A 66,221-nucleotide genomic window follows, 5' to 3' on the forward strand; every position below is an offset into this window, starting at 1 on the left:
AGTCAGCCACTGGTAAGGGCTGTATCTTTTTCTTACAGTGTTCAGTGAAAATATCACAATGCATCGCAATATTTCAAGTATCGTGATGCATCGTGATAGAATCGCATCGTGGCATGTGAATCGTGATTCGAATCGAATCGTGACTTCTTTGCCAATACCCACCCCTATTGTGTGTGTTTGTGTTTATATGTGTGGCTGTCAGACTGCTCCCCATTTCCTTGCTGCGCAGTAACTTTTACTTCGGCCTTTAAAATGAGAGGGACCATTAAGTCAGAGGGTTCGATGTGTCATTAACTTAATCTCTCAGTCCAGATGCCGACACTGATTGGATAAAGTATTACTATGGTTGTGTGCTTGCAGTGCATGGTAAGCAAATTAATGGGAACTTAGGCAACACAGTCATGATATTATTCTTAAAGTATTTTACCTGCTTTCCCAAGGGACACGTTTATTACCACCAAACATATTGCAGTTTATTTAGATTGCATGAAAAACAAAGAGGCAAAGTAATACATATAGTCATTTTAGTAAAAAAACAAAAATTATGCCTTTTGGGAAGATAGTTTTCCTGCCAACAGATTCTCACAGGAAGGTGGATCTCTGCTTTCTTAAGTTACCAACGGCCTCCACAAACGATTACACTCTAATAGTATAAGGGTGACTTCTGCAATGCAAATGGTTGCTCTACATTCTACACAACAATATCAAAGTCTTGTGTGTATCTGTAAGCTTTCTTCTGTTTAGCCGTTTTGTCACTGTCACATTTGAATTTCCCCACTGGGAGACAACAAAGGTATTTCTATTTTATTCTAGTAAAGGGAGATGAAGAAATGCTCAATGCATTTTCAAACTTTTATTAGACTTTCAACTTTACAGTTAAGCCCCATTTGTCATTGATCTATCACAGTGCCCTTCAGCTTGTGGTTCCATATTGTTTGACGGCTTAGATGTTTGGTAAATACTTTCATAAAGTTTAGTCAGAAATTATTAAAGGTGGCAACGTTTTTTTTATATATATAAAAATGAAATGGGGGTTATTTTTCTTAAGTTCTTCTGTTTAAAATGGCAAAGTAACTTGGTTGCAGAAAGGTCCATTATTTATTTTTTAACTTTTTATTCATTTTTCCTTCATTTAGCATTAGCACAAAAATGTCTCTTTGGACCCTAAAGGTTATTGACCTCTGAAAATCATAATCGTCCATTTACTGCTGTATGGCACTACAGTCTCATTGTGATTTTGTGTGTCTTTGTCATTTCTGTTTCTGCGTGTGAATTCTCAGAAGTATGAGTCTAAACATTGAGGCCAGGCTGCTGGTGCTCCCTCATTACAATGTCAGTGATCCAGTTTTTAGCCCACTCAACCAGATAAATGACTTTAAATCCTCCGTGTACCAAGTCTCACAACTGGGAAGACAATTTTTAACCTCTGCCCAGTCATACATTAACTGGACCTTATCTGGGAACAGGCAGGGTGGAAAATGCATATAGTATCTGAGAGAACTAATTAAACAAATTAACAATGTGAATGTGGATTACTGTGGGCCCTTGAACACACACATTCCCTCCTGAATAAAGTTGTAGTCTGCTGCTTTCACACAAAAAGGGCTGTCACTGCAAAGGGTTGCTGGTGCAGGGGTCTCAGCATGGGGACACAGCGACATTCCTCCAGTCTCTTGGTTTTCCATGCTCACTAATGTGTTTTCTCTCAGCAGCTACTGATCCCAGGGCCGCGGTTCAAGTGGATAATTAATTGCGTGCAAGTAAAGGATAAGTCAAGGATAAGTGTTAAAGTAGTTCCTCCCCTTGTACATGCTCTCATGTTGCACACAAAAGGCAAGAGTTTATTTTTCATACAAGCACCCATTTGCTGGGAGGGGGACAAAAAGGCAAACAAGTATATAAAAGAAGAAAAGCAGAAACTTGGAGAACATAAGAGCCTTGGGTTCTTCGTGCTTTAAATATCTTAATCAGCAATCCCATAAAGCCTCCAAATTTTAATTGCCCCAGCATGACTATTAATTACATAACTGCTATTGTGGTAAACATGCCCATATGTTTGCTAATGGGTGAGGATGGATTAGAATAGTAAGTGGAATACGTTGGAATGCAATGGATTTTATTGATCTACAAAGGTTGAATTACATTCCCCTCAAGAATTTACAACCAAAAACAGCATTATTTTCTTGTGTGCTCCAGATGATGTCATAAAATAAATGTCGGTAGGCTCTTAATACTACTAAAGGAACAATGTAGCATCTTTTTGTAAAGAAGCTTAATTAGACAATATCATTATGAAGCAAAATATACTTCAGACTGAAATATATGAAGCTGGAAGTATATTTACCTGCAGACATTGCACCTTGCATTGATGTCCCATTAGTATCCTAGTTTGTGTTTGGATATATAAAGTAAACTTGAATAGTTTGGATATTCTTTATCTCCTTGTTGAAACTCTGCATGTACACAACTCTTGTTAAGCTGTGAACCAGGTTCATAACACAAAAGCATCTTGCAGACAGTATGATGACCTTTATCTTCTCCGAAATACCAAACTGGAGTTTCTCAGTCCAAAAGCTAAAGCTTGCCTCAAATATGGCTGTAAACATACAGATTTACTTTTAAAACATGAAAAACTCAGAAAGACAGCAATGAGAAAAGTTCTATTGATAAAGTATTTTAAGTTTTTGATCCTAATACCTTGCATGAGCTGATGAATGAGAACAGGGATGAATATCCCCAGACCTAAAAATGGTGGTGGAACAGAGATGGAATGAAGATGACTGCAGCTGGAACAAGATGCAGGTTTGTATAAACCTCCATAATGAGCCAACAGTGGAGAGAAAAAAAACTCCCCTTCGAAAGAAGTCTCAGGCAGAAACAGGCTCAACATGGTGGTCTTCTGTCGAACCTGGGGATGCCTTGTGATTGCATTAGAAGTCCGGCGGAATCACTCCAATGGGGATAAGGGCAGCAGCAGTGTGGAAAAGGAGCTAGATGGAGCTTGGTGACGAAGGTAAAGAAGGGGATGGAGGAGAGTTGAATCAGGGTAACCTTAGTCAAATCATGTGAGCCAACTGTGCAGGTGCTTGGTTTGGTAGCAGGCTGTGTGGATTTGAAATTTTTTTTAAACTGGATGCTGATTGTAATTCAAGGAGGTGCAGTTTAATGCTAATTGGCTTGCTTGAAGACGGATGAGCCTCTGTTTAAAAGTGGGTAGGTGATTCAGTTTATTCAGTTGAACTTTTGTGTACGCTTAAAGATATAGTAGAGGATTTTTGTGAATTATTAAAAAGACCCAGCCTCTTCACTTAAAAAAAAATGCACATCCACAAACCTGTACTCGCTCCCTAGAGGGAACGCCTATTAAATGTGTGTGAAAGCATGCATGAGCCCATTTCTCCTCATGCACACTCCTTAAAGTTGCTGTTTGCATCGCTCATACAAGCTTACTTTCCAAAAGAAGATTTGCAATATTTGGCGTACCATAAAGAAAAAATTATGAACAGTTTAGTTGGTGCCTTCAAGTCGTTGCCCATAGAAAGACGTTACTTGGATTACAAAAACCCAACATCTTCGGAACAGCCCCAAATTACACAAAACTAATATGGGTGAGTAGAACATTATGTAATAACGTCAAATCAAGGGGCCAATGTAAAAAAAAGGTGTTCCCCTTTAAGCTATGAAACATGATATAGTATCTAAAAATTATCTTATGTCTACTTTATGAAATTTCCACCTTCCATCTACACACAAAATGAATATTTGTCAAGCTTTATATATGAAATTTATGTAGTGAATTTATTGTATTGGTCCCAATACTGAGCCCTTGGGAACACCAAAAGCAATGTCCAAGCAGGACAACTGATAATCACCTATTTTCACTTTTTTTTTTGTTTACATAAAATTGTTGCCTTCTTCCCAAATAGCTTTTTGTCCACTCCATAACTAGCCTGGGTGCCATCCCGAACTTAGCCTCGCCCACAAGGTTTGAGGTCGGGAAGTTCGGTCTGGCATTGCTCCATAGTAGCGCGAGTATGATCGCCCACCCTCTGGCGAGCCAATCAAATTGTCAGGGCGGGCTTTATACGATGATGGACAGATGACCAACAGTAACATAATCAACCATGTGACCAAAGCGCGCTTGGGTGACAACAACAATGGCTGCCGCCGGAAAGTTGAGGTGTGTAGATTCTGCTATTAGGTCTGTTCTAGAAGATATCAACAGCAAATTAATTTTAAAAGAGGAACAGAGAAACGCGATCAAGTCTCATCTTCTTATTCTAGGCGTGCAACTGCACGCTTTGATTTTTGTTGACAACAACTATGCATCGTTTAACATACATCACGCACTCCGTTGCTCTTATTGGTTGTAGGTCTATCCAATTGAGTGCAGAGGCATTTTTTTTCCTGGTTCGTTCGAAACACGCCCCATAATCACAGCTCTATGGAGCAGTATCAGACTCATATTCTGACTAGAATTGAGTAGGACTACATCAGGCTACTCCATAATCACCCTAATACTCAAACTTTCTGATGCATATATTGTGATCAGTTGTGTCAAATCCTTATTTTAGGTCAACAGCTGTAAACTTTTTTTTTTTTTTTAATCTACAGAGCTGCTGACTTCTTCTGTTGATTCCAGAACAGACAGAGCTGCAGATCTGTGACCTTAATCTGTACCAACTCTCAGAAATGAGTTGGGTTTATCAATTAAGTTTTCTAGTCTGCTAATAAAGAGTTTTTCCCAAAATTTAGAAAACTGTGGAAGCAACAAAACCAGACTATAGCTTGTGAATTGGTGAAACAGTCCAGTATTACATAACAGTATAATTTTTACAGTTTTCACTTTGTTTGGAAAATTGGGATAGATGCAATGAAAGCCTTTGCCAGAGTGGACCCTGAAGAGCTCTGGATACAATAACCATCTGCCTGAGGGAGCCTGATCCTACTTAAAGGACAGCACTGATTGAGGCGATGGAACCCAGCTGGAATCAATTAGCCTGCCAACCTGTGAGAGGTAAGGGAAAAAGAAAACAACAAAGACACATTGCAACTTTACCCAGCTCTGTAAACCTTAAAATGACTTATCCATTTAGCTAATTAATCTCTGGTGTGACATAACCCAGGAGCTGCTGTAAATTCTCATTTGTACAGAAAATATTTGTGTCATCTGCACACAAAATTATTAATATTTAACAAATAAATATTTGTCAAGCTTTACATATTGAATTTATGTAGTGAATGAATAGTAGCGGTCCCAATACTGAGCCCTTGGGAACACCACAAGCAATATTCAAGCAGGACTACTGATAATCACCCATTATTATATTTTTTACATAAAATTATTGTTGCCTTCTACCCAAATAGCTCTCTTCCACTCCAGAATCACCCCTATACACCCTAACCCTCAAATTTTCTGATGCATATATTGTGATCAGTTCTGTCAAATCATTATTTTAGATCAACAGATAGACCAACTGTAAACTTATTTTTATCTATGGTGCTGCCGACTTATCTATTGATTCCAGAACAGCCAGAGCTGCAGATCTCTGTGACTTTAATCTGTACTGGCTCTCTGAAATTAGTTGGGTTTATCAATGAAGCTTTTCAGTCTGCTAATAAAGAGTTTTTCCAAAAACTTGAAAAACCGTGGAGGTAAAGAAATAGGACCATAACTTGAAAATTGGCGAACTGGTCAAGTATTGCGTATCAGTATACATTTTGCAGTATTCATTTTGTTTGGAAAATTGGCCATTTTAAAAGAGAGTTTACAGATATGAGTCAGTGGTTTAACAAATGCATCAACTCCTCTTTTTAATGTTTTCATATTGATGTCATGAATTTTTTCGATTTTTTTTTCCTTAAAGTCACACGAAAATGCCCGTTCCAACCATTGCATTTCCAAATTCTACCGAGTGGTGCATGACTTTAAATAAAGTGAATGTGTTTGGTTATTTATTAAGAGGGTGGGATTCTTGTGGCGGAAGGTTCACAAGCAAGTTTGATTGTGGCTGGTTTCTTGGAAGCATTTTGCTAACCAGTTGGCAACTTAGTGCTAGAAGTTTCCCAATGGGAAATTACATTGGGACCAAGTAGCACCAAACTGGTGACTTAGAAACGACACTGTCAAGGAATGCTATGGACAGCGGAAACATGCAAGAGGTCCATACCTGTGAACAATGGGACGTAACTTAATGGTAAAGTAAATGATTCTTATTTCTTATTTCAACCATTGCCTATATTAGCTGTGACATATGAATCACGATGCTATGACCAAAAAAATTTGATAGACAGATGACTGTTGAAATATGATTGGTCAAATTTAGGTATACAGCCTGACGTATAACTAACTGGCCTGGATAAGATAACGAAAAAAAAAATAGATTTTAAGACAGGATTCTTTTTTTTTTCTTTTTTAAATAGAAATTTTCTAAATTTTGGGACAATAAAGAGTACATTTATGTACATGTTTAAGCCAGGGTGCTTTGACATTTAAATATGATTTCCCTACGACTTAAACTTTCAAGGTATGATTTCATGGTTCTTTAAAAAAAAAAAAAATAAAATTTGATTCACATTGTTATTGCCAATGTTTAACAAAGCACTGCTGTATAAGTTATTTGAGATTTGCGTTATCGATGCTTGGTTTTGAATTTAATCGCTGTTCTTCCCTTTATATAATATTACTTTATTATCAACAGCTGAGCCAATTAATAAATAATATTAGAGCCTGATGAGATGTGTACTATGTTGTGTGGATTTATTATGAACGAACAGAGCTGTTTTGCAGCGTAAATGAGTTTGATGAGCTGGATTTTTGTCTTGCCCCTTCGGATTTCTTTGCAGATTGTAAATATGCAAATAAAGTCAGTATCATCTGCTGGTGACAAGTGGACTTTGTAAATTGCCTCTGGAAGAAAACACCTGAGCAGCACTATACTTCATGTAAAAACACCTTTCTCATTGCCTTTTGCCTATCCTGCAGGAAGCCCAAAAGCTCCTAAAGTCACAGAAACAACGAATTTGTGCTAAGGCTTGAATTAATTTAGAAAGTTAGTAAAAGTTATGCTACAATTGGAAAAGCTTAGAAACAGCACTTAGAAATCCTGTTTTTTTTCATATTTCTGCTAACCTCATTCCGTTTGACTACCATGCAGGCCCGTTGACAGGTTTCTAAAAACTGACAGAGCAGTAGGAAACAGGCAGAAAAGTGTAAGCTGGTGACTGGCTTTCCAATGACAGTTCAGTGTAACAGTCAGGTACTAGTCAGCCAATTTGTTGGACCAGAATCATCCTTTAATTTTCCCAAGCCCACCTGTCACTTTAGTTCCCATTAGCCAACAGCTGCAGGTGTTCTTTGGCAGCCTCAAGCCTTTTTTTTCCCAGCTGGTTCTATTGAGTTTAGTTTATGGAATATATTTAAGACCAGTAGAGCTAAAAAGCAACATTTGTTTTACCCTTTGGAAGTTTTCTACTTTGTCAGATTTGAATTATAAGCTGTAGTATTTTGATCTATGTGAAAGGTTAAAGGGTATGGTTTTGTTACAGATAGACCAAAAGAATGGCCATAACTATAAAGTTGACAATTTGGATTCAACTGAAGAGTGAAAGATTAGTTTACCCATTTCACATACAATTCCACACAGCTGGATTCTTTATATTAAAGGTATAGTTGAGGATGTTCTTTTTCTGGGTGAAATCATCAAAATAAGTGGTTCTCCTAATTGTTAATCATTCTGGTAATATGTTTACGTAACCCCAAAATCCCACATCCTCCCTCACTGCTCCGCCCACTCTGCTCTAGACCACCTGCGCAAAGTAAAGCCTACAGCCTCCGCTGTTCCTCCCGTCTTACTGAGCTCCAACTTCCTGAGCATGCGCTGTATTATACTTAAATTCATAGGAGCAACGCTTAATTTATTACGACATATTTAAAAAAATCCCCATCAGCATCCAGCTGTTCAGTTTCTGCCCAAAATTTTTGTTGTGGATTTTTGTAACAGGGATAACTCTCCACTTCCGAACTCAGCATCTTTTCATCCATGCCTGAAACAAGAAATTTCCTTTGACTGGATTTGATTAAACTTTTAAGCCTCTCGGAATAAAATAAATACTTTGATGGAGATGAGAAATCTGCTTCCTGGTATTTTAAAGTACCAATAGTTTGCATCCAATCATTCATTTAAACAACCTTAGTTTTTGGGAATTCATAAGAATTAAGCTATAATTTGTAGTTACCGGTCCGTCGTTACAATATTTTACTTTGACAAACAGGATCTTCTCACCATTCTTTTCCTGTTTGGTGTGTTTGCAATTATGAATCTTGACCTGGCCGGACTGGAGCAGAGTAAAAAGTAGCTTGGCTCCGTATTTTGATTGTGACAGAAGGAGAAGACGTATGTGGACGGTGACTTCGGGAGGAGTAGAGGTGGATGTGGAACAGTTCTCATTGATTAACATGACAGACAAGTACTCCCCATGAAGTACATGAGGGGGGTGGAGTGGAGCGCTGATGGAGTATGTGGAATTTAGGGATAAGGCTGTCCTACATTGTTGTTGTAGTGGGAAAAAACTATTCAACTATTCACCCTAGTTTAATAAACGGAGATCGATGGATTTCACTCTGCACTTTATTTTATCATATCTTTGCAAAGAGAGAACAGTTCATCATACAGCCCATATGGCACAGCACTCAGCCCTGTTCTGCCTGAGCAGCGTGTGTTCCCCCTTATTTGCAACAATGGAAGGTAGTCAGAGTCAAAACAAATGACAGACAATTTGGTTAACAGTAACATGTAATGAATAAACCTTGAGAAAGACTGTGGTTTGTTATGGGAAGAAGCTATGTTTGGTCTACAGTACAAACACCTTCACGCAGAGAATTGTGTGGCCTTGCAGGTGAAACAGATTGAGTGAAAACTTTTATAGTGAGTAAATAGAATAAATTAATATCTAACATAAGAGAAATCTAAATTTTCCCACAACAGTCTTCCTCAGTTAGCTGTCTTTTTCCGTGCATGCGAACATTTATGTGGCGAAGTACGGTTTCAAGCAGTCATTGAAGCTCATCTTTCTCACCGCGGTTATTTGAAAATGGCAGAGAGTCGTAAGAGAAAAGGTGTCTACGAAGTGCGTGAGAAGAAGAGAAAGGCAGCAGAAGAGAGAAATAAGACCAGTGTTTTTGGGAGATTCTTTCACGCGATGGCGTGCACTGAAAGCAGAGATCGCGCTTCCCACTGATGCCTCAGTTGCAAAGTTTCTACTTGGCAGGTAAAGTTTGGCATGCTATTTGGAGGAATCCATTTCACATCACTGCTAGTAAAAGTTATCTACCTCTGTATAATTAATAATAATAACTGAACTATATTGGTCTCACGTTGGAGAAAATTACCTTTGCATTTAACCTTCCCTTGGGGAACAGTGGGCTGCCATCAGGGGGTTAAGTGTCTTACTCAGAGATCCAGAGTGGCAGTGGGTTTCAAACTCACAACCTCAAGATCCCAAGCCCTAATCCCCCAAACCACTAGGCCATCACTCACGTAAGGTGTATCTTTCCATTTGTCTTACCCGGAAAACATGTCCGAATTTCCACTGCAGCACACAAACACATACATACAAGCAGGTCATGATTTTTTTAATGTACCAGTAGTCTTATTTTGGAGAAAATTTTTATATATAAATTTAGGTGAGATGAGATCAATTCGAGCGACCATCTTATCATTTTGTCCCTGCACCCCCTCAAGGAGAAATGGGCTTATGCATGCTCTAACACCTGTTTAATAGGTGTTCCCTGTCCCACGTGGGTACAGGGCCATGCATGTGCATTGTTTTTTTGAAGTGGAGAACTCGGGTCCTTTAAAAAATTCGCAAAAATCATCCATTGTACCTTTAATAGGATGATGTCTGATGGCAATTAGTTTTACTGGGTTTTCTTAGGAGGTTTCAAAGTAAAGGGGACTGAATACAAACACCTTATATTTTTTAGGTTTTTAAATTGTAAAAAAAAATGCTGCAAATGAAGTAAAGTTTGTAATTGACTTTATTGCCTAAATTGGTCTATCATAGCTTTAATAATTTAAATGTATATCCCTCTATTGTCCCACAATGGGTAAATTCACTCTCTGCATTTAACCCATCCCCTCAATTAAGCATGTTTGTTAAACATTCTTTTCCTAAAATCTATATATATTTTCATTGTTTGAAAGCACAATTTAAATTTCAACAATGTCGCCTTCAGAAAACTGATGCTGAAAGGGCTTATGTTAATGAAAGCCAACATCTTAATTCCATATAAACGCCTACATGTTCTTATTTTCCTGCTGCTCACATAACATCTATTACAACTTTCCATAGCCCTAGGCCAAGCTTAGCTCCTTTTTTTTCCTTTCCTCCATCTCATTCCCAACTTTGCTGCTGCTCTGTATTTTATTTCTAAATGAAAGTAATAAAATGGATTGTCTGTGAGGTAAATTTGCAGTAAGAGAACGGGAGGCTGTCATTACTGTCATGTGGAAAGGATGATGAGCATAAACCCAGAAAGGATGAAAGAGGCAAATCAAATAGCAGCGGCTGCCTGACATATCTTTGTTTTAGATCTACAGCTACTGCCTTGAGGAAAAAAGTCCACTGTTGAATAGTCTTACAGTGACTCACCAAACTCTAGTAGATTCCATGGGTTCATTTGTCATTACGGTTGAAATTTTTACTCTACTACGCACATCATCTTTTAGCTGTAAAGAAAAAGCACCCTTTTTTTCACAGACAAAAAGGAATTTCATTTTGTTTTTTTCCAGATTGGTGTTCAGGACTGGGTATTTACTGACATTATCTGGCATTATATTTAATACTGACATTTATTTCTCCCTAATAGAGTTAAAATGCTAACAATGAAGCTTCCTCTGACATCTTTCCAGTAAAAACCAGTGTATCATTAAAGACCAAGGAGAAGGTTGGGTCATCCTCTACTTTTGCTAAACAGACAGGAATCCAGTTTCTAGATGTGAACTCATGAAAATAAAACTGGATACAGTCAGCCAACAACTCTACCAAACACAGCTGGGGCTTAGAGCCATTTTATGCTATAACAGCCCAACAGAATTAGCCCTATTGGGGCTAATTCCAAAGTAGTGTAGGCGGGGGCTAATACTGCCCTGTGTAGTAGCCCCCTGCTGGGCTACTACTGTACACAGTGTTAGGTTTAAACACCCATCAAATAACCTGGGGAAGAAGGGAAAACAGACGTTTGATTATTTTTATTCACGAGGAGAATGGCCAGAGATGTGTCCAGTTACAAACTCCTACCGCTCTGAAGCACACTCTGCAGAGCCCTTTCTTTTTATTTCTTATTGGGAACTCCTTAGTTACATGACTGTTGCTTGTTCTAAAGGATGGGGGAAGGAGCAGGAACGTTATCTCAATAATAAAATCATAAACAGTTTCAAACATTTCATCTTGGGGTCAAATGCATGTCACTATCTCCTGGTTCCAAGAACAGCTCCAGGCTTGAGACTTGAGGCTTTGGTTCACAGTTCTCTGCATCCTGCATTCCTGGGCTTGCCCTGTCCTCACCGACTTCTCATCTGGTCATGACTAGGACTGCATGTGCCTGCAACCAGCCTGTTCACCCTTTTTACCAGCCTGATAAGACTTTAACCAGATTTTTAAGCCTGCCAACAGCTTGCTCAGTTATCATCCACCTTTCCATCCTCCCACAAGCCTGTTCTACCTACCACCTGTCTATGTGCCTACATTTCCAATTCAGTCTATGATCTCCAAACCATTCAAAAAGCATTTTAAACCAGCACCATATGTGGCTAATGGATAAATGCAGACAAGAGATAAATATTTCATCAAATAGGTTTTTTATTGTTCTCCCCAAAAATTTTTTAAGTGAAAGGAAATAGCCATAATATACCATAATCATCGTATTCAATTCCCTACTAATGTTGGTTTCAACAGAGCAAAAGGCATTGACTCACCAAAAATTGAGTTCTGTGTATAAGAAATACAACTTTTTTCTAATGCTTCATGTGCTTGTCACAAAAAGTGCAAACTTTTGCTTGAGAAAGAAGCAGAAAATCCAGGTAATATTAAAGGTCAATTGGATTCATCCCCTGGAGATGGAAAAAAGTCATGGCAATCTAGCAATTGGTTTATCCAGTACTCACTCTGCTGAAATATTTCGACAGATGCTCTACAGACCAAAACTGTTCTGTGAGCACACTGAGGGCTACATGCCTCTTAGGAATTGCTGTACAGCTACCTACATTAACAGTGTATTTTTTTTTACAAGTTTTTTTTTCCCACATAGTCAGTTGGATTGCTGACATATGTCATGTTATGCGACAATAGCAATGTGAATTCTTCTCAACAAACAGAAACGAGGCAAGGGACGTTATGAAACAGTCCATCCAAAATAAAGCCCAGAATCCTCCATCTCCCTTTTTCTACTTTTTATAGATTTATATGAAGAACATGAAGAAGAGGCTTTTTTTATTTACTGATGCTCAATGGACTCAGATTGTTTCAAGTTTCAGCCCTAAAAAAGAAGCTAAAAATACAGTTATATATTTTGGCCTCAGTGTACCACTGGTTCATAATTATTTGTCAGATTAAGTACTTCTATTCTTATTCATTAGAATATTATAATTACAATCAGAAATTTGCATTCCTGCATAATAGACACAAATTTCATGTTTTTAATGATTAATTTGATCCAGTGTTACATAAGCGTAAAATGTGTGAAATTATGCAACATATAAAACCATGGAATTTTTATTATGAAAATAAAGAACTAGACGCAAATGTTTGAATTTGTTGTGAATTCGCTCTAACCAGCATACGGCAAAATATATACAAGCTGAAATATACACATATTCATACCTCGTCATTTTCAGTGTCAAAAGCATTTTTTCTTTTTTAACAATTGCTGTTGCCTATGCACCGGTATACCTTAGTCTCAATATGCTGAATTGATCTTTGTAGTACTCAAAATTATTTTCAATTCTGTCTGTGTTATCAACACTTTTCTCTTGTATCAGTGTGGCAGGCCTGAAAGCATGGTCCAATCCTAGCTTCATCCAAACCTTAATATAGTAGTGCCTTTGCAGCTCATAATACTAATACCCATAGGACAAATCAGAATCTTCTGACAGTCGGGGCATAGACACAACTATGGCCTCCTTTGTAGTCCTAACTTTTGTTATTCGTCTGTCAAAACAGTTATGGCCTTCGTCAGGGGTTGGCACTTTGACCTGTTGGCAATCGGCAGGTGAAAATCCTTGATCATTTTAAGAGACCACTTCTATTTTCTTTTCTCAGTTGATATAAAGGAAGTTTGGTCATCTTACCAACAAACTTCATATGGTATTGCTCTTGGGACATGTCTGTTGTCTATCTTATAGGTCACTTTGCTCATGATTTATCTACAAATATACACTGCTCAAAAAATTTAAAGGAACAATTTGAAAACACATCAGATCTCAAATGGAAACAAAAAATCATGCTTTTTATTTATACTGATATTGACTGGGTGAGGTTTTAGGAACAAAAGGAGGCCACATCATTTGGTGGAAATGAAAATTATCAACCTACAGAGGGCTGAATTCAAAGACACCCCAAAAGTTACAGTGAAAAAATTATGCGATTGCCAATTCCAGTGTTCTGTGGCAAATACAATCGAGCTCCACTGTGCCGGGCAGTGAGCACAGGGCCCACTAGTGGACGTTGGGCCCTCAGGCCACCCTTGTGAAGTCCTTTTCTAATTGCTTGGTCACAGACATTCACACCAGTGGCCTGCTGGAGGTCATTTTGTAGGGCTCTGGCAGTGCTCCTCCAGTTCCTCCTTGCACAAAGGAGCAGATACCGGTCCTGCTGTTGGGTTGTAGACAATCTGCAGCCCTCTCCAGCTCTCCTGGAGTAACTCCTGGAATCTCCTCCATGTTCTTGAGATTGTGCTGGAAGACACAGCAAACCTTCTGCCAATGGCACGTATTGATGTGCCATCCTAGAGGAGTTGGACTGCCTGTGCAACCTCTGTAGGGTCCAGGTAGCACCTCACTAACAGTAGTGACAGTGACCCTAGCCAAATGCAAAACTGGTTAAAAAGACTCAGAAAAGATGAGAAGGGGAAAAAATGTCAGTGGCCTCCACCTGTAAAACCATTCTTGTTTTGATGGTCTTCTCATTGTTGCCTCTCTAGTGCACCTGTTAATTTCATTAACCCCAAAGCAGCTGAAACTGATTAACAACCCCCTCTGCTACTTACCTGACCAAATCAATATCCCAGAAGTTTAATTAACTTGCTATACTCAGATTACAAAGTGTTCCTTTAATTGTTTTGAGTAGGGTAGTTGAGTATCAATACTGTAGCATGACAGTGAAAATTAATCCCATGTTGTCTGGTGATCTTATCAATTGGAAGCATACATATAATGATGAGAATCGATCCTAGCACTGATCCCTGTCTTGCTCCACAAGTAAACCCGGGGCTTGAAGAAGATATACCATTAATATCAACAAACCTAAATCTGTCGGACAAATAGGATTTAAACCGCAGAGTGCCTACAGCTAGCTACCTACAGCATGTTTGAACCTTTTTAAAAGAAAATCCTAGTCCACCAGCACAAAGATCTAACAGGTCAAGTACAGAAAGAGTTGTATTATCTGAGGCCATGAGAATATCATTAGTGATTTACACCAGTGCTGTTTGTACAGCAGGGTGAACTAGGGGGTGCCTACCCCTTGGGTGACCAGATGTACTGACTTGCAATTTAGATTTTCCAAATATAAATGGATGTAGCACCTACTGTTACTTGACTACAGTCATTGTTCTTTGAAAATGGCTGAGGGTCTTAAGAGAAAACGTGTCTATGAAGTGTATGAGAAGAAAAGAAAGGCCTCAGAAGAGGCAGATATTTCCCATAATGCTTAGCGAGGAGAGCTCTCTGCCCAAAGCATTATGGAATTTGCTGTCAAAGTGGCCCGCTGTCGCCATAGGCTGTCGCTACCCGACAGAAGTGACTATTAACAGAGATGGCACAGGCATCATGCAGCGAAGAAGTTAAATGACCAACGAGTAGCAAAAAACAGTGATCATCTGTCCAAATGGTAAGTTAACTGAGTTTGCTATGAAGTCCACTATATACTTCCCACTCTATATAGTGATTGAGAGATTTAAGGGTTAGGGCAGATAATGACATATAGCAAGATGTATAACAAGAGGACTATCAATATCCTGGTAGGTAGAAAATGATTGTGTAACGAACCTTAAAATAATTCTTGCCAAAGACCTTGTTGCATTACCATACACGTTACTTTCCAAGTGCTTTATATCCGCCCCAGGGCTTGTTGATGGGTTTAGTTGTATACAGCTGCAGTGCTTTGTTCTATCAGCACCAATAGTGGGCTCACTGAAGGTGGGCTCAAATGTTTTGTATCTATTTAGTTTGTCGCAAAATAAGGTTTAATATGTTTTTAAGTGATGAAGTTTATCTCACAACTGCATCTGTGTAGGTTCGTCTGTGTCACCTGCTCGAGTCTCTATTTAACCTGCCTGCTTCTAGTCATCAGTGTCGGATTGTTGGAGCCTTTGGTGAGAGTTTTCTACCCTACCTGATTGTGTTCTGATTGCCTGATCCTGGCCCTTTCTGCATTTGGACTGAGCCTGCCTGTTCCTGTTCTGATCCATTTGCCTGACATGTCTTCAGACTCCTGCTGAATTCTGCCTGTTGACAAAACCTGTATCTGCTTCCTGACACTGAACTGGATTTCCCTAGTACCTCTTTGGAGCTCTGATATTCTTGCCCGGAAAACTAACCCTCCTAACAGTCTCCTGCCAGTTCTGCAGTCTCGCATGTCGCATCGCATCGCATCTCGCAGACACCCCACTCCCCCATCCCTGCTCTGGGGCCATGCCAGGCCATGGAAATCAGTGGCAGGCTGTCTGGCACCGGCTGTGCGGTCGTGTCAGGCCACGGACTACCTTTGCATGCTGTCTGGCACCCGCTTTGCGGCCGTGTCAGGCCATGGAAATCAGTTGCAGGCTGTCTGGCGGCCGTGTTCAGCCATGGAAATCAGTTGCAGGCTGTCTGGCACTGTTTCACGGCCATGGCAGGCCATGGAAATCAGCAGCAGGTGCCACTACCACTGCCCCTGTGCCACAGCAGGTCATGAAAGTTAGTTGCCGTCTCGCACCTCCTCCAGGCTTTGGCAAGTGCCACTGCGATAATTTGCTTCCACTGTGACACTAAAATGATCATAGCTTATTAATTAGGGTTCATCTACAACATTTCTTTATTTTTCTCTGCCTAATAAAAGGGTCTGTTTCAGTGTTTGTCATTTCTTTCATCAACTTGTATATAAATTTTTACAAGACTTAATCCAGGGTAAAATAATATACATTCAGTTTAGCACCCAATGAAGTCACAACTTTCTGTAAGTCATCTCATGGTACATTATGTAAAGATCACATTAGATTTTAATTCTATTATTAAGATTTTATTCCATGTGCAGTTCCGTTCAATTACAATTTAGCTAGGATAAAATATCTGCAGTTGCTTTTGTGTTGGATGCTCAATAGTATTCTCTCTCATCTTGATAGCTGATATTTCTGTGAATTCATCCAACTTATCAGAATAAAACTAATCCAGATTGCACCTGAGCACCATTGTTTTTGTATGTCACTACGTTTTGCCACTGTGCCTACCTGGCTTAAAGATCTATTATAGAGACATCAGGGGAGTAACAGAGGCCGACAAAGACAAACAGGTCACCCTTACCTGGGCTCTAGGATAAACATTTCCCCCACGGTCACTACCACTGCTCTACCTGGTTTATTTTCTCCATATCCCACCCCTCCCCACTCAACATTATAAACCCTCCTCTCCTGTTTTCAACCTTTTATCCACCCCCTGTCCAATTTTCACTATTATAACCTGACTTATATTTGTCCCATCCTTCCAAGCCATTGAATCCTCATTTAAAGATTAGATGTGATTTGGGGTAAGGCTCATAACATAACATCATCATAATAACATTAGCACTGAAGTCCAGACCTTGACACACTAGTTTAGGTCTATGTAAGATCTTTTTAATTCTCCAGGATTTCATGCTCATTATTCAACTAAAGGAATTCATTTTATTTATGTGACACTGTCCGGTAAGTAAAGATGCCCTTCTACCATGGTAGGTAGTGAAGCTTTGCTGCAGACTGTTGCTTTAATGATTTGTCAGGTGGAGGAAGCAGGAAAAATGTGACCACTGCCTGTTTCACTTTAACTGTCATAGAAAGGGACATATGATGTCAAACCCAGCTGCTTCAAAGATGCACATGTTCTTTGAAAAACACCTTCCATCCATGGCTTTTAACTTTGACACAAGACAGGTACTTTCTTGCATTCAGTTGGGTTTCACTGACAGATCTTAGTGTCATTAAGCATGCAGCTGATGTGCAGTCGCATGTATAAAGAGTGGATGCATGCATAGCTGTGTGTAAGTGTGGTAGTGTGCTACAGTGGCATAAATCACTTGAGCTGAGCAGAGGGTTGGAGTGGCTCCCTCCATCTATCTCTGTCTGTAGGGGTGAGGTATTTCACACTGATAGAGTGAACATGGGGAGGTGAAGGAAAGTGAACCATGGCTGTGCTGTGTGGGACGGATAGAAAAAAAAACACTGTTTTGAGGTGTGAATGTTTGCATCATGTGTGTATGTGTGAAAACCTGGGGCAACTGAATGCATCAAAGCTCACAGTACAAGTAATCAGCATCTCTGCAGGGCTTCTTACTCTGCTTTTATATTTGCTTTTTAGAAACACACTGCCTCAGCAGTCAAAAATAATTCTCCCAAAATGATATATCTGGATGCCATATCCCTCTCAATAGAATGCCTCTTAAAGTTTGAAACGTAACATTTTTTTTTTTTTTATTAAGGTACATTTGTATTATTGCTATGGACACTTCATCCAAATTACTTTAGGTAAAACGTGCTTATTTCATCCTTCCAGCAGCATTCTCCTTACACTTGATAGAGCTGACTAGCTATTAGCAATAAGCAATGCACTTCAGCATATCTAAATTGGAGGAAGCCCAGCAGAATATCCAATGTCAAATGTATGCAACCGAAAAAGCTTGAAAGTGCCCTTAGTCGAGTTGGACAATATTAGAAACATTTGCAAATGCCTTGCTCTGCAAAGCAAACTATTTAAAAGAGGAAATATAACAATTCAGTACTCAAACTTCTTGAAACAAAGACAAAAATTGCTTGCAATCTGGTAGAATATTTTTGCATAAAGGAATAAAGTAGTAGGATAAACTTCCATCCAGTTCTTTGATCAAATAAAAAAAGAGTTTAAGCAAAGTAGTAGTTTCTTTTAATTGTCTTCATTTATTTATTTTCTTAAAAGAACATTTAATAGTGTGTTGAATACTTTTAATATCCATTATATATAAATCCTGAAGCTTAAATGATCCCGGAAGAATAGCAAATTTTGTCTTATTTTAGTTGCCACAGATACAAGCTACTCAAAGAACCAAAATGTGAAAACAACAGAAGAGCTGGAACATAGTGAGTCTCATTTTATGACTGGTGTTGCAAATCTTATCCCTCTATAAACTGGGATTACACTGTTTGGAGAAAACTGCATAGGGATATGGGAGAAACTATTGGCTTATGTGGATGTCCCAGTGAGGCAAAAGAGGTCATGGTTGGCTGATTTTGTTGTTGAGGTAGAAGAAGAAGGATCTCTCCAGACAGACAACTAGTCACTTGCCACATTCCAGATTTGGTTCTGGGTTTTGAGATTAGCCTAAGCATGGAAATTTCCTCTTGAAAGCGCTCTGTAGGAGTTAAAGGGACAGCCATAGAGCACAAAAATATTTTTTTTTTCTTTTCAAAAACACACTTGGCAATGAACAAACCATGGTTTTGTTCTCAGATGACTGTTGTAGCATGTATAATTTTGTTCTTCACTATTCATATCAGTGAGTAAAAGCTTTGCATATACATAGCCTTATAAATTGTATTTTTACTTCTCTGTTCATAGGTAATTATAAGCTAGGAAGGAAGGAAGCTAAGACTGCCCCTCTCTCTCTCTCTCTGTCTCTCTCTCTCTCTCTCTCACACACACCCACACACACACACACTGTACCAGAGACTGCACCTTACCTGCACTACCTCAGCCTGGAACAAACTATTGCTGCTGTTTTTATTGCTTTTTATTGTAATGTTTATATTTCATACTTATATTTATCTTGCCACTCTTACCTGTCATGTCCCGCACTTTATGTCAGTTTTTAAATGTTAGTCTTGTATATTTCTTGTATATTTGTATATTGCAGAGAGTAAACGTAATTTCATTTCCCTTGTATGTCTTGTACATATGTAGAAAATGACAATAAAAGCTGACTTGACTTGACTTGACTTGAAGTGTTTTACATATTTTATTCTATTCATCTTTTTTATTTAATCAGTATTAAAAGTGTCTATGTTGTCTGATTTTTTAGTTTGATAATGTGTTAAAAAGCAAATGTTTTTGTTTATTTGGTCATTATTTAATACAGCTGGGACAATAAACTGTTAAGATAACTTTGTAAATCTTTGCTGTAAATTTAGCATGCTATAAAAAAGTTACCCACTCGTGTTGTGGAAACATCCTCAGATTTAAAAATTAAAAACGTGAGTAGAGTGGTGAGGACAGCAGAGAGGATATTCGGGGCCCCTCTTCCCTCCATCAAAGACATCCAAGACATCCAAGCGCTGCGTGTCCCGAGCCCATAATATCATCAATGACCCCTGAAGCCCCCACCATGAAAATTGCACATTTTATAGAAGTATGTTTTTATTAGTGCATTCTAGCTTTCAAATTAATCCCTATCACTCACCAGTATTTTATAATGAGAAATGTCTGCTTTTGAAGCAAATAAAAAATATAATTGTTTTGCCAATTTAAATATATATATATATATATACACTATATTGCCAAAAGTATTTGCTCACCTGCCTTGACTCACATATGAGCTTAAGTGACATCCCGTTCCTAATCCATAGGGTTCAATATGACGTCGGTCCACCCTTTGCAGCTAGAACAGCTTCAACTCTTCTGGGAAGGCTGTCCACAAGGTTTAGGAGTGTGTTTATGGGAATTTTTGACCATTCTTCCAGAAGCGCATTTGTGAGGTCGCACACTGATGTTGGACGAGAAGGCCTGGCTCTCAGTCTCCGCTCTAATTCATCCCAAAGGTGTTCTATCGGGTTGAGGTCAGGACTCTGTGCAGGCCAGTCAAGTTCATCCACACCAGACTCTGTCATCCATGTCTTTATGGACCTTGCTTTGTGCACTGGTGCACAGTCATGTTGGAAGAGGAAGGGGCCAGCTCCAAACTGTTCCCACAAAGTTGGGAGCATGGAATTGTCCAAAATGTCTTGGTATGCTGAAGCATTCAGAGTTCCTTTCACTGGAACTAAGGGGCCAAGCCCAGCTCCTGAAAAACAACCTCACACCATAATCCCCCCTCCACCAAACTTTACACTTGGCACAATGCAGTCAGACAAGTACCGTTCTCCTGGCAACCGCCAAACCCAGACCCGTCCATCAGATTGCCAGATGGAGAAGCGCGATTCGTCACTCCAGAGAACGCGTCTCCACTGCTCTAGAGTCCAGTGGCGGCGTGCTTTACACCACCGCATCCGACGCTTTGCATTGCACTTGGTGATGTATGGCTTGGATGCAGCTGCTCGACCATGGAAACCCATTCCATGAAGCTCTCTGCGCACTGTTCTTGAGCTAATCTGAAGGCCACATGAAGTTTGGAGGTCTGTAGTGATTGACTCTGCAGAAAGTTGGCGACCTCTTCGCACTATGCGCGTCAGCATCCGCTGACCCCGCTCCGTCAGTTTACGTGGCCTACCTCTTCGTGGCTGAGTTGCTGTCGTTCCCAAACACTTCCATTTTCTTATAATACAGCTGACAGTTGACTGTGGAATATTTAGGAGCGAGGAAATTTCACGACTGGATTTGTTGCACAGGTGGCATCCTATCACAGTTCCACGCTGGAATTCACTGAGCTCCTGAGAGCGACCCATTCTTTCACAAATGTTTGTAAAAACAGTCTGCATGCCTAGGTGCTTGAATTTATACACCTGTGGCCATGGAAGTGATTGGAACACCTGATTCCAATAATTTGGATGGGTGAGCAAATACTTTTGGCAATATAGTGTATATATATATATATATATATATATATATTTTTTTTTTTTTTTTTTGTCACTCAAATTTTTTGCCAATTTAAATATAATACAAAAATATTTTCTGCATCTCCGTACCTGGTGGGTAGCTATTCTTATCTTACTATCAGTCTGCCTCTGCTGGGTCATGTCTCCCTCTTCCTGCTCAGCTGAATCAACTGCATTTCTACTCTTTGCTGAAGCTCCAGTCACACTTGAGGCAAAACAGACATATTGTTTTGGCACATTTGGCTGTGTCCACTTAATGGCAAAGGGGCCACAATTCATTAAATATGAAAATTATGATCTAAATATGTCATTAATCTATTAAAATTGGAAATAAATACAGAATTAATGCAATATCTAAAAATATTAATATAGACTTTGGTTAAATAGATTTTATTTTATGTATATAATTATTTAATGATCTAATAAAATAGAACAGCATAATTTAATTTAAACTGTCACACATCCATCAAAGTCAAGGAGGCAAGACCAGGGCCACTCCAATAGATCAGTTGTTTCTCACTGAACAAGCTGGTGAAGATTGTCAGTCATCCAGGTCATAGTCATTCCAACAAAAAAATAATAAAAAACACAATCCACTAGACTTTGTTTCACTTCACATCCAGGAAGCTTTTTCAACTCAAAATGTCAGACATGGCGTTGCATTCCAGGCTTTATAGAGTGGACCAAAAACAAAGCCTTGTTTCAGCTTAGAAAACATGCAAATCGAACCAGACGAACGGGTCTGCCCCTTAGGAATGGGCAGTCTTTGGGTTCTTCGCCTTTGTCATTCTTTGTCTTCTATGTCTCTGAAAGGGGAAAGTTAGAGGGCATTGTTGGCCTGGTTGAACAGGTGAGATGTTCCATTCCCCTGTAAAGGGGTTGGGGGCTGCGTGATAGCAGGAAGGAATCAGCTCTATCGCTGCATTGCAGGTTTTTGAAATCTGAAACCTGAGTCCACCCCCTCTGTTTAAGGTTGGTTTTACTTGCTTAACATAGATGGCTTCCTTTACGCCCTTATAGAGAAGTGAACTTCTTCCTGTTTTGTTTTTTTTTTATCTAAAGTTAATATTTTTACTGGAAAATGCAAAAAAATAACTTCAAACATGTGGTACCGTTTATTTACAGCACTTTGGGAGAGCAACTCCAGCTCTATATTCCTTACTTTGAAAGCAAGATGAATTGCTGTGAGATTTGTGAACTCACAAACTTCCAATAATCCATCTTGCCAGAAGCAAAAAAATGCATTAGCCTTGATACAGAAATGTTTAGGACCAATGTAATGCAGTGACGTGTATAACATCGATGGGTCAACCAGAGGCTGGGGAAAAAGAAAAAAAAAGTACAGGCCATTTAGCATGACATGAAATTTTGATTGCATACTCAAAAATAAAGGTTTTCTGAATAGACCGTCAGGTAAAATTAGGAAGGCACTTGGATGTGATAATTCTTCTTCCCCATTCCCAACAAGGGTTACCCTGGTGACAGCCCTTGTTTACAAATAGCACATTCACATGATTAATTTTTCATGTTTAGATGGAGCCAACTTGGTTCTTTCCTATCCCATTGGCTACTAAGGCATGCCCTGACCCATGATTACCATGTGAATGTCCCAGTAATCCTGGAAACATATTTGCAAGAGTAATAGGTGTATTTGACAAACTGAAATCATAGAGGAGGCCTGGGTTATTTGTATCAAAGCTCCACACCTTTGACTGACAGAGCAGTAACACTCTCCTCACATCTAAATTTAACAGCATTCTGACATTCAGTAGTGTGAAATCTGAATTAATTCCCCCTACATGAAATAAAGATGCAAAAGCCCCACTGATTACTGGAACAACTCAAGTACAAGTGTTTTTATGTAAAACATAACGCTCTGCATGCTTCAAGGTCGTTCACATCTGCGAGTGTCAAGCGCCAAATCCAGAGCCTATGGAATAAGGATGCAGGGGGTGGCTAATCCCTACAGTGTTCGACCTTGAGGAATGGGAGCTCTTATATCCTCATTAACATGGATGAAGTGTGGCTGCAGGGTCAACACACCTACCAGCTTGGTTGATCATCAACCAACTGACAAGAGACAACACATTCAGACAAACACTCCACACTCCCACAGAATTAGACTCCTAGCACAGGAATCATACATGTGCAAATCTCCAGCATCTATATTTCATTATTACAATCCCATCAGCTGCAGGCAAGGTTGGTTGTTTAGTGTGGCTCATAGAGTCTCTGAGGTGGGCTGTCAATGACACTTGGCCTCAAAGCCTCATTACAAAATGCACAGGAAAGACCCAACAGGGAACATGAGCACATAGCGAGGCAGAGCAGTGCAGTCTAGTTCCCATCAAGCTCTTGAACTTAGCCATGTCCTCTGCAGGTACAAACACACACAGATGAATAGCCTCTCGCTCAGATAAACCAGATAGGTTGTGGCAGGTTTTCTTATTTTTTTCTGATTTTGCTGCAATATCAGGAGATGAAGCTACTGTACATCTCACATGCAAGAGCCAGAATTGTTCTGCGAAATTTCCTACAACTTTTACTGAAAACAGCTTTAGCTTTATAAAGGTTTTTGCAGTAATCTACTGCTGAAGTTTAATAAATTAGACCTTCAAAATGTGAGATATCGTTGTATGAACCCATTTGATGTTACTCAAATTTTGTTGATTTACTGCTGACAGAGTGACAAATAAAGGGCCTGAACTTAAAACCGAGTGCAAAGAGTGGATGAATTATGGTTGATTTGCTAAGATTGTTGCACAAATATTAAGATAAATGTTAAGATGTTCTGCCTCTTTAAAATAAACAGATTGCATACTTGCAGTTTGAGAGTGTCCTTAAAAGAAAGAGTAGGTACTACGCCATAGAGTTGGAGGTATTAATTAAAATATTTAATTTACAGTGATAAGACTAACTATTGTTTGTTTTCACATAGGTAGCCTTTCTCAAAGTGCTATGAACAAAGAAATTAAATAGTGAACAAACAACACAAAAGTTAAGTTCTTGTACTTGTCCTCTTCAGCTTCATCCTGGAGTTGGATAATGGTCGCAGGGGCAGTCTCAGCAGAGACTCCCAAACATCCCTCCCCCAGATCTCCGGGGACAATCCTGAGGCACTACCGGGCCAGCAAACAGGACACTCTGGTCCCTCCAGTGTGTCCTCAGTCGTCCCCTGGACCTCCTCCCATTGGGACATGCCTGGAACACCTACCAAGATAGGCATCCGAAAGATTTGTCCAAGCCACCTTAGCCGACTCCACTTGATGTGGAGGAAAAGCGACTATACTCCAAGCCTCTCCTGGTAGAACAAGCTCATCACACCATCTCTAAGGGAGTGCCCACCCACCCTGGGGTAAAAGCTCATTCCAGCCCCTTTAATGCAGGATCTTGTTATTTCAGTCATGATTCAGACCATAGGTAAGGGTAGAAATGTACTGACCAGTAAATTGAAAGCTTTGCTTTTTCACTCTGCTCTCTTTTCCCTTCAAATTACAAGTGTAGTGTCCACATTATAGCTGTTGCACTGATCTGTCTATTAATCTCTAGCTCCATTCTCCCCCTCTCTCCTGAACAGGACCGCAATATGCTTGAACTCCAAAAAAACGACTGAAAAAGTTGACTATAAACCTGAGAAAATTGTCTTTGTGTGACGAACCCCCTCAAGACAGTTTTCAGAGGTGCTAAAAATGACGTCAAAATTCCTAACGCTGTTGATTTTCAGAATCATTGTTAGTTTTGACCATTTGATGAAATGCCTGCATTTTGATGAAGGCATTCACACAGAAAAGGTTTGCATATGCTTTCTGCTAAATAACAGTTCTATTCAAGATCTGCTCTGCACGTACAAACAAGTTGGTATGTTTCTTAAGAAAGACATGAAAACCTTCTGAAAATCGTGCCCATAAAGCTGTTGATTCCGTAATAAGCCAAAACATTTGCTTCTGAAAATTACTATTTTTCCATTGATAATAAATCACTCAAAAAAAAAAAAACACAAATATGAGCCTGCTAAAAGATATGTCTGTATAATAAAGTGACAAAATACATGGATCCTTTTAAATGGGTTACAGGATCAGTCTATGGTATGAAATCAGTCTGCCTGTAGCTCTACAAGGGTGTTTAGGAAAGCTGTTGCTTTGGCCTTTATCTCATCTGCATTGCTTAAACTGCTAGCTCTCATCTTACTCTCAAACTAAAGCCTTTATAATATATGAAGTTAAGGCCAATATGTTGGCCAAACAAGCCCACTGATCTCTGTTCTCATGCATAGAGATGTCTGTGGCATGCACTCACTTAACATAGGCCTACGTAATCCTACAATAACATGATATTTACAGTTGGTTTATTAAAAATGCTTTTCAGTAAAAGTCAACAGCAATCACTCCAATAACAAATGATAATTTTATTCAAAATGTATTTATAAAAAAATGCTTAAGAATTCCTGTAATGAATGAATAGCACAATGAAAGAAATAATTTAAACATTTAAACATCCCTCACTAAACTCATTTAAACATCCCTCACTTAACAATAAAAGTTAAAAATAACTTTCAACTCCCAATAACAGATGATACTCTGCCTCAGTTATAAATGAAATAATGTCTTTTCTGTAGGCTATTGGAAAAAATAAATTAACAAATGAGCTAATTAACAAATAATACCTCTTGTGTAGCAAAAATAAAAAAAAAATGTACCAAAAACGAACAAACATATCAATAGACTATCTTTACTTTCGGAGTCCAGGTGGCTTTTCAGATTCCTTGCACCTCCATTGGACACCGAGACATATGTGCCTGCTTTGCACACTGTGCACAAGGCCTCCCATTTGTCTCGACCCGGTCTGAAAGCGGGGAAACTCTTTTATAAATCGTCGGTAAACAATTTGCGCTTTTGCATGTTGTTGGCGTACTGACAGCCACGCTATTTATATTCTGATTAAGAACAGGGCTGCCCGCACTGGCGCGGCTCAGGGATTACGTTACATGCTGCGCCGTACGCAGTGCCTGTAAATTTAATGGTCCAATGAAGGCAATTTAAAAAAACAGGACATTTCCTCACTTTCTAAAAAAAACCCGGGACGCCCGGGACAGGACGTGAAATACGGACATGTCCTGGGAAATACGGACGTTTGGTCACCCTAGACTAAGTGGCTTAGCATAAAAATACATTACAGACTTTATACGAGTGTGTTAACTGCCTCTCAGGTGTTCTGGCTAAAGTCCAACTTGCATACCCAAAACCAGTACCAAAATGCAGCCTTAAAAGTAAGAAAGAGGGATATTCTCAGAAATTTAGTCTCCAGATTCATCTAAAATGACTTAATTGGTGACTGACATTCTTGCACTTATGGTCCCCCCCCCCCCAAAAAAATAAAAATAATCCACTAAATCTGGCTGTGGTGGGGCCTGCAAAACATTAGCCAATCTTGTTTTCCTACTGTCGAAAGTGGATTGGCTACTTTTCTGTCAAAGATTTTGTGTATGTGCCCCCTGTACGTTATTTATGTAGGCTCCAAGCGTAACTCATACACTGTTTAGCCAGCGCTCCGCCATTACTCAGAAGATTCAAAAATACGTACACAAACAGCCGTTGGACATATCTTCCACCACAGAATCCTCTTTTCTGCCTTTACGTTATTTTGCTCCACTATTTAGGAGCATAAGAATGCTGACAGCATATGATGCTTTAAATTAAGATTTAAACACATTTTTTTACCATTATCTTTCCCTGTTATGTTTAATCTGTAAACTGAAACATTAATTTTAGTTTGCTGACTGACTTTTTTGACCAGCCTGTATAATGCCATTGCAATGTACTTTTTTCTGTGCATTTTCCTGTCTTATATTTTGTTTATGTAAAGCACTTTGAATAGTCTCATTACTAAAATATACTATATAGAAGAAAATAGCATTTGCTTGCCTAAGATATTGCTAAGTAGAGTTTTATATAAATGTATTAAAACTATGCCAGGTTTATAGATTGTGGTGTTAAGTTTTATATTTGGTTAGTAAACATAACTACTGTATGTGAAAATGTGGGTAAAAATATATGAAAAACGGCATGCTGTCATATAAAATTGAAATGCAGAGGTTCATTTCATGAGTGTCAAAAATGTAGGTGCTCCCCTGGTGGTACTAAATGTTCAACAAACAGGACAACAGTGTAAATTATAGAGGATGACTAACAAGATGATATAATCCTCTGACAAAAGGCAGGACAACGATTTCCCAGAAACCTGCATCATAAATAGCATGCACATCACACTCTAGAAGTATTTGTTGCATAAATTTTCATGAACAGCTGGAGGAGATAAAGAGGAATGTGGAAGGCTGTGTTGTTTGTGAAGTGTCACACCTATTTAGATTTACTATGAAACACCTAGAGTGCACACGCCCCAAAAACCATGCAAAAAAAAATACAGCTACCGCTTCTCTCTAGTGAGAGATTTGGTCATATTTTATCAGGGCTTCTCATTATCATTATCTTGTTCAATTTGTTTTTGTTAACAAAAAGATGTTGACTATCATAATGAATATGAATCTCTTTGGACCAAACAGTTAGGACTGCATGAGGGATTATAACTTTTACATTTTTTTCCTTTGTTGATGCTTTGTTTTTGTTCATGTAAAGTAGTTTCAAGAATAGTAATTTTGTTCTGACCAACTATGAAATCAAAGAAGGTAAAATGATTTGGATTAGATCCAATTATCTTCTTTGCTTTATTTCAAATATACAATTTTTTTTATGCTTTTTGAGAAACAAAATATCCCACTTCTGTTTAGCAACATTAGGGCCGGGATTTTAAACCATTAATTTTGAATAATTAATAATAAACAATTTAACATGTAAGTGATGCAATTAATTGCTTTTTATTATGCTTTTTCTTATATACATTCAAACAGATCGGAGCCGAAGCCCCTTTTAACTCATAAAATCCATTTACAAATAAAAAAAAAATATATATATATATATATCTTTCAGTTTTGTTAAACTTAACAGTATGAGGCATTACGGAGCCCAGGAACTGGCATGAGGGCGGAAGGAAATGACATCACATACGCACAAAATACCTATTCGCTGCCACGAAATACTAATTCTTTCCCATGAAATACTAATTTGTGGCCACAAATTACTTCTTTGTCTGTACAAAATATTTGTGCTCATGGAATACCATTTGTTCTCACACAAAAAAACTAATTTACACACACACTTGCATTCATGATGTACTTATTTGTGGCCACAGCATAAGTTGGCATATGGAGCACACACAATACTAAAACATAATCCTCTTGCAGTGCACTGTCTGTAAAAGTTAGAGGAACAGATTAACAAACCAACACGATAGACAAGGATAGTCTGATCAAGTTTTTTTTTAGGCAAAGGATAAATTGATCAAAGAGATTCGGATCAGCCTGGCTTTGCAAGGATTTCTCATTAGTGAGGTATTTAAGTTGAATATTGACACTCCGTTATAAATGATGACCAAATGCACTGATCTGTGCAGGACTGTTCTGTAGGATAACATGTGCTGCATCCAACTGATGTTTGTCTGGAGCATTTCACGTTTCAGCTCAGAGTCCAGTTGAAGGAAAGGGTGCAAATATGTTCAGGTGATCAGTGCAGATTGATCTAATTGAGCGGCAAATAAATCCATTCATTTCTTTTCTAATAGCGTTATGTGCATTCATCTAAAGGCAGCCACATTTTGTAATGGTGTGGCAGATATGTTTACTATGTGGAGAAGATACAGGCAGAGGAGAAAAAGAAGAGAAAGGACCTTCTCTTTTAGTGTGAACAGCTTTAAATCATAGAAAAAAAAATAATTCTATGACCTATAGCCTAAAATGGTTTTGGAGCCTCAAACCTCACAGAGAGAGATCTCTGGATTATTAACCAGAGCTGTTTCGTCAAAGCTCAAGTGGTCAGTGTTTATTTCCATCTGCAGCAGTGCTTTACACACGCAGAGCTCACTATGCTGCATCATTACACATGAACTTGCCTCGGATTTTTGTCAGTTTTTTTTCTGTTTTCTTTTTCCTCTTTATTGTTACAGTTTGTTACCTTAGTCTTTATCCTTTACAACAGCAGCAATCTATGGCTCTGACTTGACCAGAGATCATTTCTCCTCTGTTACTTTGATGTGCAGGGAGCCTCAAAGCACGTATTTACACATGGTGAAAGCAGACAAATGCCCCATTCACACTATCCTCTGAGAACCGATGCGTGCCGAGTTCGGATCGGTTAATTGTGCCGAGGTCTGTTTCTTATGACCGTTTACACATCACGCTGCCACGGTTCCTTGCCTCCTAGTGATGATCTATGGTACTACAAAGGAAAACTTTGTGATTAGATAGATAGATAGATAGATAGATAGATAGATAGATAGATAGATAGATAGATAGATAGATAGATAGATAGATAGATACACTATATTGCCAAAAGTATTTGCTCACCCATCCAAATTATTGGAATCAGGTGTTCCAATCACTTCCATGGCCACAGGTGTATAAATTCAAGCACCTAGGCATGCAGACTGTTTTTACAAACATTTGTGAAAGAATGGGTCGCTCTCAGGAGCTCAGTGAATTCCAGCGTGGAACTGTGATAGGATGCCACCTGTGCAACAAATCCAGTCGTGAAATTTCCTCGCTCCTAAATATTCCACAGTCAACTGTCAGCTGTATTATAAGAAAATGGAAGTGTTTGGGAACGACAGCAACTCAGCCACGAAGTGGTAGGCCACGTAAACTGACGGAGCGGGGTCAGCGGATGCTGACGCGCATAGTGCGAAGAGGTCGCCAACTTTCTGCAGAGTCAATCACTACAGACCTCCAAACTTCATGTGGCCTTCAGATTAGCTCAAGAACAGTGCGCAGAGAGCTTCATGGAATGGGTTTCCATGGTCGAGCAGCTGCATCCAAGCCATACATCACCAAGTGCAATGCAAAGCGTCGGATGCGGTGGTGTAAAGCACGCCGCCACTGGACTCTAGAGCAGTGGAGACGCGTTCTCTGGAGTGACGAATCGCGCTTCTCCATCTGGCAATCTGATGGACGGGTCTGGGTTTGGCGGTTGCCAGGAGAACGGTACTTGTCTGACTGCATTGTGCCAAGTGTAAAGTTTGGTGGAGGGGGGATTATGGTGTGGGGTTGTTTTTCAGGAGCTGGGCTTGGCCCCTTACTTCCAGTGAAAGGAACTCTGAATGCTTCAGCATACCAAGACATTTTGGACAATTCCATGCTCCCAACTTTGTGGGAACAGTTTGGAGCTGGCCCCTTCCTCTTCCAACATGACTGTGCACCAGTGCACAAAGCAAGGTCCATAAAGACATGGATGACAGAGTCTGGTGTGGATGAACTTGACTGGCCTGCACAGAGTCCTGACCTCAACCCGATAGAACACCTTTGGGATGAATTAGAGCGGAGACTGAGAGCCAGGCCTTCTCGTCCAACATCAGTGTGCGACCTCACAAATGCGCTTCTGGAAGAATGGTCAAAAATTCCCATAAACACACTCCTAAACCTTGTGGACAGCCTTCCCAGAAGAGTTGAAGCTGTTCTAGCTGCAAAGGGTGGACCGACGTCATATTGAACCCTATGGATTAGGAACGGGATGTCACTTAAGCTCATATGTGAGTCAAGGCAGGTGAGCAAATACTTTTGGCAAGATAGATAGATAGATAGATAGATAGATAGATAGATAGATAGATAGATAGATAGATAGATAGATAGATAGATAGATAGATAGATAGATCGCTTTTGAGTGTGTAACTATTTTGTCATCCACAGTTGCTTTTTGATAATGAACAAACAGTTTTATATCGTGTTCCAGAAGTTATTTTGTGATAAACTGCAGATTAAAGGCTGATTAATACTCAACATTTTCTCAGTTAGATGAATCTCTTTTTGTGGACTTTATGTGGAAAAAAATCAAAGGCATTTAAACCTATCCTACTTAGAAATAGTTCATAAAAAAATCCCTTGTTTGGATCTCTTGGCTGTGCTGTATAGTGATGAAATCATGCACTGACAGCTCCAACGCCAATGCCTTCAACAGTAGCTAAATCCTCTCTATAATCTAAGAGGTTTAGAGTTGGAAACGCAAAATTTTCTTGCTGAGCAACAGCTACCAATGTCAGAATATTTGCAATATCTACAGACTTCACACTGACCTGCAATCAGAATGACTTGCTTCATCATCTCTTGAATCTGAGATTGTCCAGTTGTAGCTTAGCAACTGTAAAGTAGGCACAGCAGGTCACTGAAGCTTTTGCTTTCTCCACATGCTATTACAGTGAGTGATGGGTTTAATAGGAGCATTACTAGATTTTTTGTTGTTCAAGCAGATTTACAACATCAAATAAGACAAAAAACACACATGTTCAATTATGTCATCTGAACCATTGATGTGGGTCTAGGTCTTCAGTCATGCTTACGTACGATGCAGGTTTAATGAAGCTTTTATTGGATCTTCAGGTGTTAGAATTGGTCTGTCACATCAAAAGGTCTGTAAGGTAAAACTAAGCCTTAATATTCAATGTTAAGTCAGCAAAGCTTTCATCATACAGGGTGTAGTGAGCCTCAGCTGAGAAGTTTCTGCTGCTGTTTTCCAGCTTTCTGCTCATGTGGCAAAGGTTAGTTTAAGCTTTGGTACATCAAAACATGTCTACCCACCTGTGTTGTGACTGCAGTGTATCTAATAAGGCCACATCGGGTTAGCCTTGAAATGAAGCTCTTCTTTTTTTTCCTCCCTGTGTTTCCAAACAAGAAAAAAAAGAGACACATTATCTGCGGTATAGAGAGATTGCTCAGCTGAGTCTTGTTTTGGTGCTAATTAGTCCAATTAGCCTTCTCCATCTAAACAAAGACAAGCAGCAGCTCCGCTCAGCTTAACCAGCCATGTAGTTTGATTTGTGGTGGTGTTGGAAGCTGCAAAAGCCTCCAGTTACCGACACAGGCTACTTTAAACAGAGTCAAGGTATCCTTCCTTCAAAGAACAGGGCTGCATATAGCCTTGTTTTCTGCATCAATCCCTGTATCTCCCTGCAGAAAGACTGTGGCACAAAAATGTGGGATTTTGCTTATTTAAAGCAGGCTAGATAAAGACCTCCTTTAGTTTAAATTTCATATTAGGCCAAGGACATTATCCAAATTTGTTATATGAAGTATGAGCTAACAGTATTTCAGTAGTAGGTATGAAGGAAATAGATTCCCTGAAAAGAAAAGAAGGGCATTAATGAAGTGTGAGTTGATGTATCGTTCTATGGTGACTTCACATTATGTCCTGCTGCAGCTCCAGACTCTGTTATGAGAGACCAGATTTGCACACGGTCATGCAATCCCAAACATGTGGGGGGTTGGGGGTCAACGTTTGAGTTTTCTATGCGAGATGACTCTGCCTAATTAAATCTACTTTTTTTGTGAATGCCTTACAGAGAAGTAAACATTAAATAGCACTTTTCAGCCCACTTATAAAAATTAATTTCCAGAGTTGCACCTCATTTCTTAAAAGTTTACTCTTACTTTAAATGTGAAACCATTACAACTGGATTTCCCCACCAACACAGACCCTGCTGTCTAATCGCAGAACAATGAGAACAACATTTGAATTATTCAAGTGTTTCCACCTGAAGGCAGTGCAATAGTAATTATTTACCAGTTTTAGTAGTGCCAAAATTTATCTGCAGTGGTTTCACTAAATCCCTGTTTTGTTTTCCAGGAGGACATGGTTAATTCTGAAGTTTTTATTTAGTTTCTGTAGTTTTGCAGGTATTCAAAATAAAGCAAGACGTAAAACACAGTCTATGTATATGCCATATATAAGCAAGCTGTTTCTTTCTTATAAACATAATATACACAGTGCTGTGTGTCTCCCCCATATTTTTATTAAAACCTGAAGTGATCTGTCTTTTGATAATAAATGTGTATGGCAAGGAACCATAAAAATAGAAACTTAGTTATATGCTGTATAATTGCACTTACCTGAACAAACACTTTAAAAATCCTTAAATATAATAAATAAATATGCTTTTTTGCCAAGAAAAAAAAGGGGACACACCCAAACTAATTCCCCATTACAATTAAAAAAAAAAAAAAAAAAAAAAAAAAATCACATTACGTTTTTCAAGAGGTAAACTTCAAACATTCAATTTGCTGTGGTCTTTATTGTAAGCGCTGCCTCTTGAATTTTTTTAAATCAGGTGAAGCAAGCTATCTGAGAGCAAATCAAAAGATGCTAAATGAAGAATCCAAAAAAAATATATATATATATTGGGAGTCAATGGCATTATTTTTTACAACCGATATGAAAGTTACCATCCAAGCTTAACTTTCAGGGGCTATATGCAAAAACTGTATTATTTGAGAAAAACATGAAAGCCACCCAGAATGCAAACAGATGAGATTAAAACTATAATAGTTTGGACACCAAAATAGAGTTTGTGTTTAGCTTGAGGTGTTGTGGTTTAGTGATGCTGCAGCTGGAACTGTCCATTTGGATATTAAAGTCTTCCAGGTGGTGTCCATTATGATGGGTACAGTAGTTCTTTTGATTGAAGTCCCTGAAATCAGTACATTAAAATTAATTCATTCAAAAGATTTGTTCACTGAATCTCTCAGACCATTCATCTGGATTTTTGGTTTTAGAGCCATCATGGGTTGCTTCTGTCACATTTTGTGCTAGTTTCAGAAGTTGCATTTTCTGCTCCTTTAAGATAGGCATGAAGCATAGCTTAAAGGCATAGTGAAGGATCTTGACAAATTTTTGAAAAGACCCGTCCTCTCCACTTAAAAAAAAAAAAAAATAATGCACATGCACAATCCTGTACCCATGTACAGCGGTACCACCAGCGGTAACTGAGCTGGACGAGCACATAGGACGGCCTTACACAACAAGAATAAATGACAATGAGGAGGACAACTTATTTTGATGATCGACCCGGAAAAAGAACATCCTCCACTATACCTTTAAGTGGCATCAACTTTGCTAATCATAGACCTTTAATGTTAAGTCTTTTATAGATAGATGATAGATCATATAAAACCATAAAAATTTAAAGAATCATACCAATGTTTTCGATATACAGACATTTATCTTGCACAATATTTAATGTTAGTAAAAATTAGGATGATTCCATTAGGCTAATTTATCCAGCAAATAAATTTATAAATGAGCTTCATTAAAACAGCTAAAAAAAAAAAAAAAAAAAGAGGATATTCTCAGAGACAAACAGTTGATCGGCACCGCTCCATCTGGGCTTATTTAACATCTTAATGCGTCATTATAAGACACCTTTAATCTTTGAAGAATGGCCTTTGTAATTGTGCTGCAAGTTTGCCGTATACAATTAAGTGCAATATGATTTAAACAAGTTCAGTTCAACTTCAGAGCAATATCGAAATTTCCATACTCAAACATTAGCTTGGATATATAACATTCAAGCCTGACAGTTAATGTCCTGATCAACTGATAGACATTCTGTCAACACATGACCAATATATTTTACTTCATTCGAGATGTTCAGTAAGAATCCAGTCAGGATTTTTAGATGAGCCCCCACAGCGTCAGAATGAGACGGTGCCCAACGAAGCACTCATCCTGCATTGAGAGAATCACCAACGCACAAGCGATAAAAGTACCAGTCATTTGCAGAGAGCATAAGGAGGGGAGGGAAAGGCCCCATCAATGTTTGGGGCCTAGAATGGTACAGTAGATTGGATCAGCCAACACTCAACCTGACGATAAAAAAACAAAAACACATTCACAGGCAACCAGTCAGAGGTGGGTATAGCACCCAAAAATTGTACTCAAGAGTAACACAACATTAACATTTAAAAAGTAGTCATCCAAGAAATTACTCAAGTAAAAGTAAAAACGTATTTGGTAAAATGGCTCCTTGAGTAATAGGCAATTGTTGGATACCAACATCACATTTAATGTTTAGAAATAGTGCTGGAAAACCGACTTTATGTTCAAGTTCTGGTATTTTAAAGACTCAAATGCCTAGAGAGTACAGATAAATGTCAAACATTAAATTACAAATTCTTGCAAAAGAGATACTGTTACAATTTTTTTTTCCCCAGCATAAAGCTTAGAAAACCAATCCATACAATGAAATCCACAGTCCTGCACTGGTTATCTACCGGATACCCACTGGTAGACTGTGCAAGACTTATACACATCAGTCAAGTTCTTGTATGTACCCCCTAGAGAGAACAAAAAAGTATGAAAAGTTATCCAAATGAGATCCATTTATCTATTCTTGTTTCTTCTGAAGATTAAACATAAATTCAATGGCAATTTTAGAAAGATTGTTAAAGTGAAATGCCAGGTTATGAGTTCTTTAATGTAAAATGAAGTAGATAGAATTGCATTTTTATTTTGTTTATCATTTGATGCACAGACCTATAATTTCCTTACATAATCAAAAACTCTTAGCCGAATTGAAAATGCAGAAATAAAAAATATCCTAAAAACAGCCAAAGTAATTTTTACATGAATAATGAATAGTGTTTAAGTGCTACAATAATTCTCACACGAGATTTTTTTGACTTGGTAAAAGTCCTGCTGACAGATTATCAGCTAAAAGTAAATCACACTTCATTCAAACCAAACTCTACATATATTTATGTAAATAAAATAAAAAAAAGACTTTGCCATTAATGTAGATCTAACATTCATTATAAGAGGAGTAAATGATACAAAAGGTCCCTTTTAAACCCTTCTTAAACCCCAGAGAGACCTAAAGTAAGCAGTCTTTGGATTGTACACCAAGCTGAAACTGTATATGTTGATAGGTGCAACAATATCCTATCTGTCTGGAGACAATGCGCAAGGAGAAGGTGAGACAATCTACCCTCTTTGACTTTTAAGCCCATGGGTGAGTGTGTATGTTTTCAACAGAGTAATGCTCTAAAACTGTGACCTGGGTCTAATCAGAAATTCTCTGTTGTGGGCCTGCTAGTCGTTCCGCATTACTTCCCCTCTGTTCTCTGGTTAAATAACTCCTTCCTGCACGATTTCATAGGGATTAAAGGATGTGCTTCATATGTAAAGCAGGTAGCTCCAAATGCAACGAGATAGATTCTCACTCTCGCCCTTTCCTTCTAGCCCCCCCTTATCTCCTTGGTCAAGGTTGGGTAGGCTTTGATCACTGACAGAGGGTCGCTGTGTTTCGATTTTCTGTCGCTCTCCACTGAGAGGTTTTTGCTCTGCAATTAAAAATTATGTAAGAGAAGGTAGGGGGTGATCATTTCTCCAGAGCTTCTTTGGTCCCTGCGAAAGGCAGCAGCGAATGATAATCATGTGAGCATAGAGTTATAGCTAGTAAAAAATAAAAACAAACCAAACATTTGGCATATCAAATTACATGAGACCCAACAAGTAATTCCTACCATTTTTACCTGGGGCTTCCCTGAACCAAAACTTCCCATAATTTGCTTCTAAAGGTAAAAGTTGGGTTTACAAAGAGGCAGCAGAAGATGAATCTTAACACATAATAAAATATTATTCTAAATTACACATGAAATATGAAAGGAAACCTTCTTTGGTTCAAGCCAAATCCTGCTTCTGTGTGAAATACACTCACCATGTAAATCTAATTTAATTTTAAGCCAGCTGCCAAACTAATTCCAGGTGAATCCAGTTACCTGTAAAGTACACACGCACACATAACCAGGTAAGGGAAAGTCCTTATGTGTTCTGAATAGGCCTAGATTTCATGGAGGAGGATTGGTAGATGTATGTTTAAAAAGATGCATTAAGCTACATCAAATTTAAGTAGTTCTAAAATCAGATTGTTTTTTAATAGTACTTAATATATTCTCTACCCACTTCTCTTTAGCCTGACAAAAAAAAAGTTCTACTTGCACAAATATTTCATTGCAGCTGTGCAGCTATGTGCACACAGGGATGGACTTAGTTTGGCCAGAACAGCTTTACCATGGATCTCGGCCTGCCTCATTCATTGCATGAAAAAAAAATAAAAATACACTGCAATAGAGGAGCACATTATCAAAAGATGGTCTGTTTTTATATTGAGGCGGAACAGAAGAATTTCCATATTCCAGGTTCACTCCTATCATTTGTCACAAAAGCAGCCTGCTGTCGTCATACCCCTTTCTTTTGGCTAGTTGGGACATTTCTACATTACAGATTGGTTTATTCATCCCATTTTGTTTGCTGGTTGATTTGCTGTCAATGTTTGGGATCACAGGCAGAGATGAATCATTGGAATACGCCACATTAACCTTTACATTAACTTAAAGTTTGATTTTCATCTCCCAAACAGTCATTGTCTGTTAAGTCTCCTCTGAGGGGGGAAGGCATCTTGTACTGATGAGCTGGTGTCGCCTTGTTCTTTTCTCAAGTTTAATTGAAAATAAACATTGTGAAAGCCTTTGGAAAAAAAATAATCTTTAGGATTTATTGTTATAAAATAGTTTTAGGGAAACCAATCTGTGATTTTGGTTGAGAGATAATTTAAAGAGAATGCAAGCAAACATGGAGCAGAAAAGAAAATCATTCAAGAAGACAGAAATGCAGAAGAAGCCAGTAGCTATTTCAAGATTGAGGTGCAAACCTAGCTTAAAGTAGGTCGCAAATACTAGGTGATGATAAAATGTATATGCTAATTGGTGAAAAATGTCCTAACCTACATTTTTAAACTGTATTGCAGGATTAGAAAGATAAATGTACAAAAAAAAAAAAAAAAAAAAAAAAAATTCAGCTTAGTTCAGAAAGTTTGGGGGTTTAACTATAAAGATAAATTATTCAATTTTAACCTGAATAAACAGGATTTAGAACAGATTCACATTCAAAATGAACTGGCACAACACTTAATACACTGGCTACAAAAATCAGATGTGTTGACAAGCAGTGACATTTATCTTCATATGGCAAAAAGAGGCAGACAAGCAGCAGTGACCCAGATGAATAAAATACTCTGGGCATGGTCTTCATTCAGGTGATATGATTAGATCAATGCATTGTAATATAAACAATATTAAAACATATTAAACAACAGTTACATTTTCCTATCCTTATATAAATGATGTGAACCATTATTTATCATAAATCAATGTAAATGGTCAAAATAAATATTTGGGCATCTACATTTCTATTAGGTTTTGTATATTGTAATTGCAATGCTATTGCGTGTTAAACTAAAGAGCGAAAATGTATTCCTACAGCACATCCTGCCTGTGTTTCTACAGTTAGCATATTTAAAACGAGGTGAGATGAACAAAAGAAAAGCACTCACTTTCTGTCAACAATGGGTGGCGAGGTTGCTTGAGGACCCAAATGAAGAGGCAGTGGTGAGTTCTTGTAGTTTTGATTGAATGTTCACAGGTAACAGAGGCAGGAATCCAAAAATCCAACTTAAAAATGTTAAACAAACCAGGACCATGGAGACATCAGGGAAAACAAGCACAATGAGCCAGGGAAAGACAAGGAACCAGCACTGAGGAACTGCACAGGGAGAGTATTTATGGCTGACTGAACAAAGGCAGGGCTAACGAGCTGATTGGGAGCAGGTGTGAACAGAGGCTTCTAGAAAGGAGTTAGGCAAAAGGAGACCAACACAAGAGGGCAACAGAGGGCAACAAAGAAAAACCTGAGAACTCAAATATCTCCAGAAAACACAACAAAATAGGAATTAAACCAATAAAACTAGAAAATATGGAGCAAAGTAAAACTGAATATTCTAAAGAAAACTTAACAGAACCAAAACCGTAACACTTTCTGGATATCCATAATAACTGTTTAACAGAACAAAAAAACATAACTCATCTTTCAGACTCATGTAAATCCCTACTTCCTCTGCCCATTATGAGATGCGGTTTAAAGAACAGCCAGTTTCCGGAATTAAGTGTAAAAATCATGCATTTTCCAGGATATGTGGGCATCAAAACAGAATAGAGAAACAGCTAAACCACTGAGCTGAAATACATGTTTAAATATATTCAAGCCATGTAGCTATTCTTTGAAGAAGTATTAGCTGGTAGAAATATTGTGAAAGTAATTTATATCACATTTCTAGTACATGAGCCGTAGGCACACATGACTGAATGATCTGGTTGAATTTTAAAGTGCCTTGAGATGACATGTGTTGTGAATTGGCGCTATATAAATAAACTGAATTGTGGGGTCGCGAGGGGTGCTGGTGCCTATCTCCAGCAGTCAATATTATTATTATTATTATTATTATTATTATTATTGTTATTATTATTATTATTATTATTATTATTATTATTATTATTATTATTATTATTATTATTATTATTATTATTATTATTATTATTATATCAAGCTTACTGGGACTTCAAGGAGATTTAAGGAGGACAATAACATTGTATTCACTTTGTATTTGTCCATATTTGATGAAGCGTAAAATGGGACGGTTGAAAATAATAAGTGCTAAGTAGTTCTTTCCTTGTCTGTAGCTTAACATTTACTTCATCCAGATAAAAAGAAAAACCAGCACTAGACATAAGATCTGTTAAGACTTTAATTTATCTTTCTTTTACATACATTTTGCACAGAAACCATCATAAATACATAAATAAACACCAACATATGTGCCTTCTCACAATAAATCAATTATAGCAGCAACTGGCAAAATGGATCACAGTTACCTAAAACAGTCGAATGTCCCAGGTTCCAATTTCTCTTATTTAAACTAGAAATATTCAACCAGTTACACTTTTACAGAGGTTTCACAAGAAACCTCTCTCTCACTCTCCCTTTTTTTGGAAATTAAATAAGAAACAAGACAAACAGGAGCCTCAGCCCTTAAGCAGTGGAAGTCACAGGAGGTAGCATCTTACTCTCCCGCCTATCAATTTTACTCTTTTTTTCTTGCAGCAGGCAACATTTATTGATCACTATGATTATCATAGCCATCCATCCACATTTAACTGCATTTTTTACCATGTCGTCTCCATAGTGAAAGCTGCTGTAAAGCTACTTTATCATAAAGCTGTAGCTTTGTGCTGAAGGTTTGCCAATGTTCAGATAATCTTATTTTGATTCAGTGTTGGTTATTTATCATCAGAAAGACTGAAATAATGCAGGAACATTGCAAAGAAACATCATGATTGGAACATACATGGGGAGGTAGATCTAAAAATGTCTGTGTGCTTTACAAAAAAAAAAAAATACATTGCAGATAAAATTTTCCTTAACGGATAAGGAACCTGACAGAATATTAAGCGATCCAACAGAAAGGGTGGCCAAATGATTAAAAGGATTCAGTCCAGACTATCCAATATGATAGATGGGACGCGTAGCCAATTAAAATCACAATATAATGTTCTTTAGATAGATCCTTTATCTGAATTACATTAGTGAGGTACAGAGAGGTTAATGCCTGCTGACCTCCATCAGATTTTGGTTCATTTATACAGTTTTGTTCAGCAGGGTTGAAAATGGACATCAGTAACTGAAAGTTTATATGCAAACAAATGACAAGTAAAATGCAACCAGTAAACCAGCAAAAATAAAACAAAATAACTACAAAATTTCTATGTATGTGTTGGACTGGGGCGCAGGACATTTAACTGATTCATTAATACCTTAATACCTTTAAGATTAGGATTCATCATCAGTACATCCACCATGTGAATATCATGTTCCCTGCACACCCAAAAAGTGTTCTGTTCATTAGACTGAGAACTGGTGATGGAGGAGGCCAATGGATTATTGTGAACTCATTGCAAAGTTAAAATAAATCTATATGGTGGGATGGGTCAATGTTTTCATCTAGAGTGCATCATATTCTGATTCTAACATCTGAATTTTATGTGAAACTTAGCTGCAGGGGCAGAGATAGTTAACAGAGATAGTTAACAATCTATGTATTGTCTTTTTACATCAAAAATGTATTCATTCCAACAGAACCTTTGAAAAAAATCCTAGCAAACCCCAAAAAATGGTTCTTCATTAAAAATCCCATAAATCAGCAGTTTCTGACATATTTCAGAGCTCAAGACTTGTACCAACAACCATGTCTTGTTTAGAGCCATGCATTTCTTGGTGCTTGGCTGTAACTTAACTGCCCCATTGATGCCTAAAAGCACCGAGTTGCTGCCATGTGATGACTGAGTCGCTGCTTATGTTTGCAAGCAATTAAAACTGTACACCTAATAAAGTGGCCAGTGGGTGTATTTGGTGTTTTGCATCTTGTAATAATGCAATAGTCATTTTAATAACGCATGTTAACAGTATTGAAGAATTAATTTACTCTAATTGAGCAGGTGTCGCCTCTGTGTTTGGTAATAAGTTGTACTAAAACTGGAATAAATTGCAACAGGGTGAGCACCCAGCAGGAGGCAGAAGCCATTGGAGGTTAATCAGGGAACACAATGACCACCTGTTTTTGCTATGTTACCATGTGCACCTTGGTGCATTTGTAAAAACTTTCTTTTTTTTGGCTGCCTGATTGCTTTCCTGCATTGTCATGACTTCAAAAGGTGATGTATGTTGTTTTTTCTGATTATTATACTCTGTGCTCTTAACAGAAATAGTGACAAAGGAGGAAGTGAGAATGCTGAAATACAAGTTTTTCTGCATCCTACTTCATCTCTAATAACCTTTAACGGTAAGTAAACAATTAACTTCTGATTAATTTGGCATAATTTGTAAGTAAACGCAGAGCATTTTTGCATTTATGCATACATACATAAAGCTATGTGCAGGATTACACATTTAGAAAAAACAATAAAAGCATACATACCTTTATACAGACATAAAGTACATTCAGAGGGCAGGTGCACTCTTCTTGTTGGGGAGTCTGCCAGGTTTTCTCCTCCATATACCGACTGTGCGTCTGGCATCAAGGTTAAGGTCTGGAGACACACACAAGCTGTGCACTCTGTCTGGCTTTCACATACTCTGAATGGGCTTTTTGAATGGCTGTGACTCACAGACTGAGTCAACACCAGGGCGTCACACTCAACCCAATCCAACAATGGGTTCTGGAGAAAAGTCAAAAACTGACTCTCCTAGCACAGCCAGGAACTGTGTTCAACTTAATAAGTCGTCAGGTTTTCTTTTGCTGCTTGAGCCAAAGTGCTTCAAAGCACCCCCCCTGCAGTGTGTCTGTGTTCATGGGGTGCATGGCTACATCTCTGTTCTTGTTCTCAGTGTCCTATCAGAGCAGTGTCTGACCAAAGGCTGCTGGGAAGTTGGCTCTCGACATTGCGTGGAACCATTGACTCCAGCAGCGGTTCAGTCAGGGAACGTGGAACGTACACATTTTGTGCAATTCATTACAGTCAGGAAAAAAATGATAATCAGCTTCTATACATAAAAAAGAATTACAATCATATAGTGCTTTGCAAAAGTATTCATACCTCTTGATGGTTTTCACAGGTTGCCAAGTCCAAATTTTTATGTTATGGATTTTGTATGTTAGACAAACATAAGGTAGTGCATATGTAATGTGGAAGGAAAATAAAACACTGTTTTCAAAATATTTTGTAAAATGTAAAATTTGCCCTCCTTACTCTGGTTCTCCTAAATAAAATCTTATCTCTTGCATTTAGAATATTCAAATAATTAGAGAAGACAGTTAACCTACTTCTGTTTCATTCTCAGAATATAGTGACCTCTGTGAACAACTAACATAACCAAGATCAAGGAGAAAGGCTTAATAATTAACAATTCATGCCACACATTTCAGATTCTTACATGTAAAATATTTTGAAAACAATTCATCCTTTCACTTCACATCTGTTCACTACATTTATATGTTATCCTAACAATTCAAAGGGTTTCAATTTAGGTATGTGGTTAAAACTTGACAAAATGACGACTTTTCATTTGGTAGGAATACTTTTCCAAGGAACCTTGTGTGTGCACAATTGTAAATCTTCACCACTGTTCTATCAAAAGATCTAGCACACGATTCACATTTAGATCAGAATCCAGACTAAAATCGGACTCAACAAAGGGAGGTTTTGGTGGCGTGAGAGGATGGAGGCCTGATGTGAGGGTTTCGAGCCAATCGGCAGCGTCAAACGATGTGGGAGCCCGTCGTTTCCGGGACTTTCGGTTTGAAGGCATAGGGGAAGTGCATATTGGGAGAGGTGGAGGAGCAGGAACCACCTGACTTGGGTTTATAACAGCAGGAGATGGAGGGAGCTCCAGTAGGATGGAGGAACAAAGGGGTGATGGCAGGAAGTTTTCATCCTGTTGTTGAAATGGCTGAGGCTGTTCTGTTTGAGGGGAAGGGGTTTGTTCAGGAACTGGGTGTGCTGCAGCCTCAAGAGACCCTGGAAGCAGGATAGTAACAAAGATCACTGTGAAAAAAATGCAGTGGCATTAAACCTGCTTTTCTAGTTCAATGCTTGAGACTCACCATCAGAAATAGGCTCATCTAGAATGTCGTCAATTGACTGCCGAGGGTCCATCTATTGCAAAAGAAAGGAAAGGTGATGCATGACTGAGTTTAAAGTCTTTTTAGGGATTTACCTATTTTTTCTCTATACCAACCTGGGCTTTCTGAATCGCCTCCTGGAGCTCTTCCTCCAAGCTGCGTACACCAGGTGAGGTCTGAACTGGACTTGCTGTAATCTGCAGTGGCAGCTCAAAGTCATGTCCAATCACATCACATGACTAGCAGCAAAACCAAGGACAAGACAGCATAGATCAGTCGACAGGTGAGCATAAGTGCTCATTTACACAAGGAACTTAAATGTTTCATAACAAAATGATATAGAGTGTTTTAACAAGTATTTTATCTTGTTACAGTGCCATGCTAAATATTCATACCCCCTTTTAAAAAAATGTCCACACTGCAACAGTAAATTATGAAGAATTTAACTAGAAGTTTATATGAAGAACCAGGGAGTTCAAAGTCTACTGTCCCGTCTTGACTTGATCAAATTGCTGAATTTCCCATTAAACTGGTTTTCTTTCAGCATCGTCATGCATTTAGTGCCCATTAAGGCCAATTAGCTTTAGCAGCATCATGGTATCCCACATCACGATGCTGCTACCAATTTTTTCTAAAGGCCAAATACTGTTAGATTGCCACAACATAGAGCAATTAGCATAGAGGCCAAAAGTGGGTGATAGAATTCCGCAAACTGGGCTTCTTTTGGATTTCTCTATAAAAATGTCTCTTATTTTCCTTGTTACCCTGCAGGAAAGGCCAGACTTATGGAGCATATGAATGTAGTTGACCTGTTGAAAACCTTCCTCCCCCTGATCTGTCCATCTTAACATCTCCTCCAGTTACCATGATACCATTGCCATCTTTATTGAGTAATGCTCTCCTCACCCTTGATGCATTTTGATGTTTTTTATTTTATTTGAATGCCATGTACTATTTTCCTTTTGCTTCAAATTTGCACGCCACTTTAAGTTGGTCTGTCATATGAAGTTCCAATAAAACAACACTCAATATCTGTGATTGCAATGCTAAAATGAGAAAAAGTCAAGGGAAAAATATTTTTCCTAGATGTTCTATATTTGTAAGTCTTGTGTGTATTACCTGAGTAAACAACAACTCTGTTTGTGCATTTTGTTCAGCCTTCCTTTTTAGGCATCCTGGATCCTGTTGCAGGAATGGATGTAGGGAGCCCTCCCCAGACTGATGGATGTGAAGTCAAGGCAGGAGTGTTACTAATATATCATGAGATTTCCAAATCTTCTAGAGCGAATCACTAAAACTTGTCTTTCCTCACCTCAGTACCAGCTTGCATATAGCAGTCACCAGGCCTGCTCTTCTTCCTCTCCCTCTTCTCTACCTTCACACTCAGCTCTAGCTGCTCTCGCTGCTCATGCTGGTGTTGCTGCTCTTTCTCAGTTCTCCAGGGAGTCCCACACTGTAGGGGTGAGGAAGAAGACATGGGCAAACTGGGACTTGGAGTTCCTGAGGCGGTGCTGGCGGGATCCAAGAACACAGTGCTGCCGAGGCTGCACTGTTCACCTGCCAAACTGATAGACGTAGCATTTGCGAATGCTTCTGGGACAGCATTCAGAGTTTCATTTGAATCTCTGTTAGGACCGTCACTGAGGATCCCGGTAGGAATTCCCCTGTCTTGGATGTACAGCTGTTGGTTTGGGCTGCTGCCGGGCGAGTTCAGTCCAAAGCCAGGGCTGGAGCCAGGGCTCTGACAGGGTGGCAGTGGGGCACAGGAAATGAGGGGCTCCAGGCTGGTGCCCAGCTTACAAAGGGGAGCAGGGTTGGGGCAGGCATGCTGCAGCTGGAAGGGACGAAGACGCAGTAACAAGGTTGGCTTCGTTCCAGAGACGGGGAGCCCACGCTTACGCAGGTGCTGCCTTAACTCAGATACCTAGAGGGTTCAGAGAACGGGATGAGCCATATAATTTATTAATATTATTTTTAACTTTTTAAAAGGTTTAATGCACAAATATATGGGGGTTTTTTTTACCGTTAAATCAACAAGATTTGATGGAAGAAGCTCTGGTTTGGATGCAGGATTTGTGTCTGTTGTAGTTTGGCTTGTTGCCACGGGAACGGGTTGGAGATTGAGCGATGTGGCTCCGCAAGGCTTCACGAGATCATTGTGATCCCCACTGCAGCAATGAGAGAATTAACTCAGCTAAAATGTTGAAATCAGTTATGAAGATATTTTTTTGCACATCTACAGATGTCCATTAATGATGTTCAATTATATTTCTTGTATCTTCTGGAAAAGTTTAAAATTCACCTTAACATTTTTTTTCTCTGTAAGAATTAAAATGATAATAATTGAAAACAGAGAATATACGCTTTTTTTTAGACATTATCTGCCCCCTTGTGATGTAGTAAGTTACAGTAAATCTGCATTTTTGATGTAGGAGGCAAGCGTTCAAGACATGATTAAGCAAGAAAGCATCAGTTGTAAAAACTCTGCAGAGTCTGTGCAAATTGCTATGGCTTGCTTGGCACAAAGCAGCCCAAATGACTTGCTGACATTTATCGTTTTGTTTTTTGTTTTTTTTTATCTAAAACTTTTGATTTAAAACATTTTTATCTAAAACTTCATCTAAACCTTTAATATATGCCTTTATTTGTTGAATTGGCATCTTTCTATCTATCTATCTATCTATCTATCTTTTATATATATATATATATATATATATATATATATATATATATATATATATATATATATATAAGATTTTTAAGATCCTTTTAAGAAAATAGTAATTCATTAATTCATAAGAGTCGAGAGTATTTATGCCCATAAATCTTTAGCTACAGCAAATATGAAACTACTAAACACAGCTTTAAGTATCTGGATACTAATTGGATTAAGGGTTCAAAATGGAAGTAATAGAAATAAAATTGCAGGGCATCGATGCAAAATGGTTTTATGATTGATTAAAGGGTGAACTTGCACCTCATCAACACTGTTTGTTTACCTCGGTACCACTGTAACCTGCTGTTGTGGTTGTAGTCGTTGCTGCTGTTGCTGTTGACTCTGCAGAATTTGAAGCTGGAGGAAGACCTGTTGTTGTTTCAGGAGATGGGAGTAGGCAGGATCTAAAGGCTGGGTAGGAGCAGGGCTGCTTTGTTTAGCTCCTCCTGCTGGAAAACGTGGTGGTAAAATAACCTGCTTTCGCAAAAGGAGGGGATATATATATAAATGGAGAAAAGCATAGTATAACAGTAGTACCTCCAGTCCCAGATGCTCCCTTCTGGTCTGGAGGAATGTACTGATGATACTTGAGTTTCTTCATCTTGGGTTTGATGTCCCTCGGTTTCCGTGGGCGGGTAAGGTGGTTGAAGTTTAGGGAAGGGGGCAAAGACGAGGAGCTAATTGGGCTGGTAGGCTGAGCTGTCTGAAAACACAAACATTCCCCACATTTCTGTAAGATGTAACCATGCTGTGGTCAAAGGGAATACTAAATAGAACAGGGCATGCAGTGTTTCATTTGAAATGTCAGCTCATTGTACAATGTTTGACATGTTTGGCCCCTGTTAAGGTTACATTCCTTACAGATATGCGTAAATGCCCTGCAAATCTCTTGATGACACTTTGCACTGTCTCTGACATGCACCACCGGGGTTTATATGTGAATATGTTAACCTACATGGAAAACACTCAGCTCCCCCAGAAGTACAAATTGACAGTAATGAATGCAGAACAGCTTACAGCAGAGCCTTGTTTTTGAAAAAAAAAAAAAAGAGAAAAACAACATGGGATTGACCGCCCTGTTATGTTAAAGACCTCCACAGGGCTCTTTTGCCTTTTGCTGTACACCTGCCGTGAACACCAACAGTAAATGGGAATGAATGTATGGTAACTACCAAACATAGACTTACGATTATTAGCTCTGCCAAAGAGGTCATGTTTTCAGCACCGTTTAGGATTACTTGAAAATACATAGATGGATTTTAATACAGTTTTTACCAGAAGTGCGCCTCATGCCATGGAAAAATCCATTCATTTTCGGTGGTGATCAAGATCAAATCTGAATACAGGGATTTCTTAAAGTATTCTTAAATGTTATTTGGTAGAACAAGCAGTTCCCCACGAAAACAGAGGGTAGCAGCAGTGATTATTGACAGCTCCAGCATCAGGCTCAGAGAGTCTCGTGGTGTTATACTAAAGACAAAAATACAAAGAAAAAAAAAAACAAAAAAAAAGAAAGAGGAGCCATACCTCGCTCAAAGTCTCCATCTGCTGATCCAAAAAAAAAGAAAACAGGGTGCTGAGCGAATGAAGAAGGTACTGAACAGCCACCAGTGCCTTACTTATTGACTTTTAGAAAGATTTTAAGGAAATGTTTACCAATGCCAAGGAACAATTCAATATTTGTTGCTTGGTCAATGTCTGCACTCTCAGAGTACTTTTCTAGATTATTTATATGTTATTCTTTATTCTATCCTCAAGATTAATTGGGAATAAATACAACTAGAAAGATAACACAAATAAAACCACAAAAAAAAAATCGTTAGAGTGGATCAGAAAGCAACGGATTACCTTTGGCAGCAGGGGTGCAGTCTGAGAGGTTAGAAACATCCCATTTGGTCTTCCAGTTGGTGCCGAAGAGTTTGATTCACCCAGCGTCACACTCAGAGGTTGTCTGATCCCAGAGGCTGCCGGAAGCAACGTCAAACCAGACTGAAAGAATAAAAATATAATCATTTGAATACAAAGACATTAAGTGACATTAAGGAAGAAAAAAAACACTGCCTATTACATCTTCACTTACAAAACAAATAAAACATACTTTTGTATATTGTGTGTGTATTGTAATAAAGACTTAGACCTAATCCCATCATCTGTGGCTCTCCTATTCCTCATTTACTTGATGCGTAACTGATTTAGTACTTGAAATATTTCAATGACAAATTGGAAACTTCATTAGGAAGCCCATGCCTTGTCACTTTTACTCATTCTTTGTATGTCAAAATTTAAATGTATGACTTCAGTGGTATGATGTGTAAACTTTTCACCTTTGATGCTAAGTACGAAGGAATAAAAATTATTTGCAAACCATTTCCAACTAAAAAAAAAATCTTTTTATTTTAAATTTCATGATATTTTTTACTGAATTCAATATACTGGATATAGTTCTAAAAAAAAGACATGATTGTAGAACTAATCTTACAATATATCTGAAGTATGCCACATATAGGTGGAACTGCAAAGTGCTAAAAATCCTATATTTGCAGTGATATTCCAGGAAGACAACGATTAATGCATAATATGGTAGATTATCATAAACATCAGTATGTGTTCATGTAGAAAACTCAAGTGAAAAAAGAAGAGCAAATAAGTCTCATCTGTAAAGCTTGAGGCAGAAATACTATACAATATTTTAATGTATCTTTTAGGGAAGCTCTGAAATGATGAACAGAAGACACTGACCTCGTTTAAAACTACATGTTAATGATGATTGCTGTAAGGTTGGATATTTAAAAGATAAATTTTTGATCGTTGTTTTTCAATACTGATAAATCAACAAATAAAGATTCAAAGGAATGGGAACCTTGCTGAGCAGACTTTCACAATTTTGACTCTGAGAATTATAAATATGCTACGTTTAAATATATTTGCATTACTCATTTTAAGTGGAAGTGCAAACTCTACCGCTTGGTTTCCATCTGTCCCTGAAATATCTCTGGTTTTAAAAGGTTTAAACCCAGTGCCCCCTGCCTATAGAGTTTTGACACCTAACCTCTCTGAAATGCATAGTAAAGGGCCACGGGTAAGGTGAAACGGGGTCAAATGATCTCTTTTCTCAAGTCTCTTTTCTGAGCCATATAAAATTGTCTCCTAACAATGTTGGGATAAAGGTTCTATGATGTATGTTCTATGTAAGCCATCTTGCATTCTAATAAATATTAGAGTAGTGATGTATCAAAACAAGTAAAACTTGGATAAATGTTATTGCAGTTACGGTGAGGTATAGTTTTATATATATGGGGCAGTTGAAATTTGGAACATCTATGTAAAGTTTTCAACCTTATCAGAACATTGTTAGCAGTCTAGCTGCTATGTTAAGTATCAGATGCATAGAAAGTTAATGCTAGATTATTATTAATTTAAAGTTTGCAGTTTACTAACAGTTGTGTTAAACAGACTCTTTTGCTTTTTTTAATACCTGTGCATGACTGGGATTATCATTAAGGGTCAGTCCCACAGCTGAGCAGTCACTTAGTGGTTGGTCAACTGGGAGCCCAGGGAGTGAGGAAATAAATGGCGTTTGGAGAGTGCCATGTTGCTCCGTGTTTAAAGAAGAAAGGGAGGACGAGATATCCTCTTCGAAGACATCAGTGGGGAACGAGGAGGTACCTGAGGAAATAACCGGTCAAAGGAAGCAAGATCCAAAAAAGAAAGCAAGGGGATTGGGTAAGGATATTTTGACAAATATGTTGGTATGTGTGAGTGCATGTGGGGGAATATTTGTTTACCATTCTCCAGGGGCAGCGTATGCTCAAGCTGTTGCTCTGCAGCCGCTGGAGGTTGCTGGATCCTCTCAGTGAGGTTCTGTGAGGGTCGAGCCTTCCTCTGCCTGTGGGCTCCACATACAGTCCTCTCTACGGGTGGAAGACAGAAGGAGGAATGTTGCAGATAAAGAGAGAGAAAAGCACAGATGGGAGATCAGTACAGAGAGAGAGAGAAGATTGAAGAAAGGGAAGCAACAGGCCTAGAGAACATATGTGATGTGAGTGTGCAGAACAGCTTCGCCACAGGCACTAAGTCCCAGCTCAAACCAGCAGAGGCATCAGGAAATAGTAAACACTTTTTCCCAGAGGGAAATATGTCACCTTGAACATGTGCACACGTCTAAAGTGAACACGTGTTAAATCTTTTAAAGAAATTTACTCTTTTTTTTTTTTCTTCTTCAAACCCTGTTAATATAATAATATAATTCTAGATCAAATGGAAGGTTATGGGGTTTAGAAATGAAGCAGATGCGAGTTTAGAAGAGAAAAAGATGTCGGTAACGGATGGAAATAATAATTCTGGATGTCAGATTGGTGTGCTTTTTATATGCTGTCAGTCGCTCAATTTGTGGCTTCTCATAAACATTACATTAGGCAAAAAGATCAAATTTTTGCTTCACAGATAATGAAGCTGACACTTTCTCAGCATCTACAACACAGACAGAGATACAGTGTACCAAGAGGTCAAATCTGTTAAAGTACTCAAAGCTGCAGGCGTAGACAATAAAGCATGAAGCAGACAACATCATTGCCTTTGGCTTGGCATCACCTTGTGCAGTTTCAGTGCTCAGACCACCAGGGGGCATTTTCTGAGTGGCACCATCCTCAGTTTGACGCTGCATCAGGAAACGTTTGGTCAGTCATTTAGATGAGCAATCAATAAAACACTTTTATTACCCTGCTTTTTATCTTCAAAAGAAGATCAAATACTTTTTCTTTCATTTGCTTTAGTTCAATTTTTCACAATCTGAATATTTGCAAATAAATACATCTTTCTATATACTTATATTCTCACACATACAGTCAACATCAGAGGTCATGTGCTTTAAAAGACGAAACATGTTATATGGTGCAACTTACTTGAGCTTCACTTTGTTTTTTCTCTGGTTTTTGATGATTGGAGGCAGATTTCAACCCTGTGACATACACACATAAGAATGGCATGACAGAATATAAAAAAAAAAACATTTTTTAAAATGTGTAATGTTTAAATAAAAAATAATCTATATAGCATGGATCTTAACTGTGATGCCTGAAGCAAATTGCATAGCCTGTTCACTCAGTATTGCCATTTTCCTTATTTCAGAATTTCTAAATGCATTTAGATATTGAATGTACTGTTAGACCACCTAAAACAGATTAATCTCTAACACTGCAAGTTTACAAATCTGGTGACAGGTAGATTTTCACGTTTTTTCTATAAGAAAGTAACTATTTATGTTTGTTTTTTTAACTTTGGTTTTAGAGGTGGGGATAAAGAAATGATTTGATCCTAAACCTAAACTTTTTTTTGTTGTTGACAGCACCCTTTACATATATCTATAAGCATGAATAAAAAAAAGCCAATGAAAGAATTATTCTTTTATTGCAGTAGCAAAATCTTTAACTGAAAAAATGTTTAATTACGAGTCAGAAAGAATGCAACATGAAAAAATAATATTTTTTTGCCAAAATGGACTAGTTGACTCTGCTAAAAAAGGGGGACAAAATTATTATCATGGAAGAAATTTCTTTATTTTTACTTTGATTTAGATTTTTAAGTTGATCAAAGGTTTTAAAACCTTTTATAGGTATTTCCTTTCTTCGCATTTCCTAGGATGAATTCAACTTCAAACATAAGCCAATTTCTCTAAGCCACATTTTAAAATGACAAAGAGAAGGTATCATGACATTTAGGTAACGTAAAAATGCCTTAATTTGTAGTAGACAGCAAATGACATAGAGACCTCACCACCACCACCTCCCTGGACATTGTCATATCTTCTGTTAGAAAACTTATATTAAAAGGAATTGTTATGAGCAAGGCTGGGTTATGTTTATTTTTTAAGACAGGAGATAACAATGTCTTAAGCTCCCTGGTAGATGACTGCAGTTCAGGGTGAAAACTTTGTGTCATCAAGTGTCCATAACATTAGACACCTTTTTGGTATTTTAACATCAGAAGTGCAAATGTGTAGAGTTTGCTAAGCACTAACCGGTTTTTTTACTGGGACTTTGGGCTTTCTCAGATGAAGGTAAGATTGAACTGTTCTGCAAAAATTACCTGGCTGTTTTCATGTAAAAGAAAAATGGATGAGCATGTGGAAAAGTACTCCATTCTTAAGTACAGTGGCTGCGATATGATGCTGTGGGCCTACACTGCAAAAACGATCTAGAAATAAGTCAAAATGACTTAAATAAAGGGCATTTAACCTTAATTTGAGCAGAAAAATAAGAGGATTTGCCAATGGAATGAGGATTTTTACTCTAAGGGCCGGATTTATCAAGATCCAATTTTGCGTGCAGTAATTTGCGCTCGCAAACTGGAATTTTGCGCGAGGGGCTGAACCATGGTTTGCGGGTGATTTAACAAGAGCGATTGCGTAACTGGTGGCAGGTGCAAAACTGTTGGAGACACCCTATTTAAATAATGGTTTTGTGCGTTTGGTGGTTTGCGGCATGGCGAGTTTGGACAGCAGAAAGCGCAAAAGGAAATTCGACCCTATGGAAATTGAGGTGTTGGTGGATGAAGCCAACAAACATTTAGGTGAGCTACAGCAAAGAAGTGTGACTGTCACACAGAGGAATGCTATATGTGAACAAATCTGTAATAAAGTAAACGCTGTTGGTGAAACCTTGCGAACAGTGGATGAAGTAAAAAGAAGATACCAGGATATTAGAAGGCGAACCAAAGAAAAACTGGCATATAACAAAACATCTGCGAACAAAACAGGAGGGGGCACAGTAGATGAGATGCCTCTGACCAGCATTGAGGAACAAGTACAGCCGACGCTCTGTGAGGAGCAAATCACTGGAATTGCAGCTCCAAAATGGCAATGCTGGATAAACGATATGTTTTGATTGTTTCCTCGTTCATTCCAAAAATAATCACACGGAGTGAAAAAATGCGTTCTCTGCGTCTCCTTGCTTCATTTCCATGTCTCCTTCTTGCGGCAATAACCGCTGCCATGTGTGCGCATTGTGCAATTACGCATACAGACCATTTGCACCTTCTTTTGAAACGTGTTAAATATAGAGTCAGATACCGTTAGCAAAATTGCTTTCAGATTTGATAAATCACTTTGCGAGTGCTAAATTAATATATTTACATGTTATCCTCCCACAAGACGCACTTTTGCGTGTAAACGCCCCATATTGCATATTCACTGCAGAAAAAGTACTAAATGGATAAGAGACGCTATTTAGCACGTTTTAAAGACCAAATCCTTTTAGCACGCTGTTGATAGATCAGTTTGTACATTTTTTAGCGTGCGCAGTGAAATAGCTCACGTTTTTATACATGCAAACCTTTGATAGATCCGGCCCTAAGAATAAGGAAATTAGATGATATACACTTGAAATAAGACAATGAAACAGGGTTTTTCTTATTTTAAATATAAATTTTCTTGTTCCAATGGCAAATAGTTTCACTTACCTCCTCAATTCAACAAAAATCGCACTTGTTTTAGGAAAAAATGACTTATCTAGAATAAGATTTTTTTCCAGTGTACTTCCTTTTCTAAGAGACTTGTTTGCATTTTTCAGTATGAGGTTTTCCTTCTGCAGTGAAAACGGTAAAATAAATGTACCACAATATCTTTCATGTTATTGTTGCCATCTTTTATTCATCCTAAAAAAATCTTGGTACATCAAAACCCATTGTGTCTAAAAGTTTTACTTTTTCCACCAAAGGTTAATATGAAAAAAGGGAATGAGATATGCATCATCTTTTAATTTAAAAAGGTGGTTTTGCCATGGTTAATAACAAATGCAATTTGCAGTCAGAGCAGAGTGCTCAGTCAAAGGTTAATAATGCAAGCTAACCTGGGTCTGCATTGATTTCACTCAGCCTTCGGTTCTGAATCCTCAGCTGCAGGACTGAAACACAAACAGATGATGAGCTCTGGTGAAAGAAAGAAAGGTAAGGAAACAGAAATACAGCCAAAGAAAAACACAAGTGCAAGTTAATCAATCTAAGGCGGTTTACAAACAGTTCAATAATACATCCTTGTAAATAATTTAGCCCATGTCTTCGCAGTGCTTGTAGAAAGAGTATTTATTCTTTAATGCTTTTCATATGAACACATTCACAAACAGGTGAAGCAGGGTAGAGCTGGGCCTGTGGTAAACTTTGGTGTATACTGAGAGCCGAGGGACCTGAGAAAGCAGGTGGGGAGGGGGTGGAGGTTTCTATTTATCCCTCTGTAAATCTATTTCTGTTGGTCCCATCCCCCCTTCAGCTGTCCCACTCTCTTCACAAGCCTCTAATACATCCTGTCCTGCTCACGTCATGCTCATGTGTGTTGCTAACCACAATCTTCCTGATTTCCTGTCTCTCAGTTTTACAAAGTGTAAAAACCTGAAATAAATTGTTTTAAACATGTCATCCGTTTGTCATTTGAATGATAGATGCCATTAAGAGATCTAACTCAGTCTCTAACCCTTTAAAATTAGGTGAAGATAAAAGATCCAAAGTGGAAATTGTGTTTCTGTTAAGTTCTCAGATGCCGCTTTTTTCTCCTGGGAAAACTAAAGAATGAACATATACTGCTAATTTTGATGTGAGGAAAGTCTACTAGTAAGCATTCACCAAAAACATCAATATTCCCAATGCACAATGACAATGCTTTCTGTGGAGACATTTACTGGAGACAGCTCATGTATGTAGAGGCATGATTGTGAGCAAAGCAGCTGCCCTTAAGAATCCTTTTTTCCAGCAGCTGTTTGAACACCTAGGGGACAGTCATTTTTTTCGCCTTTCTATTTTGCAGCCATTCATGACAGCTGCCTGGGAATTCAGCAGCGGCTACAAGTTTTAGGAAATGCAGCATGAAAATATGCAGTGATGGAGCGCGTGTTTGTGACAGAGTGCTTGTTAAATCCTAAAAGCCTGTCATACAAAAAGCTTCATTTAAAGTGTTATTACACTAAAATGTTGTGGTATATAGTTTCCATATATATATATATATATATATATATATATATATATATATATATATATATATATATATATATATATATATATATATATATATATATATATATATATATATATATATAAAAAGCAAGAATAATTTTCTCCATTTTTCACCTCTATGCTATACACCTGCATGCTTTGGGTGTACAGTATAGCTCTTGTTCACTATTTTTTAATAAAACAGCAACTGCAGTAAAAACAAACTTTTTTTTCCATGTGCCACTCTAATAACAGAAATTTTTAAAGCAATTGTACAGAAGGACGTTGACTTGGGTTTGTTTAGCTCAATCTTTAAGAAATCAATAAATATGTATGCATGGTAATTGCATAACCCTATTTTTATTCAGAAGCTACAATATATAATATTAATAATTTAATATATATAAGTTTCATATAAGCAATGTTAACATTAGGGTACCGTAAAAGGTAAATATCCAAAAAGAAACTTAGAATGTTTCTTTCCAACCTCCACTTTCAAATCCAAGATTGCTGCTTTGGATATAAAACAGCAGCAACCTTTCGGTAACAAGATGTTCCATTTGTTTTCACCTTGAATTGCCAGATCACTAAACAATATTAAGTAAAACCCACAGTTTTCTAAACTTATACCAAAAACACAGTTGTATTTGGTATAATGTAAGTCTCGAATAATTTCTTAGGTAGAACACAGCATACATGTCCATCAGGACTCCTTCATGTTTTTCTGTCTTGCTTTAAGTTTGTAGAAGAGGTTTTATAGACTTTCACAACTGCAAGTAGTTTTATAAGCATGCTTAAACTTATTTTTTGAACTGCTGGTGCTTTGTGGCTCTACATTACAGTTATTTGTATCCACCTTAGTGCCAGCCTCTTCCCTCTGCATGACTACATTCAGCACATATATCACCTATTACACTTGTACATTTCTGGGGGCACAATATGAGTATTTTTAAACTGTATTGTTCCAGCTTTGTCTGTGCATTTACATCGAACCACTGCTAGCTCAATTATAATGTGAATAGTTTTGCCTTTTAAAATGGGAGTTGATGTAAACAATCCACTGATCATATTGCTAAAAACTTAAGATATTCCATACACCTGTTAGACTACAGTAATGATCAAGCCACTTTATAATTCGGCTAAGAGAAAGTCTGTCAGGTCCAGTTTGCTCTATGCTTTTAGCAATTTTGTGTGTTTTTTATTCATCTGGGATTAAATAAGTATCCTCATTGTTTCTGTATCCAATACTGGCTTTATTCTTTTGTTTTTGGGGGGGGTTTGTCAGGTTTAGTGGCAGCAGATGGCATATACTAAGCTTGATAATCAAGCAGGATGTTTCTTCCTGTTAAAAGGTAGTTGTTCCTCTCCACTCTTGCCTCATGCTTCCTGGGTATTCTCATCTTTGGGATCACTACTAATGACCTGTCATTGACCTGATGTAATCTGCTGGGATTCCTTAAATACACATTTTTACTGGCAGTAAATGATTTATTGCATATACATGTACTTGATCACATATACCTGTACATGTGATATAGTCTGTATAGACTATATTATTTTAGTGGATTTTATTTTTAAAAAATAGCTAAACCTAAAAAAAAAAACAGGCCTGAATAGTTGTTTTTGATCTCAAAACCCACTATGGCTGCCTTGCTTCTGTAAATTTGTTGCCACCTTGTTAATTTATTTCTCATCAAATGAAAATCTTAAATTGTATCTTGCTATAGTATTTGAATGCAAAGTAGAGAAAAACAAAACATATTGATACAGCTTTTTATTGCAAACAGAGGTCCAGAGGATCCAAATTACAAATTTCAACTTTATAGAAAATGCACATTTGCTGCTACAACTCAGATCGAGCCATAGCAAAGACCAAGCATCTCAAACAGGAAATGTTGACATAGGAATTGAATAAGCCTCCATTCCCTACCAGGTTGCACACATGCAACAAACACACTGCACCGACCGTGTAAAGTCAGCCTTAGGGAGAGACCTGTCACTTGAAAATCCCAGGTTGAATTGACAGTTGTAAGATATTCTATTCCTCCCTGTCCAACCAATTCTTCTGCACAAGTGCTCAGAGGAAATCAACGTGAAATTCTGTGGTGCAGTGAAAATTATCCTGCTAAGGTTTACAACATATAATTCTATATGAAGCCAACAATTATGCTATTGACCCCTAAATTTAAAGTTATATTCATGAAAAGAATTCTGGAGGGACTTGAGTTTTTTTCTGAATGAAAAAATAGTGAACCCTTTTTTAACTTTTTTTTTTAAATGCTCACATCTTGGACAGGCCGGGTTTGGAAACTAAATGAGGTAATGAACATCACTCAATGAACATCTCTCATAGCACAATTATATTGTTTTGCAAGCTCTGAATTGGTTTGCAAGCTGTTTTTGATCAAGTCAATTAGACAAAATTGTTTTTTCTCCTTATTAATCTTTATGTAAATGCAATGATGCAGCTGTTTTTTAAATCCAGATTTTTCCCTGAGGATTTCTTTCCACTCCTGGCCTATATCACAATGAATGAAGCATCTAACTCTCTGCTAAGAGAACAAAAAGACCAAACTGCTGTGCAGGTTCATAATTCATGAGCACTGCATGTGTTTTCTTTCATGTGGATTGCGTGTGCAAATATTTCATACAGGTTTTCTTCCATGTTCATGGATCTTTCCACATCATTCAATTCTAAACCAAAACAACATTTGCTGAATCCATGCAGCTTTTAGCGTGGTTTGGTTACTTTTTTTAAACCAACCTTCAGTCATTTTGAGATTTCAGTCACCATGAGATTTTAAACCCTGCTGTACCTTATCTTAGTTTTAACTACTTAAGTGAGTAGAGAAGTTAATTCTGTCTTAGATTTTGGTTTAATGATTACTTTGGTATTTAAACGTGAGTAAAAGCAAATAAACCCACGTTTAATATCATCATAGGGCAGCTGAAATAAGCACTTTACATTTACATATAAAATACATAAACAAAAGTACATATCTTTGAAGTTAAAGGAAAATGGTACGTGGCAACTGAATTGTTAAATAAACAAAAACCTGCCACCCGCAGCTTCTATATTAATTAAGTTCCCCTCACTCATAAATGTGTTTTAAGTGCAATTATTACAGCTTGTTTTTAGGTATATTTTGGTATCCGGGGTGGGGTTACTGGTTTGCGCATGTGGAAACCGACTTTTTGTTTTCCATTTCTTGTATAACAGTTAGATATTAAATATTACCCGTGATTTTATAGTTGCACTTGCACATTTAAATGTGTATATTGGATCTTGCTCTGGCTTCATATGAAATTTAGTCCATTCTTGAGTCATTTGCAGCTTTTGACATGCTTTAATTCATTATAGCCCTGTATTTAGCTCCATGAATATTTCTGTAAAGTCTCTGCATATTCCTTTTATTTACTGAAGTAAAGCACACCGGCAACATGATGCTCCCACCACCATGTTTCACAATAAGTAAACTTTTTAGGGGTGTACGTATAATGCATGTATTCCAGCACAGAGTATGCAGAAAGATCTAAACGTTAAATCTGGTTATATATAGCCAAAGCAACCTTCTTCCACTTTATCCACCCTCTATAGCTTGTAGATTTTATTCAAACATCATTCTTATGGATTTTTATCAGTAATAGCTTATACTCCTTTTCCATAAGTTTGAATTTGTGATATTTTCTCTTTTTGATTTATTGATTTTAAACATTTAGATGTTTCCTGATGTTCTTTAAACCTTGAGGCTTTGAAGAGCTGGATTTATGCAAAAGTAAACTGGTTGATGAAAAGCTGCTTCCAACTGATGAACTTCCTTATTTTATTTAAACTGATTTAAAGATGCAATTGATTTAATGCTGTGAACCTGTTCTTCTACACATTTAACCAGCATGATTAACATCTGCTTGATTCTCACCTGATCGGAACTTGTTCCTGATGAGAAGCGACCTCTCGGAGGCCAGGAGTGTCATGCTGGAGTACAGCAAAGGAAGTGAAGCCGAAGGAAAGAGGAAGTTCCTGGTAACCGGTCTGCCACGTGGAATGGGCTTCTATCCTTCTGTCTCTCACTAATCAGAGCCAGAAAAGTAAGGGAAATGAGAAATGCTTGTTATTCCGCTGATATAAAATATATTGATAGAAGCACACACAGACACAGCAGAGATAGAAATTAAGATATCTTAGACCCACAAGTTGACTGAACTCTATGCAAGCAGCTCTGGAAGCAGCAAGCGTCCCTGCAGACAACCTGTCATAATCCCACTGAGTGTCACTGAGGCCTACCCACAGACAGACAGAGACAGAGCTAACAACACACAAAATTAAACAGACAAGAGGCAAAGCTATGAGCCAGGAAGAAGAAGAGGACAGCCAAGCCTGGATGAGTGACGGAGACAGAAAGCCCTGCAGATCATGAGACATCAGGGCTCTGAGGAGCCTGATTGTGATGGACAAACATGAAGTCACAACACCTACAGCACGCCACCACATACCTACACACTGACAGCAGCTTGTTTGCTCAAAGAAGAAGGGCCAACTAAAACATAGCGGGCTGAAAATCTACATCAACCACATCAGTGCGCGCACACACACACACACAAAACCTATTAACAATATTGATCCGAAATAGCCGGCAGCAGAACACCCAAAGGAAGCCTGTTTGAGTGTACAAACACACACACACATGCTGTGGATAAGCTGTTGTGATGCATACTAATTCAGCCGGCGGTGCCTCTCCTGGTCCCTATTTCCATAAATACACACCAACTTTGCTTATTTATGACACAAAGGGTCCAAAATGAGGCCACTCGCTCATTACTGCTATCAAGCAGTAAGAAGTTGATTGAGATTTCATGTCTTGCAGGGGCAAGGCTTCACTGCAGGGCACCGAGGTACAAGAAGGAGCTGCAAACTCTAAGAGAATAAAAGCAAGGGAATGAAAGAGAATACTTACAGGAAGAGGGAGAATTGAGTCTCTCGGGGGAAATTGGAGTGGATTTAAGATTAAATTGAGAGAGATGCGAGTCGTAGGGAAGAGAGAGAACTTGGTAGTGCGCTTAATGACACTTTCTCTCTTTCATGTTCTTTTCATGTCTTTTTTCGTCCCCTTTCCACACTTGAGTTCTTTGTCCTGAAGGTGCAGAAGCGAGGAGAAGGTTCTGTGGTTTCTCTATCCCCTCACTCTGTAAACTTCTCTCTCTCTCTCTCTCTCTCTCTCTGCCTTGTCCACCCCTAAAGCATCCCAGATTCTTGGTGCCAACTGTGAGGGACTGTCAAACCTCCCCCCCACCCCCACTTTATGACCCTCACCCTCCTCCCGCAAAGCCAGTCGCCCTCCCTCGACACCTGCTGACTGCTTGACAGGGGCTCAAAGACAACCGAGCTGCTCTCATGTTTGTACTTGACTTTGACAGGAGCAGAAACTCAGACAAAAATTAGTGCAGTTCCTTAATGCAAGGAGCTGAAATGGCATACAATGTGATGGATAGGAAAGCGAAACCAGTATAAGGAGACGGTTTATTACACAGCAACAGGAGAAGCCCAGGAGTGGCTTGGAATCACATCAAATTATGTGCTGCAGCAGGACTGCAGGCTCATATGCTCCTGTCAAGATACCTTTGGGTCAACCGGTAAAGTGATTTAGTAGTGTGTGTACATGTGAGTGTGTGTTTGGCACCACAGAAAGTCACAGATCAGTAAGTCAGCACACTTTAGAGCCTCTATCTGCACCCACGGCCAGGCAAAATCACCTGAGGTTCACCTACAGTGTTCAAGCCAACCTGCGGGAACCAGCGGGGGAGGGTTTGCCTGTGTGTCAACCCTCGCACTTTTACATGTGTTACTGTAGGCTGTCAGAGGGAGGGGTGGAAAAGTGGGGTAAGTGGGTCCGTAGCTAGAGCACCTGTTCCTCCAGTTTGATAGACAAGCTGATGTGTGTGCTGGTTCAGCAGGTCACAGAAAAGAGAGGAGGGAGATGAAGAGGGCGACAGAGAGAGGACGGAGAGGTGGAGAGGAAAAAGTACCATGCTGGTTGGTCAGGAGAGGCAGTCCTGATAGAGAGGAAAAAGGCCTTAGATCCATTTAGTTCGATGTAGAGGTCCACTAAACAGAGAAAGCAGAACAGTGATAAAATACCTTGTAAAAGTGTTCATATTCCTTGTACTTATTCACATTTTGTTCTATAAAAACAAAAACCTGCATTGGCTAATATTGTAGAACAACATCAAGTAAGAGATCATTGTAAAATGTCAGAATGCGAGTTCCAACTGTGTTTGCAAAACTAGAGAGTGAGGTCAACATTTGTATTCAGCCCTTTACCTGGATATATCTAAATAAAATCCATCCATCCATTAACTTATTTGATGTCAGGGTTGCATTAGGAAAGAGGCAACGTGCTGAATAGGTTGCATGCACAGTTTTGTACTGTGGAGAAAAAAAAAAAAGGTTGTGTGCCCTGAGAGAATTAAATAATGTACTGAAGGTAAATGAAACCCCCCCCCATTCTTGCTATGCTGGAACAATATTAATATCCCTCCTTGGTCAGATAATAACAAAGCTGCTTTCTGATCTTCGGTTTACACACATTCCTACAATAATCTATAGCCGTTGCTAGCATTATGCTGGCGGGATATTTTCAGCAGGGACAAGGAGGTTGGTTAGTGTGAATGGGAACATGCTAAGAAGAACCTGCAAGAAAACATGCTAGAGGTTGTTAAAGACTCTAGCTTAAGGTGGAGTCTGACCTTCCATCAAGACAAAAACACTGTGCTGAGATGGTAGAGATTCTCCTCTGGAAGATTAGTATTTCTACTGATCATGCTAGAATGACATAAATGTGGTATATTTTCCAAGGTTACTAAATAAATGAAAACAAGCTGTTCAGTTGTGTTTCTCCTTCGACATAATAATTTCCCTCTACTTTGATGAGAATTTGTCAAACACATAATATCACAATAGATAAATTTAAGTTTCCTTTATCATCTGAAAAGAAATAATAAATCAGTTAAAGGGGTGTTAATACTTTTGCAAAGCACTTCAGCTCTGCATACTCCAATTAAGGTTGCTATGAAACAACTAATGAAGCAGAAACTGAATGGGAGCCTCGCTTTAATAAATCTCTCTAGATAAAACCACTCTTTCAGGTGCCATCCACCCACCCTGTCTTTGTTAGTCTGTAAACCTTCTCCTCTCATGCTCTGAGAGGGCATTTGTCAAACACTCTCATGGACGAAAGACATTAATAACACAGACTGCACAGGATGAGAGACACATTATTGTTAGAAAGGTGATGTAATCACTTTTCCTCTCTGGTTCTCCACCCCAGCTATGCCCTCTCCTCTGCAGCCGGGACTCCCTTTCTGATTAGCACCTGTTACCCTCCTTCTTTCTCTCCCTCCCATCCCTCCCACATGAAAACAGACATGCACACCGATGCACGCTCAGGCACCATGGTGTTAATCCTGCACTGAGTCCATCGAGGAGGAAGACTGGCATGGAGTTAATGTATTCCCTCTGAAGTATCAAATTTCTATCTGTGATTCTGGGCTCTATACGTGATGAGGATGAGAAAAAAATTGGACCTTTGGGTGATCGAATAGTTTAAGATATGCAGAATCAGCTTGTTTTATATTTATAGGTTTTTTCTTTGATTCTGCAGAGCGTAGGTCGAGCTCTTCAATGGCTACACAGCTCTAAGTATCCCTCCACCATTTGACAGAGTTTAGATAATGAGGCAAACACACAAGGCTCATCATTAGTGTAAGTGTGCCCCCACATGGTTTAGCTGTGAAATAACAGGTGTTCATGTTAGAAAACTATGAATGATTAGTTTGGTCATCATCTTTTTGTCTCTCAGTGGTTATACACAGTTTTTCTGATGCAATGTTGCAGGTAGTTGAGAATGCATAAAGGGCCGACGTGTAATTTGGAAGACAGAGAACCTAAACAGGCCAGTCTAACACGCTTTATTACATCTGCAACCTCTTCCTGCACATTCATCACTGGGTGTATTCTCAACCCTCCCCCATGCTCCCCACCTCTACCTTTATCACTTCAATCACTTGGCAATATGCCTCGTGCCACTCAGGAGGCTTGCTGCCCGTTTCACTTCACGCAACTCAAACGCACTCCTACTATGCAAGCTCTCTCATTTCAAACACGCTCTCTGTTCGACATCCATCTGTCCGTTAGTCACTGCTCTTTGAAGCTGGGTGCAATATGGACCTGCACACACATGGAGGTCCAGATTCTGCACAATGCACCAGCTGGACTGCTGATGTCACACAGTCAGCCTGCTGAATATTCCCCATCATCATCATCATCATCATCATCATCACCATGCAGAGAGAACCTTGTAGAGTTATTGTTGCAGCAGTTCCAGTGGTGTCATTACAGGGGACAAAATCTGTTTTGTGACAACTTGTTCCCTTTCTTCCTGACAGAACTGTGCTGGTTTAACAGTTGAACACTCAGAGGCCCCTCTGCAGTGCAAATGCAGCACTTTCCCTCTGTATTGACTCTGTCAGTGTCTTTGTTTGAGATGTGGGACTAAAAGAAAGAAAGGAATTTTAATACCAAAGAGCAAACACTGATGAATTAAGGCAAAACCTGCACACAAAATGTTTGGATTTATAAACACTGAAGACAGTAATGGTGCAAAAAAATGCTTCTGCCTTGATAAGCAAGTTGTAAAAAATTAACAGCGTCCACCAAACAGTCAACCACAAAGCACAGTGCTTTTTACTGGGATTATATATGACGGATAATTATATATTAGTGTATGAAGTTTTTTTCAATAAAACTCTTAAAAGTGAGACAGAAATTTGTATTCAGTCCCCTGTAAATGTAAATATGTATTCAGCAAAAAGAGCTTCCGGTATTTGGGGATTGCTTTTAAACCAGCTTCACACACTTAGAGACGATTTCTTAGCACAATAGTTAGAGCCAAGTCACACAAGCATTTGTAATATAATTTTTTACTGTTCAAATTCCTAAGTAGTTTCAGGTCTGGACTTTGATTAGGATATTTGTTTCAGAGAAAATGTTTGCATGATTTAAAACATGTTCCCAGGGCCTTAGAACGGAAAATAGCCCCAAAGCGTCATAGAAATTATACAAACTTGAGATGTTATTTTTTTTATAGTATATTTTTTGTCTCATCCAACCAAGGGACATTGGTTAAGATCATTTTTAGTTGTGTTTAGCAAAACCCTTACAAAAAACTCTGGTAGAATGTAAATAGCATCTGTTATTTGTTATGGAGAGACTTGGCATACCAAGATAACCTAAGTAAACACAAAGAGTAGTTTTTCCTTTATTATGTGATGAAACTGTTCAACTTAACTCGGTTCTGTGTAAAACATTTCTTAGCCTCTAAATCTAATGGAGATAACTAAAAATAAGTATGCTAGATAACTGTGGAGGAATTTTGAACCTCTTTGAATTGTTTTTAATTTTCAACCTTAAATTACAATGCTGCAGCATTAAATAAAGCTTTGTCCACACTTTAAGGACACCACTTTATAAACCTCTTTTTTTTGCCATTCATGGACTTGTTTGTGTGACTTAGGTGATTTTCCTGTGAGTTTGCATTAGGTCAAGTACACACACTGGAGAGATTCTGCCTCTGCAAGGTAAGATGAGTAAACAACTACTATTGATAGTTGTATTGCAGTAATAATCGGTTCAGTAACGTCTAAAAAGGATTTGTGTTGAGAGTATATTTTCTCATAAGTATTGAGGATATTTTCAGCCAATGTGAGACAAGCATTTGAGTAACGTTAGATCAGCTTTGCCTCTTAACTCTCCCATGGATGCATTGTTTGTCCAGTCTCCTTCTTTTATTTGATGAATGAAAACATTTGAAACAGAAGACATCTTTAGTATTTTACTGCACTGTGTACTTAATATGATTAGACTGAATTCACTTTAACTTTGTACTGTACTTGAATTAACCAGCAATCCTAGATATGTATGTGTTGCATGTTTAGCATTCGCTTTGATATAAAAGTAAATGTTTTGGGTGGATTCAGTTTTACTGTTTTTAGATTTACCAAATAAGGTACTTCATTGCTGATTTAAGACAACAAATGGTTGACTGCTCTAATATTAATTTCGGGTTTTAGTGGAACAAATCTTTGCTTGACTCAAACAGTATACTTTCCATAATAGCAGATATAAAACCTCCACTTCTTCTCAAAAAATAACTTTACCAAACTCAAACAGTGCAGTCTGCAGAAGGCCAGAGCATCTCTGACTGTAAAATGATCAGCTGACAAATGAGAAATTGGACGACCATCATGGCCCAGTCAGGTCATTTTGGCCATTCTGTGTTTAAGGGCTTATCTTGAGCTCAGCTCTTTTAGGCTTCAAGGCTTAAATTGAGCAGAAAATTCAAGAGTACCAAAAACAGAGGGCTGCCGTCTTAACTCAATTACTCCCTAAGTGCAATCCAAGTGGCCAGCTTGCACACTCAGCCATTCAACATCTTTAATCTCTTCTTATCACAAAGATCCATGCAAAGACTTCTCTTTGGTGATTAATGTAGTGGAGAAAATCAAGGCAGGGGATTAGGCTAAATTAGAGGAGATACGAACCCTTGCTCTAGTGCTTGTTATCTTAACCAGATTTCGTGTCATTGGAGAGAAAATTTCAAGGTAATCAAGGAAAAAAATGAGACGTGTACAACAGCTAAATGTAAAATAACAAAAAATTAGAAGAAAACTAATCAGGTAATTGTAAAATAAAAATAAAAAACTGAGGTAAGGGTTCAAATATTTTATTCCAATAAATTAACATAATTCACATCTGGGGGGAAAAAAATTTGATACAGTGTTAGAATAACTTAAACACATTTGGTCATAAAAGCAGAACAGTCACTGAAATGAAAAAGAAAAAGATTTCCCCCTCAATTTATGAAA

At 38.3% G+C, this 66,221-nt stretch overlaps 1 protein-coding gene across 3 annotated transcripts; it reads right to left on the bottom strand.

The window, feature by feature from the left end:
- Nucleotides 1-39,721: 39,721 nt before the first annotated feature.
- si:dkeyp-69b9.3 (myocardin) lies at nt 39,722-60,533 on the bottom strand. 3 transcript variants are annotated; one of them, XM_038284349.1, is made up of 16 exons: nt 60,257-60,533; nt 59,222-59,372; nt 54,170-54,223; nt 51,227-51,282; nt 50,916-50,982; nt 50,111-50,236; nt 49,801-49,991; nt 48,174-48,314; nt 46,863-47,028; nt 46,609-46,771; nt 45,633-45,777; nt 44,922-45,533; nt 44,729-44,827; nt 43,726-43,848; nt 43,592-43,643; nt 39,722-43,505 (listed from the first exon to the last, which is right to left on the bottom strand). In XM_038284349.1, the coding sequence occupies exons 2-16, from the start codon at nt 59,274-59,276 to the stop codon at nt 43,105-43,107; spliced, it is 2,451 nt and encodes an 816-aa protein (XP_038140277.1). In that variant the 5' UTR covers nt 59,277-59,372; nt 60,257-60,533; the 3' UTR covers nt 39,722-43,104. The 3 variants fall into 3 exon arrangements, with proteins under 3 accessions (XP_038140277.1, XP_038140276.1, XP_038140278.1); XM_038284348.1 differs by having other exon boundaries at nt 46,609-46,774; nt 60,257-60,532; XM_038284350.1 differs by lacking the exon at nt 60,257-60,533 and having other exon boundaries at nt 46,609-46,774; nt 54,170-54,248; nt 59,222-59,340.
- Nucleotides 60,534-66,221: the final 5,688 nt, after the last annotated feature.

This window comes from Cyprinodon tularosa, unplaced genomic scaffold, assembly GCF_016077235.1.
Source record: "Cyprinodon tularosa strain WSP-4 unplaced genomic scaffold, ASM1607723v1 ctg2, whole genome shotgun sequence".
NCBI classification, from domain to species: Eukaryota; Metazoa; Chordata; class Actinopteri; order Cyprinodontiformes; family Cyprinodontidae; genus Cyprinodon; species Cyprinodon tularosa.

Excerpts from the sequence above, each read along its gene's own strand:
- si:dkeyp-69b9.3 (XM_038284348.1), bottom strand. The coding sequence starts at position 59,276 with ATGACACTCCTGGCCTCCGAGAGGTCGCTTCTCATCAGGAACAAGTTC. Across the intron at positions 51,283-54,169 it reads TGAAATCAATGCAGACCCAG|GGTTGAAATCTGCCTCCAAT; the intron begins GTTAGCTTGCAT and ends TGTATGTCACAG. Across the intron at positions 48,315-49,800 it reads ATAATCCCAGTCATGCACAG|TCTGGTTTGACGTTGCTTCC; the intron begins GTATTAAAAAAA and ends TTATTCTTTCAG.